Source organism: Lygodium microphyllum, chromosome 25, assembly GCF_053477565.2.
Source record: "Lygodium microphyllum isolate KBCC chromosome 25, Lygodium_microphyllum_v1.1.10, whole genome shotgun sequence".
In the NCBI taxonomy this organism is placed as follows: domain Eukaryota; kingdom Viridiplantae; phylum Streptophyta; class Polypodiopsida; order Schizaeales; family Lygodiaceae; genus Lygodium; species Lygodium microphyllum.
This window is the reverse complement of record NC_141159.1, coordinates 3,810,165-3,882,253: the sequence shown is the minus strand read 5'-3', so window position 1 is coordinate 3,882,253 and position 72,089 is coordinate 3,810,165. Positions and strand designations below refer to the sequence as shown.

The following is a 72,089-nucleotide window of genomic DNA, read 5'->3' as shown; positions in this document are numbered from 1 at the left end:
TCTCTCTCTCTCTCTCTCTCTCTCTCTCTCTCTCTCTCTCTCTCTCTCTCTCTCTCTCTCTCTCTCTCTCTCTCTCTCTCTCTCTCTCTCTCTCTCTCTCTCTCTCTCTCTCTCTCTCTCTCTCTCTCTCTCTCTCTCTCTCTCTCTCTCTCTCTCATCACATTAAATCCACTCAACTCTTAGGTCTCTCTTAGTTCAAATTGTTGCTTAGCTCTCTCTTTGTAAACAACAAACTTTATTGACGATTTCATTACCCAATCCATACTCTTTGCCGCAATTTTCTCTCTCTTAGTTCAACTTCCCCATTTCCCCAATTTTCTCATAGTCCTTCAAGCTCCACCAAGCATGTAAGCTTATTTCTTTGTATAATTTATTAATCCAAGATTGCATGTACAATTTCTTTATAGATTGATGAATATAAGATTGTTTGTATATTATTCTATGTGCAAGATCTCCAAATACAAGATGTATGTTGTGGTGATGAGAAAGGTGATGTTGGTGGACATTTCATAAACATAGGGTAGTATGTACGTCTCTAGTAACTTAGATATTTTGAACTCACATCTTTTGTTAGCCAATGTCTTGTTTCTCTTGTGACTTATTGTTTTAATGCAAGGCATAGACCTTATATAATTGTAACAAACTATAGTTTTACTTTTAAAATGAGAATGATTTTCAATTGTATTTGCTAAATACTTAAGTTAGGATAATAATAAGCTTCTTTGCCTATCAGATTTAAGATTCTCTCTCTCTCTCTCTCTCTCTCTCTCTCTCTCTCTCTCTCTCTCTCTCTCTCTCTCTCTCTCTCTCTCTCTCTCTCTCTCTCTCTCTCTCTCTCTCTCTCTCTCTCTCTCTCTCTCTCTCATCACATTAAATCCACTCAACTCTTAGGTCTCTCTTAGTTCAACTTGTTGCTTAGCTCTCTCTTTGTGAACAAGAAACTTTATTGACTATTTCATTGCCCAATCCATACTCTTTGCCACAATTTTCTCTCTCTTAGTTCAACTTCCCCATTTCCTTTCTCATAGTTTGGCACTTCCCTTTCTCACAGTTTGGCACTTACATTCCTGTGTTCCTCTTTTTCCTCCCTTTTCTCTCCCCTTTTTCCCGCTTCTTTATTTAAAATCTTTGATTGGTTTCCAAACTCCCTAATAGGCTTACACCATAGTGCAACACCTAAGGGCAAGGGTTAGACCTCAACGCTTTCCCTAACAACAAGATATAGTCAAACACCTTTTCATTGGTCTAGGCATCATTGCCCATGCCAAATTGAGAGCCAAGCCTATGGGAATTCCATGGAGGAATACATATGTTAAAGAGTGATACAACTTGGAAGCAAAGAATGTGGATTTGAAGGACTCACTCGCCAAAGAGCTTACATGCTTGGTGGAGCTAGAGGGAAAGCTAGCAATAAAGGAGGCTACAGTTGATCAAGCCTCAAGTACTCTATGTTAAGAATTTTTGCCTACTACTATAAACAAGGTGATGGCCATTTTCAAATTTCATCGGCCAATAAATTTTATAATTGAGATATTTTAAAAATGTATTTGCTTCTTGGTTGTCTTCTTCACCCTCTTCCTCGTGTCATCTTTCTTTTCATGTGTTTCTTTGTATCTTCCTCTTCTTTACTTTCCACACAAGATTTTCACAAAAATATTAGCTTACCTTTTACAAGTTTAATATGGTTAATGTATCCCTCTCTTCTTGCTTGAGGACAATATCACTATAGTTTTTTCATGCTCTTGTAGTTACATTGTCTTGTTTCAAAAAATAGACACCCTTGCTTCAATCCAAAGCTTTTTAACACTAGTTTTGTAAAATTATAGGAGAGGAAAGTGTTCTTTTTAGTGTTTAGGAAAAACATTCATATCTTATTTAAAGTGCAATACTTGAAAGTCATTTCTATGCATACATCTACATGTGCAAAAGTACACATATAAAACCTGAAACTCAAATTCCAACAATGTACATAATGGTGAGATTATTCCCAATTTTGTTATGCACAGTTTTCAATGAGTTGTAATGAGTTGTAGCAAAATTCACAAATGTGCTTTCTTTATAAAGAAAGTGACTTTTTTACAATAAAGGTTGATATTTATATGAATACTTGAGCTGGCCAAAGGCTTATTCATTTGGTTTCTAATTGCTCAATATATGAATTATTAATATAGTCATCTATCAAGTAGGGTAATGGCATCCTTTATTGGAGAGAAAATTATTTTCTTTTTGGCCTCCAAATAGGTCCATACCATGTACTCCCTAATAATTATACTAGTACTAATTTTGTCATTAAAATTTGAGAAAAGAGTGCTTCAAGTCAGTGTTATACACATGATAGTTCACTTATAAGAAGTCATCTAATAGAACTCTATATTGAATGTTATCAAATGCATAACACACTTTTTCTATAAAAAGATCCACAAAAGTGCCAAAGTTTTAAAATGCAAGTATGTGTGTTAATGAAAAAAAGTACATACACCATCCATAAAGGAGGTGGATCTTAACTTGGTGACTTAGTTAATTTTTTTAAGGAACTTATATGATGCTCTAAACATAGAAGGCTTCCTATCAAGAACTTTGAGTGCCACTAGCACTTCATCCTTGAACATATCTCCACTACAACATACATGGTTGCTCTCCCCAATAGCTTACCATATCTATGCTTCCACCTATGGTTGCCACTTGCATCCAACACGCTAGTTATAGCTTCATGGAGGTGCCCGTAATCTTCAAAGAGAATAGTATTTACATCTACCTTTCATGAGTATTGACTAAAGACATTTTACTTCCACACATTCAAAAAACAAGTACTACATAGATTCCACATGATGATTACACACAACATACATAGGGGATATTTTCTGTGATTTTGATAGCCTTCATCAAGTGGGGAAAGTTGTTCATGATAGTTTTCAAAAGAACAAGGTTTAGTTTTCTCAATGGTGTACTTTCCCAAATCTATCCCACCCTTCTTCGTGAAGTGCTAAGCTTGGTATCCCTTCCTCTAATACTTAGAGGTTTTGAAAATATACCTTCTATTTCTATGATGAGATCCCATCTTTTTGAGGCTTACATAAGTAGTGTTCCATGTCTTGTAGCAAAGCAAGTATGTGAGCTAGACTATGAAGGATGTAGGCCAAACCTCCCTTCTATGGGAGAGGACCTCGCCCATCCACCTTGCTTCATTCTCAATTGAAGTACCACATTTGAATCATCCCCTTCAAAGTCGGTCTCAAGGAAGCAAGTTTACCTCCCATAAGTGCACCCATCTTTTGATTCCCTTATCAAAGAGGGAGTTGATAGGTAAGATAGTTTTAGAAAAGGTGCCACCGCATAGCTAGATCACCTACAAGCCACTAGAATCGCCTCTTGCATCAAATTTTCCACACCAATCATTTCATTTATCACCTCTTTCCATCCTCAAGCAATCCTCTATGCTACATCCAAATCAAGAATCTTGACCTTAATGTCATTACAAAAGATCATATCACTCCAGCTAAGTCTATCCCATCTTCCCCCATCCCCCAAACACCGCCTTGAGATTTTACAGCTTGAAATTTAGTGCCTCATCAGTGCTACCCATGGCTCTATGACATCAACCCTCTTTAATAGCTTGAAAGATAGCATCATAGCTTTATCCTTCAATGTCTAAATCCCAAGGCCACCCTCAACCTTCTCTACTTGTCACTAGATCCTAAGCGATACAGTGCCATTGTTGGTTACCTCCATTTGACCATAGAAATGTCCAAAAGAGGCTCTCTAACTCATTCTAATAGGCAAACACAAGTGAGAAGACAACAATAACAAAGACTACTATTGCAAACAGCATGGAGTTGAGGATGACTAACCTCCTCCTAAAAGACTGGCTCTATGTGCCCCACTTCTACACCTTGACCAAGTGAACCATTGAAAAGTCTATGTTACGTGGAGTCCCAAAGGGCAATCGAAGTATCAAAGAACCTCACCCTTCTTTATCACTCTAAATCCATATTCAACAACCCAATCCAAAGGTTCTTCATATCCTAGATAGAGGATTTCAATTTTGGTATGGCTAATCAAAGAGCCAAAAATGTCTAATAAGGCATGAAATGCACCCAAAAGCACATCCATCTTATCTTTCTCTGCCTTAATCATATTAGACTTATCACAAGAAAAATATTATGAAATAAAATAGTCCTCTCTAGGTAGAGCTTGAGGCTAAGATCCCCTCTAAAGTAACCATTCAATCTTCTTCAATGGAGTTTCAATTAAAACAAAAAAGAGTAATGGTACCAAAGGGAAACCTTGGTGAATCGACTTACATAAAGCAATGGCTTTGATCTATGCTAACTTGAGCTAAGGAATTTGAAAAAATAGTATCAATATTCTTAGAAAATCATTTGTCAAATCTTATCACCTTGAAAGCTAGCAAAATGAACTCCTAACTAACACAATCATAGGCCATATGAAAGCCCATGATGAGAAGTGTGGTCCTTTGCCTACTAGCTAAAACCTAATCTATAGTTGTAGCCAAGATCATTATTCTTCCTTTAGAAAGCAAAACTATCTTGTCAAGGTTGAATAATATGAGATAGCAAGCATTTGATACTCATGGCTATGGCTTCATTTTTAAGATAGATTCAACACCATCAACGGCCTCCATAGGGCTGGCCTCAATATTCCAGGCAACTACAATTAAGGAATATTGTGCAGTCCCTTCCATAAACATCCCCTATGCTTTCATAGACTCCATCTCATTGAGAGCATACTCGACTTCAGCTTTAGTGAAAAGAATATCTAGGTAAGAGACTTTAGTCTCTTTTAGCACAATGGTAAAACCCTCAAAGAAATCACAAACATTACATAGCCCTAAGGTTTAGGAAGCCCTTGACCAACAATTATAGCAAGGTGTCCAAGGCAGTTATTATTTCTTCATTGTTGCCTAGCTTCACACCTTCAAATATCTCAATTTATCCTATGTATTCCCTTTAATTCTTTCTAGCATCAAAGTAGAAAGTTGATGGCACATCTCATTGATGGGCCTCCCACTTTGCTTTTCAATAGCAAATTTGCATGTTGAACTTGATATGCTGGAGAATATCTTAACTCATGGAGCATTATCCATAGCCTTTTACGTGCAATAGCTCTACCATAATTTTTAGCCTCTACAACCACAACTTGTTGCATTCAATCTAGGAAGCCAAAAAGTCCTCCCACTTCCTTCTTATATTAAGCCACATGTGCTTCATTTTCATGAGAAAGAGAGGGTCCCTTAGTAATTACAAATTCAATTTGAAAGGCTGGGTCCTCTCGTGATTTGTTCAAGAGTATACAAAAGATCACTTGCATGGGACAATGATCAAAATCAATAATCTTAGGAAGGGCAATAAATCTACTATTCATAACAAGCTACTGTATACAAAAGGTCACTTGGATGGGACAATGATCAAAAGCAATAATCTTAGGAAGGGTAATATATCTACTATTCATAGCAAGCTACTAAAGCACGATGATTTGCACACATGCACTCCAAGTGTGCAAACCTCCAATTTCCACCAACCTAATGATTTGCACACATGCACTCCAATTGTGCAAACCTCAACTTTCCACCAACTTGATAATTGTGCCAAGTGTACAATCGCCACCCTTTGGAAAAGCTTGCAATGACAACCAAGCCATGCAAAGCCTACAACTTTTCCCGATTGCTTCTCTCCACCACAAGCATACCAATTGTCCATGTGATCTGTCATCATTATCAATATTGATGTTCCAATCTCCTAGCAATATGGTTGGTGTGCCTTCCATTAGCTCTGCTAGCTACCTAACACCATTGATCTCATCTTTTCAAAAAGATGAGATCAATGGTGTGCCTTCCATTAGCTCTGCTAGCTACCTAACACCATTGATCTCATCTTTTCAAAAAGATATTCAATGCATAAACAAAGATAAGGTTGATATTCTCTCCCCCAGTCATCACCACTCCCACCACCAAAATGGACCCCTCATCCTCTGCCTATAGTAGGTTGAGAAGGGAACCTTCAAAGACCAAGTTACACCATTCATACTCTCCCTTTAATACATCCTTTGGCCAAAGATAGATATCTCGAGGTACTCAAGCTCAGTGCTTCCTCTTGTCCCACCTTGATTTGACTTGCCAAAAAAAGAATGTCAAGCTTGCACTGCGCCTGAACCAACCATGCAACATGTTCTTCCTTCTCTTATGACAATCAATGGTCGAATATAATAATTACAATCCATTAGAGCTATCCATGCCAACTTCTTGATGGAGAACTTTGCTTGTGTGCAGGTACGGACCACCTTATGTGCTTTAGGGCCTTGCTTTCCTTGATCTTCCAGTTACTCTTTTTTGTTGGCCTCACTCATTGCAACCCCTAACATCCTCTTTCTCCTTCCGAGAAGATGACGGTTCTGACACCTGGGTCTTTGCACTCCCTTCCTTGACCTCGCCACAAAGAACTTTAGACACCTATCCATATAGAAAAAAAAGAGAAATTTTTTAGATACGTATCTAGAAAAAGTCTCAATTAGTAAAAGTGGAACACTTTACAAGTTAGTGATATAGTAAAATATTCCTATCTAGGAATTTCAAAATTCTCTAGTTATCCATGTAGTGAAATTTTACTATATAAACAGACTAGTTAGAACTAATCATATAGTATTATTTATATATAAGAAAACTAGTTGCAATCATGTAGATAGTTTTAAGAATTACTATTATGGAAAAAAAATATAAATTAAAATAATAGAAAGAATTAAAAGATGTTATCTTCATTAATAAAGAGGTCAATTCAAGATGCATATATCATCAATACTCAAAGGTTTATTGTGATTTTTTGTGACGTGAATTTTCTCTCTATACCAATCCACTAGAGCTTTTCTCATGGCTGGCAATGTTTGCTCATTGAGTCCTCCTTAAAAAGTAGGATCTCTCTTAATAACACCATATGTAGATTTTAATGATGCATATAGCTCATCAATGGATTGGATGTCTAAATATTTGAGGAGAATGGTTTCTTGGTCTTCCTCTTTAAAGGCATTAACAACCTGCATTTTAGAAATACAAAGTAGATTAGTTTGCTACTACATCATAAGTTAATTAGCTACTCTATTATCTTAATATTTAATAACATTGAGTTACTGATGAAGTTCTTGATGGCAATTCTATATTAGAAGGATCCACACTTTTTGATGGCTCAATATGGTCGAGAGCCTGTAGTATAGACAAGAAAATAAAGTTAACCAAATTAAATTATGCCGCATTTAGTAAAAAGAAATGCAAAGAAGTACCTTAGATAATTTCTTATTTTTGCCCTTACTCTCCTTTTGTTGTTGCTTGCTTTGCTGCATTTTCTCGCTCATCTTATCACAATAAGTTTGTAATTAGATATAATTTATTAAATGCATATATTAAAATAAAATATCAAGAGATGGCTAAGCATACTTTTCACACATGAAAAGTTTTCCGTGCTACTTCAACCTCCTCAGGATCTTGGATCGTATCTTGTGGAAGAGAGTGTTCACTACTACATGAACCCTATAATACAAGAAAAGTAAAACTTAAAATGGAATGTCTTTTAATTTAAAAGTATACAAAAATTAAGAATATATGTATATATTCCTCATATAGATGGAATTCCTTGTGTAGCTCCATAAAACTATGATTTGAGTTTAAATAGTCCTGAAACATAGGTTAAGTATTAGAGATAATCAAATGGAAAAAGACTACAAACCAAGGTATACTAACCATTTCATTATTTTTTTGACATTTTTCGGAAGCAGAAATTGAAACAAGAGGTGGACCATCATTGGAGATTCCAACTAGTACAAGCAAGAAAATTCAAGTCAATATCAAAAACTAAAAACTCCAAATATTAAAATATTTAAATGAGTTAATGATGTACATACATGTGTTGCACTATTCTTAGAAAAGATACATTGTTCTTCCACCATAAGTTATGGATAATACACCTTGTCACTTGTATCCTAAAATTTTAGAGAAAATATAATGAAAGGTAAATATATTTAAGAAACTTAAAGTGAAATGATTATAATAAAGATAAAGATAATAAAAATTATACAATAGAAAAATAAAACTTGAGATGGAAATTGCAAATCTTACCAGTTTTTGTTGCATATCTACTTGCTCGAAGCTATGATTCTTCTATTAAAAAAACAGAGTTGTGCCAATCAGTACCAATTTCTTATGTATATAATCTATGGTGAGAAAATTTTGATAAATAAGTATGCTTACCAAATATATATCCACTAAATATGATCTTTTCCTCTTGAGTTTCTTTCTGAGATTTTAAGTTTTAAAGAAAAACACCATACAACAATACAATATACAACTATATAAACCATGCTAAAATCAAACAAGATACAAGCTAAAACCAATTTTACAACTTTATATGCTAGTATTCTTCAAACAAGAGATTATATCCATACGTTAATCTTCTTCAAACAAGAAATTTTCTCATTCTTTATAAAAAGAAATAACAATAATCACACATGCACACATGCACACATACACAGAAAGATCCAATTACCTATACATGAGACACAACATGAGCTATATCCATGAGATACCGTCCTAATATACAAACACCCATAGATAAAGCATTATGATATACACAACGGGATGGTGATCAGATAATGATGTCCATTATGACCAATGCTACTAGCACCCATTTGGATCTCCAAGAATGCAACACACATACTCTAAAGCAGTCAAGTTACATCACGTGATCTCCACACTATTGGAACATCTATAAACTCTCTTACACTATTGGAACATCTATAGACTCTCCAATTGATAATGTTACTCTCGTTCTCTTTGTAACTTCAAAGTTTGACATTACCATGCTACACAAGTTCCAATCCCTCCAAATATCTTCATCAATATCAATTCTCCATGTACTTCTATTATGATCACACTTCAACCATGACAATTTGCACCTTTTTTCTTCATAATTTGCCTCTCTTATCATTGCATGAATGTACTCCCCATCCATGTCATCATCATGTTTTCTTGCCAACACAATATCATATTTTTCTAACCAAGGAGGTATACAACCAACTGTCCCTATTTGTAATAATCTTGCTCTTTGAATTAGATCTTTTACCTCATATGTAACAAGTCTATTATGTAAAGGTAAAGGAACAAACTTATGCAATAAAGAACTCAATGGTCTTATGCAATCCCATGTAAATGGAAGTCGTTGAGTTTGTAGTACACTCATTCCCATGATTGGATCTATAAGTAAGCATTCTTCATTTTCTTTTACAGTTATGCATTGCTTGTAATATTCTCCACTTAAAAAGGTGTAATACTCTCCACCCCATTGAATGGAAAAAAAATTAGTGAGTCTTTCTTTCCAATGACCTATACTTTCTAACGCACTACAGAAAGTGTCAGTTTTTACCACGACGTCATCTGCGATCTTGTATATTTCTCCATTATAAAGAATTCTTCTATATGTGGTAACTAGATGTCCTATTAGTGCATTCTCTTGAAGACCAAGAAATTGTGCAATATATTTTTGTTCTTCTGATAAAAGGGGCCTACGTTCTCTTCTCTTTTTTGTGATTAAAATGCCTTTTTCACGCATCATTACATTACAAGGATATTGGGAATCGTCTCTTTCAAAAAGTTTCCACATCTCCTTTGCCTTCTCGATTGAATAAACCTCCACAATGCCATTCTCATGAAATGAATAACAACACGGTGTTTGGTAATCAGTGAAAGCATAACCATCGAGTAAAACAAGACAAGCATGTACTTGGATAAGCATCCATTCATGTGGCAAAAGCCCATCTACTTCCATTTTTAATAACTGAAATATTGAAGTGAAGAATGTCCTCTTATAATAATTTACATAAGATATTTTGTTAAAGCGATTATTAGTCTTTACCACTATATATAATGCTACCATTCGCTCAAAGTCACAATACCAATACACATCATGCGATCCATGTCTCAATATGTCATCTAGTAGTTCTCCATTTCCTACAACGTGTTCTAAGGGAGAAGAAGTAGCACCAAAGGCTTCTTCCTTTCAAACTCTCCAAGCAGAAAACAAAGTACGTACAACACCTAAACATTCTTTTGACCAACCAATACATCGACCATCGACTATAACTACAGAAGGCATGTGCAATATCTATGAGCAACAAACCTAGGTCAAAATTTGACTTTGGTATCTCATCAACTATACCTAAAATATATGGTAAGCACCATTGGATGAACTTTTGGTTCTCTTTGGCCTTAAAGCTTTCATAGTACTTACTTGGATTACGAGGCCACCATCCATGACGAATAGAGGGTGAAGAGAGCTTATGAGCCTTTTCACAACAAAAATCTATCATCATTTTCTTTTCATTGGACATGGCTCTCATGAGTACTCGTATGTATTTTTGAAATATATTTAGAGATAACACATGCATCGCATCAATCATTTCACCAATGGACCGTTGGGTTGGAGGATATCTTGCTTGATATCGACTACAATCATAAAAGTAACGTCCTTGGAATGAGGGATTACTAGCATCAAGAGTAGCTTGGGCTTTGTCCCAGTAATAGATATGTGATTGTCTATAGAAGAATCTATTTGAGGAGACTCAGCATGGTTAATTGAGTTGTTGTCATGACTGAAGGGGGACTTATAGAAGTATTGATAGTTTGATCATTGCCTTGTTCATGTTGCCTTTCATTAGAAGGAGTAAGACCAATTTGCATACTTAGTGCATCATATTTGGCCTTCAACTCCTGGTGCCTAAGAAAAGTTTGTGGACCAACACTCCTCCCACCATTATAATATGCAAGGCAATCACACCACCTATGTCGTCTATTTAAATCATCTATGTTAGTTTCAACATGCATTGGAGATGATTCTTCATGCCTTCGGTTCTCAAGATGATCTCCTTGCACATTTGAGTCCCTTGGTTCACTAGGATGTGATCTTTCTAGAGAAGAATGCGTAATCCCAAGCATGTCATTTTTAGCATGTCTAAAATAAGTACTACGATTCACTAATTGCCAACCTTCAGTACTATGTGCACACTTACAATTACATGTACATTTTCTTAATGTGCTTGTAGAAGAAGACATCCCTTACTTAAGTATCTTCAATCTTCAATCCAAGGTTGATGAAATTATGAGCTCCACAATTAAAACTCCAAGACTGCAAAAAAACCGGCCCAAAACATAGTTTACGTTAATAACATATTTTAGTTGTGCAGTTAATATCATAGTCTATTCATTAAAGTCATTGTATTTATGAAATGTCAAGATAGTATAAATGAAAGCATGTAATTTTGGTTCTAGAGATAACTTGCCTTGAAAGATGCGATAGAAGACAACCTCAATGCGATGGAAGACACGTAGAATGACCTCCCAACTTCTCTTTGTGGACACTGTTCATTTATATAAAGACTACTATAATTACAATAAAATGGATCAAAAGTAAATATTCAAAGAGAAATTTTATAATTATAAATCTTTATATCTTTTTAAAAATCTTTATATCAAAAGCAAATATTCAAAGCAATCTTTCCCAAACACTTCCTTAAAGTGATGGGGTCAAATTTTGTAAACATTGGCATTAGTTGATGAGCATATAAGTGGGTATGAGGCCAAGATAAGGGATTGGAAAGTTGAGGAAAAATGAGGGAAAACAAAAGGATAGGAAGTGTGAGGAAGACTAATGGCTTGGAGCTAGGTGTAAGCTTGCTCTTTCTTGTGATGAAGAGTCCAAGTGGGGCTCTAGAGTAACATACTTGTCAAAAGTAATGGTGGTTGTCATAGAGGAAGGTTTATGGGGGAGGGGTGTGAGTGTAAAGGAGGTGGTTAAGAGGTTCCCTGATTAGTGGAGTATATATGAGGTATATTGTGACTCATGAGGAGAGTGTAGTGAGTTGTATATAGAAGTCGATGGGAAGATGAAGATAGGCAAGGGGAGCTCATGGTGTTATTGCTATTGACATTTATCTAGCACCAAAGTTCCTATCATGATTAGAGGAATCACTAGAGCTACTTAAGGGAAATAAGCCATGTGAGTTGTATACAAGATGAGTTGTGTTTGTATACAAGATGAGTCGTGTTTGTGCAATTATTTGAGATATGTCCTATGCATGAATCATGGTGTAGTACACGTGTGGCTCTCACGATGTCTTCACATACACACTATCAGTGTACGGCTACCAGTAGAGTGGGACCGACCAGGCATCAGGAATAGCGCACATTAGGAACAGCGGGTAGCACTGCAGAGCAGCCACCTCACAGAGCAGCCACCGCACAAAGCAGCCACCACACAGAGCACTTGCTAGCATGACCGGATGTTAATGAACAACCTCAAACAAGAAGCTCTCTAGACTTGAGCTCCAAGGGTGGCATAAACACTGCAGGTCTCACACGTTTTGATGTCATCATCAAGGTGTCAGTGTGCCTTAATCTGGCAGGCACAGTTGTGATGCTCTTGCACAGGCATCAGCTTAGGGAGGCATAAGCACAAGAGTTTTCAAGGCCAAGGGGGGCTGATCCTGTAATGAAGGTTGCCATCATGATCCTAGAGCAGTCATCTTGATTTGCAATTCTGAGAAAGAATATAGGAAAGCATCACACCTCGTGGCAATTTTGGGCTAGTTGCATGTAAACTGTTGGGCCTACCTGAATCTGAAAAGGATAGCCGTTGTGTGGCAATATAATGCAAAAGACAGAGATGTCATGTTGCTACCATGATGAAGTATCAACTGGCAGTTTTGAACAAAAGGAGCGCAGTGTTGCACTTGTGTGCTGCCTCCAATGAACACAAAAAATTCTATGGCCTCATCACCATTTCCCAGAATACCATAGTCTATGGCAATTTATTTTGCAGTACTGATGTGATCAGCTGCCACCAGTCTGATCATCATGCCAGCATTTTGAGAAAAAAGCACAGAATTACCTATCTCAGGCCTGCATTCATCCCGTAGCCCAAAAATGCCAAGGAGAGTCAGCTCATCCTTTGGGAGCTCGTCCCTTAGATTGTCATGTAGGAGAGGGAGGAGCTACATGCCCACATTGCAATGGCAATTAATTGAGTCTCACCATGCAACATGTAAGGCCCAATTATTGCTTGCATACTTGTATCCACCAGCTTGAGTTTTTTGTTTTGGGGTTTAACTTAAAGAATGATTGATAGGCCTCAGAAGTTTTCGTATCTTTAATGATTGACAATCTGCATCATCAGAAGAATTCCACTGGGTTGGTATTTTACCCACTATGAGAAGTTGAAGTTGCAGCACTCTCATAATTCCTATCCTGATTTATCTCTAACATCATCATTTTGCTGGTTTTGAACTTGGGTAGTAGATGATTGAACTTGGATTTTGAACTTGCAAGCTTTATTAGGAGCAAGTTCAAAAGTTCTGGGTCACCATGGTAGATTCCTTCAGCGATCACCAACCTACTCTTCCCCAACCAATCTGGAAGTATATGATTTTTATCAAGGGTAGTGCTTCTGTCCTTCTTACTGCTAAGCCTCTTTCTAATCATGTTGCAATGCAGGGAATGTAAAATCTTGCATTGGAGGAGTAAGTACATGATTTTTATCAAGGGAATGCAAAATCTGGCATAAGAGCCTTTAAATTCCCAGTTGATATGCTCATGTATGAAGCATTTTCAATTGCATCAAGTCCTCCAATGTAATGGAGAAAGGCCACAGATCGTGTCCTAGATCACTTGCTTGGTATGACAGGACTGAAAGCTATTTTTGCTCTGATGATCATTGTATACAATTGCAAAATTCTAATCTTTAGCAATGTGACCAATTATTCTTTTGAAGTATCAGATGCAATGGACTCGACTGGTCATGGAGATGGCAATGGATTACATGTCTATATTATATCATTGTCATGTCCATCTTGCAAAAAGCCCATGACTGTCCATCTTGCAGAATGCCCATGACTATCCATCTTGCCATTAATGTATAAGGTATTGACCATTTTTTTTGTTGCTGTTGGTGTTGCTGATACCCGCAGGATGTCAAAGCGGTACTGCTGCACAGTACAAGAATGCATGCAGGAAAAAGGAAGGGGTGGAGGACCACCAGGATACTATTTTCCATTCTTTCGCTTCGCAGATCCATCAGACCTGGTAGCTCTTGATGCAACAAGGCAAGTAACAACTGGTGGTGATGAATATGGTCAGAGAAGTAATAACAGAATTTCTCTCCCATGAAGCCATTCTTGGTTTCATGGCTGGTATGGCTAGCTATCTCTATTGGCCTTGAATAGCTTTAAAAGCCTACTCAGGATCTCTATTTCATCTTCCACTTGGATCACAGATGTTGTTTTTTTTTTACAGATATGTAACAGATGATACAAGCTTAAGGACCTCAACAGCTTGGTTACCTCCATCTTACGACCTATGAATAGTTACCCTGACTTCAGCTTATAACCACCCCCCATCAAGTAGGAGATTAAGCAGTCCCTAGCTACTAGGATAGTTCGTATCAAGGCCCCTAAAGTGGTCAAGATTGATGTGGCCAACTTCAAATCATTAGTACCAAAGCTTCCTGGGCAACGTCCTTCCTCAAGACTCAACTATAATCGAAAGAATAGGAGTATCATCAATGTATAGGAGAGCAGTAAGCTATTGCAACCAGAGGAAGAGAAAGTTAGTGCTATCTCTCTAGGAGAACAACAACCCAAAATGGACATTTCTGCTCTGATACAGTTGATCTGATGCTCTGATGCATGGTTTGGTGCCATGGTCAACAAGTCAAAGACCTATAGCAATAGTTTATTCTAGACATTGCCAAGCAAGGGCGTGGTTCATTCCACATACACCCAGTTATAAGCCAGCTAATGACCATAGTGCATTGAAAAGATGATCATTATAATATATTGATAAACTACAGCCATACTATATTAAAAAAACGTATTACAAAGAAGCTTATAATACATTGCAAAATTGTACATGGACTGGAGCTTAATGATGGTGATGACTGATACTGAAATCTATGACATCTCTATATTTCACGCCTTATCATGCTGTGGGGAAAAAAATTAAAATGCACCAATGATTCGATGAGAGTCCAGTAGATTAGAAATATTAACACTTCTTATGATGAACTATGATTAATATTATATTATAGGAGATGATGATAGGTACGTGCTACTCAGCTTATTAGATAACCCTTCAATCAAGAGATGTACTTTCGAGTACATGCGCGCACGCTTGGAGATTGCAGAATATTACTAAGCTGCGTCAATCGATGATGTGGTACAATAGTGTCAAACTCCAGAAAGCTCGACAACAAGCTAAGTAGTGTTGCTTCTTGACTCAAGACTTCTCAAGTGTCTTTTCTTTATCTATCATGAAATCTGTGCACCTCTGCTCAGTTCACAGAGTACGGCTTGCTATGTTGTAGAATGGAAAAAGGGGAAAAGAAGAGAAGGCGGGAGTTCCAAAACGTAATAGAGGGAAAATATATTAAGGTTGGTGTTTCAACAGTAGGATGAGAACTTTTTTAAAAAATTTTGAGTTTATCAATATTTATTTCTCTATTTCTTTTTTGAAGAATTCTAGAAAAAGATAAGTCACATGATCATATTGATAGCATCACCAATTTGTTATAAAATCTTACCCCCCCCCCCCCACACGGCCGATGACTCAACTCTTCGTGATTTTTGGTGCATGCACCGCATCAATTATCTCTGTGAGTACAATGAGTAGACTTTGTCGATCATCATCATTCCAAACTCAAGTCTTGTAGATATTTTCGATGTCTCATCAAAATTGGAAGTCTTAAAGGGATCTTGCTAACACTCAAGATTCTTTCCAAGACTCGTGGAATTATTTACATATCTAATAGAGTCTACATCTTTAATAGACCCGTTTCCAACATCTAGTGTCTAATTGGATCTTATATATCCTTTAATATTCCTATCTACCCAATGCTTCTAAATCAATTTGCATATGTTGTTGACATTGGCACCTTAAAATCTCAACAAATACCCCAATGACTCATTGTGGTATATTATTATAGAAAAGGGCTCTTAAAAATAATCCTAGTTGTTATCCCAAAAATATATTTGTAATATAGACTATATCTCTGTAATAGTCTACATCTTTGGCTCAACAAACAAAATTTTGTTGATGTTGATTATTTAGCCTTTAAGAGAGAATTAGGTTTGTCTCTACTAGTCATGGGATGGTTTCATGGTTTTTCTTTGGAGATCTTTTAAAAAAATAAAACACAAATTGGATATGAATATGAAAGGTCGTTAGATGATGTAAAAGTAGAGTCAACCTTTTTTGATATGTAAATTCACTTACTTTTTGTTTTTAAGTTTTGAATTTCGTTAGAGAACATAGTTTCATGTGCATATTGTGGGAGCTATACATGTGTATATGTGGAATTAAAGTCATATGCTCTTACTTAGCAATATGCACGAGGGAGGGAGTGAGTGAGTGAGTGAGTGAGAGAGAGGCATGATTGCCTTAGAGGCAACCATGTCTCTCTCTATACAAATATTCTTTTTAAATTTTGCAGGTAGACTCCTCGGTAGACACAAATTGTGTTTGGGGTTCAACTCCCCTTGAGTTTATCTTTATTTGTTTCATTTACTCTCACATTGATGTTGATTATCACTTGTCTAAATGACAGGTGAACAATGTCCAAATAGAATTTGAAAAACGACACTTTGATGAGGGTTATGATTGAAATCAACTATGAAGGTATAATCCTAATTTGTTTTAGGCCCCTCTAACTAGTGTGTAATAGTACCTAATTTCCATTACTATAGGCTCGTAGAGTGATGGCATAAGAATGGCTTAGATATCTCTAAAAATAATAGTAACCATTATGTTTATTTTCATTCAATCTCACATTCATGATGCTTATCACTTGTCTACATGACGGATTCACTATAGGACAATAGCCATTATTTTTAGTTTCAGACTCATGTTGATTATTACTTCTGAACTATAGGACAATAACCATTATTTGTTTCAATTTTAGTTTCAATTTCAACCTCATGTTGAACTATAGGACAATAACCATTATTTAATTCAGCCTCAACATTGGATTAAGCTGGGAGCAAAGACTAATCCCAGCTAGCTACAGGATAGTGCTTATGAAGGCCCCTGAAGTCATCAGGACTAACGTGGCCAACTCCATGGCATTAGTGCAAGAGCTTCCTAGGCACTGCTGGGGTTTCATTCAGTCTCACATTGATGTTGATTATCACTTGTCTACATGACAGGTGAACAATGTCCAAACAGATTTAATCATATCCAATGCTACATATCCAATCTATAGAACTAAGAATCGACTAATAGTACTAATCTTACCCACCATTACTAGTATTAATAGCTCTACTTTTGTCGTAGCTACCAATGAAATGTGGGACATTCAGGTCATTTAGTGGTTATTGCCTCAAGACAACACATTTCTGTAGCTACCAATAAAATGTGGGGTTGTGCCTCAAGATAGCACATTGCAAGGTTAGCTGTAGCAAAATTTGGGGCATTCAGTGTGCTGCCTCAAGACAACACTTTGCAAGGTAAACCAAAAGGACAACACCTTGTATCCTAGCATCAACTACAACACATTATAATGATACCCACCATTGCAAAACATTGCAAAGATGATTACTATAATATATCGATAATGCAACCATACGATGTTATCAAATCATAGTGAAAAGAAACTTTAATACATAGGTAGGCATCCAATATGTTATAACTAGGTTGATCAATGTCATTAAGTATTTCTCTTGTTTTAGTACATTTCACCAGTTTATTTTTTCACCTTCAAGCCTATTGAAAGCTATGTTTAGACCCTAGAGTTTGTGCAAAAAACCTAGCTGCTTTGGAACATTGCCAATCGGACTGCTGCTCAAATTGGTAAGATAGAATATATGCATTGGAATGGCTTCAAATAATTGGTTGGTATTTAGGTACATGACCAACACCATAATACACTCCCAAGTTGAGTCTAATATGCTTCTTGACATGAGATTGGGCATAGGTGCTACTTAAGATGGATGCCTATTGAAACCCAGAACAACTTACTATGCTAGGGGACTATTTCAGAGGACTATGTGGTGAACAATGCATTGCATGAATTTATGCAATGGGGTTAAGTCTCCTCCTCCTAGTGATCTAGAATTGTACACATGCTTTCATCAGTTACTAGAATTTCTTCAAACTATTTTGATAGAAAAAGATATAGATAATTGCATGTTAGGCTTTAGATTTGCAAGTGTAATCACTATATAAAGGGGGTCATTAAAGTTTTTTAGTTGTTATCTTCAAGATAACACACAAATTCAAGTGTATCCACCTATAGGTGGTCTGGATCAACTCAAGCTAGCATTGACCATCCCTCTCTCATTGTTGGTCATTACCCTGGTTACAATGTGGGAAACAAGAGTCCTACTTCACTTCTAGTGTCTTATATGATAATCTAGGCTATGGATCTTCAACCTTCATTAATCTCACTGGATTCATGATGCCAAAATTAGGCCTTTCCTGTGCATGTATTTTTGGTCACTGTTGCATGTTACTTGACTCACAACATACATAATATACAAGATAATCAAATAAATTCCTCCATCATATGCTCAGTAATTAAGGTTTGATGCTAAAAATCTTGAAATCACCCAAATTCTTTAGAATCAAGGAACTACAGCTCCAATTTTGCTACGCCTGGATCCCTTAGCAACTTTGCTAACTCATTCAATCTTAGGTAAATAAGCTTGCTTTTGCTCACATTAGTCACAACCCCAGATAGCTCTAGAAAACTTTCATACACTTTCATCAAATATATCTACTATTTGCCTCTCTACTTGCACAATATTGGTAAGTTATTCATCTACTAGTTGCCTCTCTACTTGCACAATATTGGTAAGTTATTGTTGGCAAAGAATTGGGAGACCAAGTGTCTTCTTAATGGTATAGGAAGCCCCTTGCTTACTCTATGCTGCACCTTCAAATCCAAATTCCTAAGCAAAGGGTTGGTGATTATGGTGGCAAAGAGTAATGGGACAATGGGACACCCTTTGGCATCGACATCTTTACCTCAAATGGACCTAAGCATAGATCATTTACAAATACATTCCAAAGAGATTGAAACATCCCTACATAAATTCCACGATTCCTCCTCCATCATCTATCATAGTGATGAACTCTTGTTGCTTCTTTTCCTTCATCAATTCATAAAATTAATTGGTCGAAGAACCAATCTCATAAGATACCATTTTCCTTAGACTAAATTTTGGCAACTTCACCTTTATGCTTTTGCAAATCCTCCATGTAATGCTCCACTTCTTTGAGAATTTGATAAAACATCCCATTACTAGAACACTTAGAAAGAGTCATAATAATATACTCACTGCATTGCTAACTGCTAACATGAAACCCTCTTTGAAGTCAATCTTGATCTTTGCCATACATAGTGGTAATCTCAGTTATGATAGCAATGGATCTCATCTAGTTCTACGATGGATTAGCCATTGGATTGTTGGTTTATTCCCAAGCATCCTTTAGCTATAAGTTGAATCCTTCCCTTTCTAGAAAGGAGGTGTTGAAAGAGAGGGGCTTCCATTTCTTTCTCCTACTAAACACATCCTTCTTGGATGGACTTCCTAGGCACCTCACATTCCAAGAGATCATAGTGAGCCAACTAATTAACATTATATCTTTGTTCGAACCTCCATAATCCAAAATAGCAAAATAGCCTTGTCAACAAAACATTTGCAAGAAGCTTTTAAAGGGAAATTTTTTATTTCTTACCTCCATTAGACTTCAAAGAATTTGGTGGTTGAAATTATTTGTTTCCATCTTGCTTTAACTTCAGCATCTCTAGGATCACGACTGATAATTAGGTTTCTCCTTAGGTTCCTCCTTTTGAGGCTTGTTTGTTTCCTTGAATTTACCCTTCTCAACCTATGTTTTTTCATTTTTGCTTCTTTTGAAGTTTCTCCTTTGCTTCTTCTTATCTTAATTCCTTTTTGGGCATTCATTTGCAAAGCACCCATCTTCTTTGCATTTGAAGCATGTATCCAAGAAGAGGGAGAATTTGACATCGACCAACAACTCAATCCCATTAGGATCAAAAATCTAGAGCATCTCAAGGATCTTCTTCCTCTTGTCCCAAAGTACGAGAGGTCACTTGCTCTACTAGTTGATATTATTGTAAGAATATAGAGCACTCTACCTAGCACTTCTATTAGCACATTACTTCTCCATCTAGCAAAGTAGGAAGTCCATGAAAACTAGCCCATATTGGGCATTCAATTCGCAAGACCTCCTCAGGAATAAAATCATGATGCCATGGAAGCATGTAAATAAGGCTCACTTTAAGCCAAACAAGTGAACCGAAAACCCAATCTCTTTTTGCTTTAGATGAAAGCAAGACCCAAAAGAAGTCTAATGGCAAGCAAAACAATGTGAGCACCACTTTGATCCATAGGTGAGCCAAAACAATCTAGCAAACTCATCCTCAAGGGGGACCTTCCCTTAAAATACATGTACATGTTGCATAGAGAATGCTTAGCATTGCTTTGCCGAATGCATGGCAACAAGCATATCACTCATGCACATAGCACTTGCTCCCCAAATTCTATTGTGACTCTCTTTTAATTCTCATTGAAACATTTTTTTTCGCCCCACAGCTTCTTCTCTAGCTAGCAACGACAATGTTAGCATAATCCATCTCCATCCCATTGTCTTGCTTCTATTGCTTTATGTTAGTTCTATGTGTTCCATCATCTCTTACTCCTTGTTCACCCCCTGAATATGCTACATGCATGAAAGTGGGAGTATATGCCATATGTTGGTAGGAAATGTTGCTTTTTTAATGAACTTAATACAACTACCCTAGTTAATAGACCATGTGCCATGACTATCTATTGAGAGCTCCCCTCTTCAAGTTTACGCATACTCAAGAGGTTCTATGTCTCATTTAAGGAAAAGACTATTAAAATTTGAACTGTTTCTATTTTGCTAATGGATGGATATGCTCCTTGTTTGTAAGGGGCTCAAATAACTTTTGATAACTATTTGTGCTTGTATGGATGTTAGGTATATCCCACACTTCAAGGGGGATTTGAGGGGAATTTCAAGATTTAGAGCCGTGGCATTGAGTTTAATTGAATGAGATTCTTCTTTGTTTTAATGTGACAAGGAAATATTTATATTGTTAAAAATGATATTTTATTTGTGGATGTGTAAACTATTTGTGCTATGTGAGTAAGAATTAAAAGTTATCAAAATGCACAAATGTATCTTATAGCACATGTACATTTTGGATGCATACAAACATATCCATTACAAGTGTGTATCGACATTGTCTTATTTGAGATTGACTACATGGCTGATGGTTAGGCCTATCAATTATGATGTATATTACTTAACATGACTATATAAGCATGACTATGTTAGATATTCTATACAAATTTGTTTTGATTTAGTATGCATGCACATTATCCTATGATCCATAGCTTCAATATTTTATCCAATAAACATGGCTATATTAGGTGATATATAGAAATTTGCCTTGCTTTACCATATAGACACTTATTTTACTAGTTATAGCTTCACATCTATCTAGTAAAATTAAAAACCTAGTTCCAATTTAAAAAACCCTAGTTACTAACTAGAAAAAAATGTGTATTTACTAGTTATAAGGCTATTTACCATCTAGTTTAGTGTCTAAAGTTCCTTGTGTGCCTTGCTAGATTCATCTTCTTACTTAGGAACATCTTTGTCCAAATACCCACACTACCTACAATTACAGCAAGAGTTAGGGAGGCTCCTTACGACGATCCCAAAGGATGCAAGCCTTTCTCTCTAGTTTGAGGGCGCCATAAGTTCATGCATAGAGGGTGCATACAGTAGCTTGCCTAGCATCGCCACCTCCTCATCGAGACAGATAGCTAAGAGTGATCCAGACCAGACACTTGTATTGCAGCACTGCTTCAAGTGCGAAAGAGGGAGTCTGCCAAGGTATTGCCAACACCAAGTTCCTTCTACCTGACGGCACAACTAAGTAGCTGAGTAACGCCATAAAGAGTTGGTTTTATTTGTTAAACTCGTTCTCAGCAAGGGTCTGCACCCCATATTGAAAAAGGAAGACACCCCAGCATGCATAATCAGCAGAACGTTGTCTGAGCCTTGAAAGCAATAGGGCCACCGGGACTTTGAAACACTTCTTCCTAGCCACCACCTCTTCAGGATGCTGATTCCACTCATTGGTTAACCGCCCCTTTTCCTTCTCTTGAGACTACACTCCATCTCAACTATGTCCATGCCACCAGAGCGAGGAGCGATAGCATATTCCAACTCCATAGCAAAGCCACTAGAAACTGCTAGCTTCTTCCCATTCTAATTTCCATCATCATCCTCCTTTCTAATTTCCTTCGCCACCCTCGTTGCCATGATGCTTGCCCACTCCTAAACCCCACATGCATGCAAGGGGGAGGAGGGTGCCATGCGTCAAGCAGCCTTAAGGGCGTCAAACACAATTGCTATCCTTAAAGCCATGTTATTGCTCTTAATTGCACATTTTTACCACTCCTACCACGTTCTCTCCCTCTTTGTTTCTCCCTTGAATGGCAATATGTGGTAACATCCATGGGTAATATTCTGGCCTGCTGAGGCTTTTTGAGTATGGTGGTTTCCCACCAAAAGCCAACTACTTTTGCTTAGGAGATTATATTCAAAAACCTAAACAAAGCGTTGAGACTATTTGTGTTTTACTTACATATAAGATAATGTATCCTAAGAACTTTTTCCTCCTTAGAGGGAACCATGAATGTGCTTCAAAATTGCAATTTCAACCTTGCAATTTTCAAAGTTAGAATATAAGGATTTAGTTTATAGTTGATAGCATATCCTCAAAATTCGGTCCCAAAACAAAGTTAGTTCGTATGTTGCAAAAGGTAAATGATCCAACACCGTCAAAATTGAGTGGAAATTTCCTCAAGTGAGAAATTTAGTCATGTGCTTGTAGCTTGAAATTTCACTGAATTTTGACTCAAAAACTTTGATGAAACCAAAAGTCAAATATGTCTTGCAAACCTATGACAAAAAGAAAACAAGAAACCTGTCATATCAATATGCTAAAACAATGCCAACAAGGTCATGTATATTGGATTGAGTTATTCGGGTGCATGACTTGAAACTTAGTACCCACCCCTCATCCCTTGAGGAATAAATATCTATTAGCATTTAATGTGCTAAAAGATTTCTAGAAAGTTGGTATGAAAATAAAAGTGAACTACATGGCACACTCCATTACTTGCAAGCCAACAATGTACATTTTGCAATATCACCAATGGGGCTTTTTTTTTTCCTGCTTGCCAATACATAGCAATTAATGTCAAGAGCAACTAGATGCATTATGGTGTAGAGACCATGTGCTTCCTTGCAAATTCATATCCATGTCTTTACAAGTTGAAGCCCATTGGTCATTCATGGTGTCCTTTTAATACTCTATATGAATTACACCCCTTATAGTCGTATCTTAGTTATATGTCTTAGCCTAATAAGGAGCAATCAATCTTCCATTGGGTGGTATTGCATGCAAATATCACGTCTCCACCAATAAGCACATGGCACAATCCATTGCTTGCAAGCTAACAATGTACATTTTGCAATATCATTGATGGAACTACTTTCAAGCACATGGCACACTCCGTTACTTGCAACCCAACAATGTACATTTTACAATATCACTAATGGAACTTTTCTTTTGTTGCACTTGCCAACACATAGCAATTAATGTCAAGAGCAACTAGATGCATTATGGTGTAGAGCCCATAAGCTTCCTTGCAAATTCATGTCCATGTCTTTACAAGTTGAATCTCATAGGTTATTCATGGTGTACTTTTAATACTCTATATGAATTGCATCCTTGATACTCATATCTTTGTTATACTTCTTAGCCTAATAAAGAGCAATCAATCTTCCATTGGGTGGTATTGCATGCAAATATTGTGTCTCCACCAACTTCTTATTCTAAAACTCAAGTTTCCATTGTTTGTAAAGTTGAATATTATTACCTCTAAAATCCTTACAATTCGGTTTGCAATTTTTAAGGAATTCATTCATAACAATTATCCAAGATTGAATACCTTCCAACTTGCAACCACAAAAATGATGCTCATTTAGCATTGCAACATGCATTAATGTTGTCTTTGTTGCTACATGCAAGATTAACACCCATGAATTAAATATAAGAATCGAAGGATTTTTTGTTAGCTTCATCTAAAATGGCTTTCATTTCTTCCAACATCAAGTACTATAATCAAGGCTAGGTGCTTTCTAACAATTGTAGCAATATCTTAGTTGGGCACACACACACACTAGTTGGGCACACACACACACACACTCTCTCTCTCTCTCTCTCTCTCTCTCTCTCTCTCTCTCTCTCTCTCTCTCATCATAATCATATGTTTTTGTTGTCTTGTCACCATAGCATTAAATTACAAATGATAGGGCTCTCTCTTTGAGTATCCCACAACTTTTCATTGCATCTCCATAAATCAACTCTATATTCTTGATGACTAGTGAGCTGTACTACAAGAAAATGTCCCAAACAACCAAAACATAATTTTTAGGTTTGTTATCTTGCTTGATTAATGGAAAAAGGTTACCTTGATTTGTGCTCTTGCATATTGATGGAAAAAGACTGCCTTGCCTCTAGAAAAGTAATGTATCTAGCAACTACATACCCACAGAGGCCAACAAGCCCAATTCGCATCTCTTAATTATAGCAGACACCACCACTTGTTCTCTTCTCATATAATCTTATAGCATTCCACAACCTCAACTAAAGTTCACCAATGCCATTTGCACCAAGCACAAAATGTGTGTTGCTCTACACAAAGGGTTTGCAAGCTAGTTTTTTCAATGATTATTCGTTTCCTTAATTATCACATTCTCATATGCAATAGCACTCCTAAAATTCCATGCTAGAAAGTGAAACTTTTTAGTACGACTATGCACACACACACACACACACACACACACACACGCACAAAGAGAGAGAGAGAGAGCTCTCTCTCTCTCTCTCTCTCTCTCTCTCTCACATATCAACATACCCCTATAATCTAGACTATTGCCAAAATGTCAATATGCCCTAACGATTTTCCCAAACTTCCACTTTTTGGGAATCCCCAAAACACCCAAAAAATGTGTTAAAATCAATGTATCTCAAATTTGGCCACAATTCCAAAAATGCTCCTAGAGTATGGCTACAATATCACATAACCCCTATAATCGATGAGGGTTGATACAATCATAGTTTGACGGTTGCATTAGACATTCAAAAGACATCGCTTATGATTCATGGACACAATTAACCCTCAATTATAGTTTCCTAGTTGCATTTGAAATTCTTAGGACATTGCTCAAGATTCGTGGACACAATTACCACACCATATTTACAAGAAAGAATGGATCCAGCGAATTTGAGTGGTTCTTCAAAAAGGTTGCTGATATCTCCAATATTCTTGAATTTTTGGGAACACTCAAGAGCTTTAAGGAATTCAGATGTAATGTGATAAAAGTTTTCGTTTACCATATAAACTAGGGCCTATTTCAACCTATCACAAACAGATCTGAGCTTAGTTATTTGGTGATGGTCAGACGGCTAACTTTTGTTGAACCTCAAGATTTAACTGAAACCAACTCTTTGTGTGGGTCATAAAGACAATGAGCCTTCGCAAATTTACCTCCGCAGAATTAATCCCATCCTTTACATTGCATGAGAAACTCAAGATGCAGCCCCTTCTCTAACTGTTGCATTATCAAGAAAACATTAAGTTATTTACTTCATTCAAGCTAGTTAACTAAAACCAAACTCTGTCCACGTGCAGCTATACTTTCTCCTCTTGACCTTACCTATGGTAACACTTATGCCCACGATGTCGACATGCTAAACTACACTTGAATACCCGAGCAATTTTGACCAGCAAATTCACAAAAGGAATTTCAAATTTTTCAAGTAGCATGTAAGAGGTTTGCAATTTTTTCTAGGAAGTGATGAGAACACTGACTAAACACCGGAGAATGCCATTTCAATGCAGCTATGAGCATTCATGTGCTGCACAAAGCCAACTCAAACATCATGAATGTTCTTGGGTTCTTGCATGCTGGTAGAAAGATGTTATTAATCAAATACACTCTTGGCAGATATAGCTTACACTGCATGAGCCATTTGCCTTGTGACAAAAACTTATCGGCCAGATTGGTCATAAATTACCTTGGTTATGTGAAAAGATGTTGGCATGCACAGTCATTATGGCATGCATTTTGTGTTCAGAAGAGACATTCAACTGATTGAGGCAAGCCTACTGTGAAACTCAACTGGAATGTATCAGTTGTCATAGATAGAGAATTCAATACAAGCATGCGTTGCAAAGCTTTCAACTGGGCTAGTAATATACAGAAAAGCAAGACCATATGTAAAGAACAACTCTATACTCCCAAATGGAGTCCTGAAAACCACCTGTCAAAGAAAAAAAGAGCTTCTCTTCTCGACCAATTCTGAAAACAACACCTGAAGCTGAATTTTGCTTAACTTCATGTCGAACACTTTGTTGCATCCCTTGCAGCTGCTTTCTTAAGCATAAGCACCCCAGTCAACAGGAAGACTTAAACTTTCCCTCCCTGGAATGGCTGAAAAAGAGGAAGGATAGAAATGAGAATGGCTGCCCAACAACAGCAGAAAATTGTCAACTTCAAACTCACCAGAGCCTCCTGCATGCCTTGAGGTCCCTCGCATATATGTATAAAAAATCAAGAGTCCCAGCTTTCCTTGAATGAGGAGAGCCTCTATGACTACTTCCCAAAGGCAACTACAAGGCTAGAACTCCATGTCCTATGACTACTTTTACTCGGCAGAAACCTCCTAAACACTAATCTAGTTCCACTTACGTTCAAGGCTATAGCCCCCTTGTCCTATGACTACTTTTACTTAGCAGAAACCTCCTAAACACTAATCTTGTTCCACTTACATTCAAGGACATGCTAGTAATCCTAATAACCGCCTTTAAGAATCTTGCAAACATTTCCAGAACAGGAGTCGAGGATACCACCAATAGAGTAAATGGAAATGTTAAAGATACAATGTAGCTTGAAGTACCTTGACACCCCTTGGTGGAGTTCCTGGACGAGCTGAATTTGCATTATTATAAGGAAACTTCGTCTTCTTTTCAGCAGGCTTCAAGATTTGGAAAGAGCATATAAGGGATTCATCAACACTCATCATTGCCCCTGCATTATCAAACTCCCCGCAATAATTTGGAGCTGAGAAGATTGTCACCAAGTGCCTCTCCGCAAAGAACTCATAACCCTCTTCAACAACCTGAAAGGAGAACCAGAGGAATAGATCAACATAATAACTTCCATTGAAACAAATAATACATGAAAGGTTCAAAATCAACCCCCCTAACACCTGATGTGCCCGACAAATAAGATCAAGGTCATGTTTTTGCAGAAACTCGTTTACTCTATCCACTCCAAAAGTGAAAGAAACCCCTCTGTCGTTTTCTCCCCAGCCTACAATTTCTTTGTCTGGGTCAGCCCAAAGTAGATCACATAATAGTCCCTGATCAGGAACATCTGTAGGGCGTGGAATATTCCTTATCTGATCCAGATGATTCAATTCTGGGGAAAGACCACCATGCATGCACAAGATCTTTTCATCAATCAGTGCAGCCACGGGTAGGCAGTTGAAGCATTCAGTAAAAGCCTTCCACAATCTTACATTAAATCTCCTCTTACATTCATCGTAAAAACCATAAATCCGGTTTATTGAAGCACACTCATGGTTCCCCCGAAGAAGGAAAAAGTTCTCAGGGTACTTTATCTTATATGCAAGGAGGAGACAGATCGTTTCAAGGCTTTGTTTGCCTCTGTCAACATAATCTCCTAAAAACAAGTAATTGGCTTCTGGTGGCAAACCACCATACTCAAAAAGTCTCAGCAAATCAGAATATTGCCCATGGATGTCGCCTGCAATTTACAAAAAGCAAACACTGAGACTCTCATAAGTAAACTAAAGAGGAAAAACTTACCAATATTAGCATATTCCATAAACACTTTCCAGAAACAGCAACTAGGACAAGATGTGCACATCTGGTCTACCCAAAATATTTCGCTTTGCGTTGAATTTGGCATTCAGGTTTAACCATAGCTTTAGGGTTTGAGCTAAGCTATAGATTTAGTTTAACCATTTCCCTTGTGGCTGTTTTGTTCAACAAGTGCTATATACTTTTTAAAAGTGCAAATACATTTGCCATGACAATCATCACTAACATCAACATTGCAGATCAACCAAGAATTTTACGGAGTCACTCCAACACGTTGCTTATCGAGAATCCAGACATGTCATTATATAAACCAAGAGTTTCAAGTAGTCACTATGGCACTATGTAATTGCATTAGGAAGTAAAAGTATTATGTTGATCAACAAAAATCCAAACAAGTGGATAAATCATTCCCATTCAAAACTGAGTACAGCCATTGTAACAGAAAGTTCAAATAAATTAGGAGGAATGGGAGCCCAACTCCCTAGACAGCTTATGCCTATATATAGACAATCCCTTCATTCATTCCACCTCTCTCTTCATTCGTTCTTCACCACCCCACCACTCTTCACTCATTCTTTATCCCTTTACCTCCATCAATAGACACCCTTCCCTTCTCTCACCAGCCCCTTCCACTGCACTAACACCCCTTCAAGTGGACATTGCGGTTCGTGGCTCTTGGCTACTTTCATCCTTCTTCTGCTTCAAGCGCACTGTTCCAGCCTCAAGCCTTGCGAGTGGAGCATCTTTCACCTAGCATCACCATCATCTACTTGGCATCAGCACCCTTCTCCATCAAGCTCCACCTTCACCTACGTTTTTCAGTGTGGAGACCTTCTCTTTGCCTGGCGTCATCATCTCCAACTTGGCATCAGCATCCTAGCCTCTAGCAACAATCTCCATTACCGAGCATCAATGATCTCATCACTCATCCATCACAGAGGCTGCTAGGACCTGCATTTTTGCAGCCTAGCTCCTCCTCCACCTGGCGTTACTGGTCTCTCACAAAGGCAATTGGAACCTACGTTTTTTTAAGCCCGACTCATCCTCCATCTGGCTACTCTCCCTGCATTTGATAGCTCCGACACTCTAGGATTTGCGTTTTGTTGCCCAAGTCACTCCCTCGCATCAAAGGACTGTGGTTCGCTCCCTTGACAACAGCCGGTGATCTTCTTCCACATCTCCAATAGTATCAAAGAACTACGGTCTGCTCTGTCAACAACTGTCTTTCACCTTCTGGTGATTACTTCAATAGCCCACTGCTCAAGGGACTGCGTTTCGCTCCCTCCACTATGCAGATTTCCCACAAGTGCTGCCGCTTGATTCAAACAAGATAGTGCAATTATCTTCTAAGCTTTGGCTTCACTTTACCAGCTTTTCTTCTCATAGCATGATTCAGTGCACCATCACCATGTTCTTGTGTTTCTAAGTTTCTCTTCTCTCTCTGTGTTTGCCATACACACACTCTGTTACTCCCCACAAACCCTACAATCTCTTTGCACAGTTGCTTATCTTGAGATGGTGTCAAAACATACCTGTTATTTTTGACAAGTGCATCAGAAGTCTTTAACCAGCAGATGAGCACTTAGCAGCTTAAATAATAAGTCAGTGACCCAAAGAAAGGATAGTGAAGTACAACGAAATGCCCAAATCCAAACCTCAAACCAAGCCAACTCAGTAAGTACTGCATGTCACCTAGATATCATTTGTAAATCATGGCTTATCAAGCCTACAGATCAGATCAAACCCACATCATGTAGAAATGGCTATACCATGCACATCAGACAATTTGAGTTCCCCGCAAAACCATAGAATGCAAACCCTTCAAGCTTGCAATGCAAATCAAACTAGTTATATCCGTTGGGAATAAAGGGTCACTGTGCCTTTTACGGTGTTCAAGTATACATGCACCCTTACACGTGTACTGTATATATATTATCAAAAACCTAAAGTGATACACTTAGTCATTGTACCCACATCGAGTGTCTAGCTCTCACTCTCTACTCTGCACTCACTCCCTCACTCACTGCCTAGATCTCTCCCGCACTGTCTTGATCCTCGAGCACTCGCCAACAAACTAGTATCACAGCATAAGGAGTGCACACTTCTCAAGGAAGGTCAAGGAACGACTAGTCACAATGAGGCGAGAGAGACAGGAGACTATCAATCGAACACAAATCCAACAGGCGACGAGCTAGGAGCAAGTGACGGGCTACGCCAAGTGTGCAAGCAGGCAACCGCCTGACAATCAAGTAGCATGCGGTCATGGACCGCGGGCGAACGAGCTACAAGCGCAACAAGCTAATGCAAGCTGCGGCTTGAAGGGCACACGAATAGGCAGCGCAGGTCCACTGGGCAACGTGGCCACAATTCAGCCCACGCACAGATCACGCCTGATCAATGTTTTAGCAGTTCTGATTTTTGTACTTTTTTAATTATCTTCTGCAATATGTTCCCTTCCATTGACGAGCGTTTGCATGCCCATGCACAGTGTGCAATTTTGACCCAAAAAAGTGGAGCTTTTCTTGGATTTGGGGATTCTTATCACATACGATAATCTGACTCAAAAATTGCAAATTTGGTGCACACTTGCTCAAGAAAATTTGGGCCTTTTCACATTTTAGTAAAATGTTGTCAATTTCACTTAAATTTGTGTACACCGAATCCGAGAAAATTGAGACTTTTGCTGAGTTTCATCAATTTGTGCAAGAATTACCTAGCATGTGCACTTGGATAGATATATCGATGCAATTGGGACGGATTTTCCTTTGAAAATTGAGAGCTTTTGACTACAATTGTCGAATTCGTGCCCGAAATTGCATTTGGAGCAGAAATTGCAATAGAATTTTGGGGATTTCGCATATAATTGGGACATTAGCCTATAAATGTGGTTGTAATTGCTTGTAGAGTGCAGTAGCTAACATTCTCTAATTCTGAAAATCCATTTGCAAATCTGAAATCCCTACAAGTTTTTGATTTTCACTACTAATTGGTACTTGCAATGCACGTGGTCATTTGTGTGACATTTGGGCTTGCATTTGCTAATATTTGAGCCAATTTAGTGCTACAAATCATGGCTGGAAACAATAACAACGACAACCTTTTGCACATCAAGAAGCTTGAGGGTGCACACAATTTTGCGATATGGCAAATATAGTGCTACAATGCCTTGGTGCAAAAGAAACAAGTGAAGCCCATCAAAGTGAAGGGAATAAGACCAATAGGTATGGAATAAGAAGAGTGGGATGATTTGGATGAGTTTGCACGCTCTACCATAGAGCTCCCAATGTCAAACAACTTGCTCTTTAACATTGAGAAGCTCAATTCTGTGAATGAAATGTGGCGAAGATGAGAGGAACTGTATGCTCAGAAAAGTGCAGCCACCAAGGTTCATTGGTTGAAAAAGTTGATGGAGCTTTGCATGAAGAAAGGTACAACCATGTCTGTACATTTGAAAAAATTCAACTCAATTTTCAATCGGCTGACTGCTTTTGATTTTCACATTGATGATGAGTTCAAGGCTACTTTCTTGCTATGCACTTTGCCTGAAAGTTGGGATACTTTTAGGACAACTCTGAGTAACTCAAATGCTCAGCTGTTATATTTTGATGTGGAAAGTTCTTTGCTAATGGAAGAACTCGACAAGTAAAATAATTCAACAAACAAGTCTTCTAATGCTTTGCACACTAGGGGCAGATTTCAACTAAAGGGCGATTCTGAAAATAGAGCACGTAGCAAGTCTCGTGGCAAAAATGTGGAGTGACATCATTGTGGCAAGAAAGGGCACTACAAACGGAAATGTTTTCAATTAAAAAAGAAGAAAGACAAAAGCAAAAACACTAAAGACAACAAGGCTGAGAAAAAGAACAGCCAACCTCCAAAGAAAAGCAGTGTGAAAATAGAGGAGGTAATGTTAGAAGTGGAGCAGCGGTGGAAGCATAAACATGTGCTGAAATAAACTGTTGAAACACAAGACAAAAAGAGAAAAGAAAAGAACACGATACAAATGAGAACTTAGATGTATGCACGGGAAATGGAATCCATATATCTAAACACGAGACAGTCGCATACAACAGTGAGTCACCGGCTGCGTGGACACTGGCACTCGCTCCTCTCTCCACAGAGTCTGCAGATGGTGAAGATGATGATAATGACTAAGGAGGAGCCACTGAGTATATATAGACTGAAAAAGTGGGGAGCAATAATGTTGGTCGGACAGCATTAAAGCTGGCCGACTGGTGCATAAAATGCTCCACTGGCATAAAATGCCACACCAGAAAAATACCTAAAATACCTAATAAAAATGCCCAGCCCAAATCAAGCTCAGACTCACACATGAGCTGACAAATACTCTGCTAACACCCTCTCTCAGATCATGAGTGATCTGATACAATACAATAGTACAATGAAAAGGGTTCAGAAACTATACAACATAGAACCACCAAGTAAAACCATGGATACCCAAGCAGTGGGTGATCAAGCCACCACCAAGGTGCCTCAGAGAGAACCTGATGTCGATCGTACCAAACACCTGAAAATAGAGAAGATCATAGCATGTCTCTGTGTCCATCATCAATGTCTCGCAGTAGCATACAAGACCATCCTGTAAAAAATGCCTCTGAACATAGGTGACCATGGAGTCCCTGCCTTTGGCCAGACCACCAAAGTGTCCCCTCATGTGAGCTCCAGACGAAAGCCTCCCGCTCTCTGTCAGATAACCAGCTCAGCATAAACCTAGATGTCAATCCCAGCTCCAGGATTTGATGCCGCCAGACTAAAGTCGATGCGTCAGGGACATCCCTCTCTGGAACCTGTGCACCTGTATAAAAATATAGATGAGGCACGGCTGCCCCATCTGAACACCCGCTCACACTCCCTCTCTGGCACAAGAGAGTCGTGAGGGATGACCTCATCACCACCACTAGAAAGCAGCCGAGGAAGTGGCCACCAAGCCCTTCCCATGATCCAAAGAAGAGGATCCCTTCTGCGCCTTGGACTTCACCTTGGTCGAAGGATCGGAGTCCGAGTCTGATGAAGGAGAGGACTCATCGGTAGAGTCAGCATCCCACTTTGTCTTCTGCTCCGTCTTCCTGGAAGCCGCTAACTTCTTGCAGTCCTTCCGCAAATGTCCCTTCTTGCCACAGTGGTAACACTGGGCCTTCGACTTCTTCTGCCCGTTACCCCTCTCTGAAGCTACATAAGCCTCACCTCCATAATGTACCGGAAGCCGCCCCTGAATCTCAAGGATGCCTCATGCTCAAGAAGCATCGAGGTCATATGTGTAAAACTGACAGGAGTCGATGATGTTTGCGCCCGCAAAGCATTGGCCACTCCATCAAACTCCGGGGGGAGCTTGTAGAGGACCGTCCCGACAAGATGCACCTCGGGAAGAGCAGATTGCATGTGCCGAAGCTGGTCCTGTATCTGCGTAACACGAAGAAGAAAAGACTGAATAGTATCTTTCGGCTCAAACTTCATCTGCTGGAGCTGGCCATAAAGTGTGACGGCCCGCATGGTGGAGGGTGCCTCGTACATCTGCTGCAACTTCTGCCATACTTCAGGAATGTCCTACAGGAGGTAACCGCCGGTAAGACCGCTTTAGAAATACACCGAAGCAACGCCGAGTAAGCACAGGCATCGTCCGAGTCCCATGGGAGCACCGCTTCCTCATGGTTGTCCTCATCAAAGTCTTCAGGAAGAGGAAAAGGACGGAGAGGTCGAGCAATAGCTCCACAGACGATGTACCATAGCCGCTTCTGCACAAACCAAGCTTTCATGACAGCACTCCATGTGAGATAATCAGGTCCATGTAACTTATCATCAGTGGAAGTGCACGGAGGAGCCATAAGGAGAGGATAAGAAGAGAAGTAGAGAAGAGATGGAATTTAGAGAGGAAACGCAGCCAAAACACAAAAAGTAACAGTCACCCAGCCACGAGAGACGCTGAACTAGCAAAACACAGGCTGTAAACTGGAGAAAAACAGGTAGAAAACTGTCGCCAGCAGCTGCAGATGAAAAACGCAGGCAGCAGAGGGTGCATAGGCAGCAGGCGATGGCAAAACTGCAAAAAACGCAGGCTGAAAACAGCCCCAAAACAGGTCGCCTGGCTGCGACAGCAGTCGTTTGATCAGCAGGGGTACAAAACAGTCCTGAAATCAGCAAGAAAACACAGCAAAAACACAAATCCTGAAAACTGATACCATGTCAGAAGTGGAGCAGCGGTGGAAGCATAAACATGTGCTGAAATAAACTGCTGAAACACAAGACAAAAAGAGAAAAGAAAAGAACATGATACAGATGAGAACTCAGATGTATGCACGGGAAATGGAATCCATATATCTGAACACGAGAAAGTCGCATACAACAGTGAGTCCATATATCTGAACACGAGAAAGTCGCATACAACAATGAGTCACTGGCTGCGTGGGCACTGGCACTAGCTCCTCTCTCCACAGAGTCTGCAGATGGTGAAGATGATGATAATGACTAAGGAGGAGCCACTGAGTATATATAGACTGAAAAAGTGGGGAGCAATAATGTTGGTCGGACAGCATTAAAGCTGGCCCACTGGTGCATAAAATGCTCCACTAGCATAAAATGCCACACCAGAAAAATACCTAAAATACCTAATAAAAATGCCCAGCCCAAATCAAGCTCAGACTCACACATGAGCTGACAAATACTCTGCTAACAGGTAAATGTAGTCACTCATGAGAATGATAGTGACGGTGTTGTACTTCTTGCTTTTTCTTTGAGAACACACGCATTGATTACAATTTCTGATGATGATATACACACTTGGATACTTGATTCACGTGCATCTTTTCATGTTACACCAGATCATGAGTAGTTTTCTAACTACAATGGTAGTACACATGGTTTGGAGGTATTGGCAATGTAAAATTGGAATTTCAGCATGGCTCTATGTTTTTATTGCATAATGTGAGGCATGTACCTCAACTCAAGAAGAGCTTGATAAGCACAAGGCAACTAGATGATGAAGGCTATCACACCACCTTTGGGGATAGCAAATGGAAAATTTACAAGGACTCTCGCATTATTGCTAAGGGCTTCAAAGGTGATACTTGTATCCTTTGCGCATATCTAGCGTGCGTGACCATGTAGTCGTCATAACCAAGCAACCAAGTGTTTCTTTGTGGCATAGCCGATTGGGACACGAGTCAAGCTGAAATGAAAGTGCTTTCTCGTTTGGTTTATTTACTAATCTTTGAGGTATGTTGATTTTGCACAATGTGATCATTATATTCATGTTAAGCATGCTCAAACGTCATATAAAAAATCTTTCTCTAAAGTCTTCATCCTTAGAATTGATACATTCAGATGTATATCAAATGCCAAGGTTATATCTAGGGGTAAAACTATTCCATTATCTTTGTTGATGATGCCACATGCAAAGTATAGGTTTATCCAATTCATCATAAAGACGAGCGCTTGGATAAATATAAAAAATTATTGGCACTTACTGAAAATCAGACCAGCAAGACATTAAAGAGTCTTCGCTCTAGCAATGGTAGGAAATATGTATCCAAAGCCTTTCGCGACTTTTGTGACAACAAAGGGTTAAAAGGGCACTCACTACCCCTCACAATCCACCCCAAAATTGTGTTGCGAAGCGTATGAACAAGACCATTCAAGACCGGGTCCGTACAATGCTGTCACATACTGCTTTACCTCATGGATTTTGGAAAGAGGTTGTTATGACAACCTCTCCCATTGACAATGGTGGGGAATATGTGTCCAAAGTCTTTCACGACTTTTGTGATGACAAAGGGATTAAAAGGGCGCTCACTACCCCTCACAATCCACCCCAAAATGGTGTTGCGAAGAGTATAAACAAGACCATCCAAGATAAGGCCCATACAATGCTATCACATACCGCTTTACCTCATGGAGTATGGAAAGAGGTTGTTATGACAAACTCTCCCATTAGTTAATTGGTCACCAAACATGTCTTTTGCAAGTCCTAGGATATGGTGATGAGGGTCAAATGGAGTATAGGTTCTAGGATCCCCAAAAAAAGAAAAACGTATGCAACAATTATGTTATCTTCCGAGAAGATCACATGCACAAACAACCTGAAAAGACAAGAAGTCAAAAGGGTTGTATTCCAAGAAGATGTATCTATAGAACAGCAAAGAATGCTCACTAGACAACAACAAAAACCTGCTATAGATGGCCCTAAAAATGTAGGAAATGATGCTGAAAATGATCAACAAAATATTGCCCATGATGTATCACAATTTCAACAAGAACAAATGCCTTTGGAACAACCAAACCTAGCTTGTACATCATGTTGAACCCATAGAACAGCAAGCTGTAAATGCAAATTTACAGGTTAAATAGCCAAGAAATCTCAATCATTGGGTCCTAAGTCGACTAGAACACAAAGACAACCACATAGGTTTGTTCTTGGGGTCAATTATATGGCTAATTATGTCATGTTGACAGATTGTGGTGAGCTGTCATGCTTCAAGGAAGGAATGGACAGAAAAGATAGCAAGAAATGCATAAGGAAACAAATGCCTTTGGAACAACCACACCTGCTTGTATAGCATGTTGAACCTCTAGAACAGCAAGCTATTAATGCAGATTTGCATGTTGAATAGCCAGCAAATCTTAATCATTGTGTCCGTAAGTCGACTAGAATACAAAGACAACCACATGCCATTATGGGAGATTTGGACTCGAGTTTGGGCCTTATAAAAAATTCCACCTCAGTATAGAGAGATGTAATTCAAATATCAAAAAAATGACAAAAAATCAAAAGTTTATCTTCTTTTTCAAAATATACAAATTAACATGTAACCTTTAGGTTGTCAATTAGCCCTAATTAAGATTCTAGATGTCAATATTTGGAATTAAGTGCTCGTTTCCCATTCTCTTTGAACCAAGTGCGGCATGGGTCAACTTTGGATTGGGTATCTCTGCGTAAAGTAGGATGTCCAAGACCCGATGCTAGAATGCTGTCAGGAGACCTTGACCCCTAGAAACCCAGATTTCAGGTCGATCCTAGTGAGTTCGGCCGCGAACATTCTATTACGAGGCGGACTCGAGAAACCCTAGGCGACAAACCCCGAAACATTCCATGGGAGTGCCAGGCAGTGACGCTTAGATTCGTTTCTCGATGGACCGCTAAAACGCACTTGGACAGCCTTCGTCTACATTACTTGTGCTTGTCTCCTTCGCACGTTCCAAGTCCTCCTTGCCCTCCACCCCTCGCAACATTGACTCCTCTACATACGTACTCTCCTCATCCACACTAGTAAGGACATTGTTTTCATCATACACTCGAGCGCTCCGAGGTGTTGATGGCACAAAATATACCACCAACAAGGTTATCAAGGATTTAGATAGTGTTGGGATGTAAGGGTGTTATGTTGTACATGTGAATGCACCCTTACGGGCCCTAAGTATAAATACATTTTATTCTTTGTGTACCAACAAATTGTTGGTACACCTAAATCAGCTTGTCACTCTCACTCTCACTCACCTACACATTTCCCCTGCAGCAAATCTTCACTCTTCCGCTACCGGCGCTCTCCAACAACTAGTATCAGAGCTTCGGCTAAGGTACTCGCGCTCCTCGGAGTCCGGGTGAGACATCTCCAGTGTTTCACTTGCGGGAAATCAACATGTCGTTTTTGACCTAGCAGGCAGGGACAGGTCGTTTTTGATCAGGCGGCAGCAAGACAGGTCGTTTTTCATCAGGCGGCAGCAGGATAGGTCGTGTTTGATCACGCAATAGGCTAGCGACAACTTCCGTGGCATCAAGCGGCAGTTTCCAGGTCACGACAGCAGGCGGCTGGTCAACGGCAGCAGATTCGTCACTTTTTTCAAGCATTTTTCCTTCATTTTTTTTTTAAATTTCTTGCAAGCAGCCCCTTATTGATGGGGGTTCGCGCGTCAAAGCACAGTTTTCAAATTTGTGCAAATTTGAGCCTAGAAATTTGGGGCTTTTCCCAGATTTGATATTGTTTATGCTCGAAAGTGACATCTATGTCAAAAATTGCAGACATTGTGCGCATTAACCTCAATTAATTTGGGGATTTTGCCAAATTTGTTGGAATTTTGCTCATCCGAGTAAAATTTATTGGCATTGGACCAATAAAAATTGGGGTTTTTCATGTATTGATGTAATTTTGCTCAGCTGAGTCAGTTTGGCTGACATTTGCGCACATTTGGACCTGGAAATTTGGGATTTTATGCAGAATTTGATAAATTCCTGCATTATTTGTCTGTGCGGCGGCTGGTTTATGTAAAAACAGCAAAGGATTATTGCTGATTGGGCAAGAACAGCAGTGTATTTGCTGATTCAGCTTGTGCTCTTGCAGAATAGTGCACTTACACTTGTGTTTGTGATAAAAATGGTTGCAACTTCTTCCAGTTCTGACATTAAGAGTTGATGGAAAAGTCAATAAAAAGGCTGTGGCTTATATAAAGATGGGTGTCACTCATGACATTTTGACAGACATTAAGGGTTTAGACACTGGTCATGCAATATGGGAGAAGTTGAAGACTACCTATGAGATCACCACACCCATTAATCAGGTGCATTTAACGCGCAAGTTAGTGAATATGCGGCTGGATGAGTCCAAGTTTGCAGCTGAGCACTTGAGTGCTTTTACTGGTATTTTAAATCAGCTCAAGGATGCTAATTTGGATTTTGATGATAAGTTGAGGGCGATCTTTTTTATCATGACATTGACTGACTCTTGGGAGACTTTGGTTGTTTCTCTCAGTAAGAACCCCAATCTCACATATAATGGTATGAGGGGTTCAATCTTGAATGAAGAAATTAGACGTAAGTCTAGTGGAGAAGGCAACAACTCAGCTTATAATGTTAGAGGGCTGAAAAGAAAAATGCAAATGCTGGACAGAGAAGCAGGAGCAAGAGCAAAGGAAAAGAAAAGAGTGATGTTACATGCTATCAATGTGGTCGGAAGGGCCACAAGAAGCCTGATTGCAGGTATTACAAGAAGGAACAAGAGAGAAAGAAGAATGCAAGAGACAAAAAGAAGAAAGAGGAAAAGACAGATGCATCTGAGGCAGGCAAAGGCAAGGAAAAGGCCAATGTGGCCTTCAATGTTGTCATAGAGGAGCTCTCGGATACAAAGGCTAATGTATTATGTGCAGTGGATTATGATGCCCTTGTATGTCACATGCAGGATATGCAGATCACCAAGGCTGATGTGATTGATGCACTTTTGTCAGTTGATGATGGTGTCACTCAGACTTGGATTGTAGACTCTGGTACCTCTTTCCATGTGACTCCATGCTTGGACTGCTTTGCTACTTTTGATGCAGGCTGTTATGGCAAGGTTTACCTTGGAAATAATCATGCTTGCAACATTGATGGGATTGGCACCATACACTTGTCTTTGGATAATGGGCAAAAACTTGTGTTGAAAGATGTCAGATATGTGCCTGGCATCAAGAAGAGTTTACTATCTGTTGGACAACTTGACTTGCATGGTTACACCACACTGTTTGGTGGTGGTTTGTGGAAATTAAAAAGGGGTTCCATGCTGATTGCTAAAGGAACCAAGAAGGGAACTTTGTATTGTCTACAATGTAAAGCTTTGAATGGCAAGTTTCTTGCAGTTGCTGAAATTGGCTGTCATTTGGAGTTATGGCATAAGAGATTAGGCCATATGAGCCAGAAAGGACTTGATGTCCTTACCTCTTTGAAGAGGGTTGATGGAAAAGACTCTAAACTTGATTTTTGTAATGACTATCAGTTTGGAAAGCAAATGAAAAATTCCTTTTACTTTGGTGTCTCCCGTAAGTCAAATGTCTTGGACTTAGTGCATTCTGATGTATGTAGCATGCCTGTGAAATCGTTGGGTGGTGCTGCATACTTTGCCTCTTTTATTGATGATTGTTCCAGGAAGATTTGGGTTTATTTGTTGAAAAAGAAAAGTGAAGTGTTTACTATTTTTAAAACTTTTCATGCATTTGTGACCACTCAGACAGGTAGAAAGCTGAAATGCTTGAGAACTGATAATGGGGGTGAATTCACATCTAATGAATTTAAGTCTTTTTGTGACTTGCATGGAATCAAGAGGGAGCTTACAACCCCTTACAACCTAAAATAGGACCCTATGTGAGAGAGTGCGGTACATGCTATCCACTGCTAATCTCCCTCATGAATTTTGGGGAGAGGCACTTAAAACCGCAGTTCACATTTGCAACCGCTCTCCAAACAGGTCCTTAAATAATGGCATCCCTGAGGAGGTTTGGTCTGGCAAACCGGCCTCATATGACCATTTATGAATATTTGGCTGTGATGCTTTTGTGCATGTTAGAAATGAGCTGAGGAATAAACTTAACCCGAAATCCACCGAAGGCATTTTCACGGGCTATGGTGATGAGGGTGAATTTGGCTATAGAGTGTGACTACCTCAGTCTAAGAAATTTGTTCGCAACCGTAATGTTGTGTTTATTAAGGCAAAGTTGCTGAAAAGTACTTTAGCCTCTGATGAAGACATGAAAAAGGTCAAATTTCAGAATTTGCAGCCACCTATTACTTCATATGATGAGCCTCATGGTGCTGTACCACAGGCTGAAACTGATGATCAGCCAGTTATCTTTGAGCCAGATGATGATGGACAGCAAATAGAAGCACAGGGAGGTCATGGACAGCAAGATAGACTTGCTGATTATGAAAATGCAGGTGCTGGAAATGAAAATGAAGGTGCTGTGCAGCATGAACAGCATGCTGAAAATGGCTTACAGCAGCCAATAAATGCTGAAAATAACATGCCTCCAGATGTAGATCCGATTCCTGAGAATGTAAATCATTGGGTACGCAGGTCTACACGCCTAAGAAGGCAGCCACATAGGTATGACCCCTCTTTGCATTATGTGATGCTTACTGATGAGGGTGAGCCTCTGACATATAAAGAGGCCAAGTCATGCAAATTCAGCAATAAGTGGGAGCTAGCTATGTAGGAAGAGATTAAATTTCTGTATGCTAATGATACTTGGGATCTTGTGTCGTTGCCCAAAGGAAGAAAGCCTCCTTCAAACAAATGGGTTTACAAAGTAAAGACAGTTGATGGGAAACCCAAGTACAAGGCAAGATTGGTTGCCAAAGGGTATGCACAGAAGGAAGGGATTGACTTCCAGGAGGTCTTCTCACCTGTTGTGAAGATGGCCACACTACATGTGCTTTTTGCTCTCACTGCTGTATTGGATTTAGAGCTGTACCAAATGGATGTAAAAACAGCTTTTCTGCACGGTGACATTGATGAGGAGATCTACATGAAACAGCTCAAGGGTTTTGTAGTTCCTGGAAAAGAGCAATTGGTGTGTAAACTAAAACCCAACTTATATGGGCTGAAACAAGCACCACGGCACTAGTACAAAAAGTTTGACACTTTTATGCTCTCTCATGGGTTTACACGCGGCCATGCAAATCATTGTTTGTATATGAAAAAGGATACAGATGGCAGCCCTATCATACTTGTTTTGTATGTGGATGATATGTTGCTAGCTGGGAAGAGAAAGACTAGCTTGGATGCTCTCAAAGATCAGCTGAAATCAGCTTTTTCCATGAAAGATTTGGGAAATGCAGAGCATATATTGGGCATGAGGATTCGTAGGGATAAAACGCAGAAATATCTTATCTCAAGAAAAGTACATTGAAAAGGTACTCGACAGATTTAACATGGCTGAAGCTAAGCCTCTCGGAGTACCCTTACCTCCATACCTTAAGCTTAGTAAAGCCAACAGCCCAAAAGATGACATGGAAGCCAATGCTATGAAGGGAGACCCTTATGCATCAGCTTGTGGCTCTCTTATGTATGCTATGGTGGCTACTCGTCCAGACATTGCTCATGCAGTGGGAGTTGTCAGCAGGTTTATGTCAAATCCTGGCAAACCACATTGGGAGGCTGTCAAGTGTATTCTTAGATATCTAAAGGGTACACAAAGAAAATGTATTTGCTATGGACAGGGTGCACTTAATCTGCAGGGTTATTGTGATGCAAACATGGCAGGTGACTTAGACACTCGCAGGTCCACTAGCGGGTATGTCTTTACAGTTGCTAGAGGGGCCGTCTCTTGGTGCTCCAGGTTGCAGAACATCGTAGCACTGAGTACTACTGAAGCTGAATACACCTACTGAAGCTTCTAAGGAAGCTATATGGTTGATCAAGTCGATCTCGGCATGTCTATAAGTACTCCAGTGTTGGGATGTGATAGCCAGAGTGCTGTGTATCTGGCTAAAAATGCCATGTATCATTCACGCACAAAGCATATTGATGTGCGATATCACTTTATCAGACAGATTCTGGAGGATGGTCTAATCACATTGACCAAGATCAAAACACAAGACAACCCTGCAGATGTTCTCACTAAAAGTCTAGGCAAGGCTCAGCATGAGCATTGCATACGACTAGTGGGAGTTGGTTAAAGGCTTACTCCGGACCTTTAAGTGGGAGGTTGTTGGGATGTAAAGGTCCTTTATTCACCTCCGTGTATTTTACACCTGTATTGTTATGTTGTACAAGTGAATGCACCCTTACGGACCCTAAGTATAAATACATTTTATTCTTTGTGTACCAACAAATTGTTGGTACACCTAGATCAGCTCGTCACTCTCACTCTCACTCACATGCACATTTCCCCTGCTGCAAATCTTCACGCTTCCGCTACCCGCGCTCTCCAACAGATAGAAGCTTACATGTTCAATATCATATATAAGTATATTGCAAAGAATGAATCAGCATTTGTGACTATTTCATATTGTGGAGTGGTAAGCTGTCATGCTTCAAGGAAGCAATGGACAGAAAAGATAGCAAGAAATGCATAAGGCTATGCTGTTAACGATGGAATCTCTCATGAAAAATGACACTTGGGATTTGGTGCATTTGCCTAAAGAGCGAAAAGTGTTACCATGCAAATGGGTTTACAAAATGAAAGTCGCTTCTAGTTCTTTGCCAAGATACAAGGCACGACTGGTTGCCAAAGAGTACAAGCAAGAACATGGAATTGATTTTGATGAAATTTTTTCTCTTGTAGTCAAAATGACTACTTTGCAAACCATTTAGGACTTAGTTGCATCTAAAGATATGAAACTCATACAAATGGATGTAAAAACAGCTTTCTTACATAGTGATCTGCATGAGGAGATCTATAGGGGACAACATGAGGGTTTTGTTGCAAAGGGAAAAGACAGTGTGACAGAAAACAGCCAAAACGGCCCCCTGGCACGCGAAATCACCGTCCCCGGCACGAAGCCATTGTGGGATGCGTTGCGAATTGGTGGAACATTCCCTGTTTGAAACGAAACAAGGAACGCCACGTGACACCCACTTACCTTCGGCCGGCCTGCTCCCGCCCGCCGATCGTCTGCGACTATGCATTTCGCCCGCCTCCTGCGTGCTGCTCCTGCCCGAGACCGTCTGCCCGTTCTTGCCCCAATGACCAATCCGCACAGCGCCCCCCATTCCCTATTGCCCTGCGCCAGTCCCAGCCGCCAATCCCCCCCATCTCTTCCTACCTCCAACCTCTCTTCTTTCTTCTTCCTTCTCTTCCTACTCCCTTCTCTTCTTCTTTCTTCCTTCTCTTCACTTCTCCCTTCTCTTCTTCCTTCTTCCTTGAACCTTCTCCCTTCTCTTCCTTCTTCTCCTCTTCTCTTGAGTCTTCCTTCTTCTCCAAGTTCCAAGTCCTCCATTCTTCTCCTCTTCTCTTCTTCTTCTCCCTTCTCTCCTTTTCCTTTCTCTCTCAACTCTTGAGTGAGTCTTGACTCTTGAGCCTTCTCCCTTCTCTTGAGACTCGAGTTTTCACTTCTCTCAAGCCATTTTTATTTCAATTTTCAGCCTGAGATGGCTTCATCTTCCCGCCCCACTCATCAGACTAGTGGTTGAGAAAGAAGGTCCGATGATTGGTCATGGTGGGAAGAAGTAAATGTTGGCTGCCCATTAAGTGGTGGAGGATCTCGACCATGGACTTGCAAGCTTTGCCCATACAAGCAAACTAGTGAAGCAAACAAGGTAATCCATTAAGCCGAGCATTTGTATTTCGAATTTTTATTGATTTTAATTTTTCAAAGTTATATAAATATTAGAATATGAAGTACCAATTGCCACTTGTTTCATTTTATGCATAATCAGGTCCAAGCTCATCTTCTTCATGAGCCAAATTCATAGGTACAATTTTGTCCGAATGTAACCTTGGAGAAGCAAAGGGAGCTTCGTGACCGTGTAGCAAGTCAACAAGCTTATCTTGCATCTAGACCACGACATCTTGCAGTTGACCCTGCAACTTTTGTGACACCATCCCCATCAAATATATCTAGAGCAGGGTCAGTATCAAGAAGTGCTACCTCCACACCTACTGCAGACATTGCATCGGCCATGGCATCAACAATGCCACATGTTACGCGTAGACAGAGCACACTTGATTCTAGTTGAGATCCCAAGACGAAGGAAGAGGTGGATACATCAGTGGCACACTTTTTTCATCATGACCACATTCAATTTCGTGCAGCCAAGACAAAGTATTTTAAATTCATGTGCAAGAAGATTGGTGAGTATGGCCCTACGTATATACCTCTATCATCAAAGTATGTACCTCCATCTTCATGTGACTTTCCTATGCAAAGAAATGTGCATTTCAAGCTTTCAGCCCACACATGCACATTGTACAGGCATTTCATGATCATGCCATCTTGTCGATTGTAACTATCTGTTCTGGCGAATCTAGCCCACACTTCAAGGCATCAATCCTTTCTGTGTGCAAGTCTAACCCAAATATGCGTGAGTTATGGTCACATGTGTTAGAGAGATCACAGCCAGGCAGGTTTCAGCCTGGTGCAGTCCAGTCGGACTGCTGCAGTCGGACCAGCAGCAGTCGGACTGCCACGTGGCAGTCCGACTGCCTGCAGCAGATTTATTCCAGGCTGCGCCCTATTTTGGCGCCCCGTTCTAGGTGGTTTTTCGCCTATTTATTGCCGACGTTTCCAGCAGTCTACACACTCTTCTCTGTCGCAGATTACAGACCGGTGCCGTGCAGATTTCTGTCTCTGTTCACAGATTTCAGACAGCAGACAGTGCAGACTGCAGCAGACAGTGCAGACTGCAGCAGACTTCGAGGTGGACAGCAGGTCACATCGTCGAGGTGGAGACACGCAGTCCAGCGCACTGCGCCCGTGTATATCTTTGTATTCAGCATTCTTTATACAGCAGATCTTCATTGTACACTGTCTCTTGTACACTGTCTCTTTCTCTCCCTTTTCTCTCTGCGTTCTCTCTCTCTCAATCCTACGCTTCCGCACCGCTGCACTCTGACATGGTATCAGAGCAGTGTTTGAGGGCTGACTGAGCGCAGAATCAACCTGAAAAGGAGTTTCCATCGCGACACAAATTTGCATTTTTTGCGTTTAAGGGCAGACAGGAGGGCTGCGCCTTGGAACAAGGCTGAAACGAGTGTGGGCGCACAGGAAAGGAGTACAGGTGGTGGATTTGCTGCTGTTTACTGCTGTTTGACGCGGAGGAAGTTTGAGTTTTCAACCTAAAAGTGCAGGTTTTGCTTTTTCATCGCCTCCGGCGGGTGAAGAAGCTTCGGGACGCGGAAGAGCCTTAGCAGGCTGAGTTTACCCAGTCAGAGGGGGCTGCTTTTGCGTTTGAGAAGGCATTGCAGGTGAAGATGTCTACAGAGATGGACTTGGAGTTCCAGGCGATTATGGACCGGAAGGTGCCTGTCTTACCGGCTCTTCCTACAGATCAGAAGCTCGACGGCGACAACTACCGCATTTGGCGCGTTATGATGTTGGCTATTCTTGAGTCCTATGATTTGGCGGAGTTGGTACAAGAAGATATTGACCGGCCTTCGGTAAGAGATGAGTCCAAACTCTCTTCCGATGCTCGTGCGGAGTTGGCCAGGGCCCAGTCTCATTGGGACAAACTGAATGCCAGGATTCGATTCTTCTCTTTCTATCATGCACTACAGCCGTGATCGCTCACATCGAGCACTTGACGGTGGCTCGTGAGATATGGCTGGAGCTTGATCAAATGTACAATCGGATGACCCTGATGAAGAGGGTTTCTTTGGAGGTACAGATGCGGACCTTGTCCGTCAATAAGTCTTCTTCGCTAAGGGAACACATTAACAAGCTAAGGCAGCTACAGATGCAGGTTCAGAATGCGGGGAAGCCAATTTCCTCCGAAGACATGGCGATTACACTCTTGTCCCAGTTGCCGCCACGATTCGGTACATTTTACTCTGCCCTTATTGCTTCGGGGCGAGAGTCTACTCTTCGGTGGGAAGAGTTGGTTCCTATGGTCTTGGACCAAGAGGAACAGTTAAAGGGACAGAATGCTTCCAAGACGGAGGCGTTGACAGGTCAAGCCTCTCAGAAGAAGGGGAAGGACCAAAAGAAGAAGGGGGATAACAAGTCCAAGAAGGACAAGGAGAAGGACAAGGACAAAGACTCCACATGCCATATTTGTGGAAAGACTGGCCATTGGAAGAAGGATTGCCCTGACAAAGACTCGAAGGACACCAAGAAGAAGGAAACCAAGGATTCTGGAGTGGTGGCTGCACCCTCATCAGCTGCATTTCTACATTTAGTTGTCATTGAGGACGCTTCACCGAATGCTTCTGATGCTGCGATGGCGGCTCCCCAATCTCGAGAGTGGATTATTGATAGTGGTGCCTCACGGCACATGACTCCTTCATCAAATGGTGTTGCCCAACTGCGACCTTCGCGTGGGCAGGTTCTCATTGGAGACAGCTCTTCAGTTTCTATTGCAGGTCGGGGTAAGATGCATCTTATCCCGGATGGACGAGGTGGCACCCATACCTCAGAGGTTTTGCATGTACCAAGATTGGGGTACCATCTCCTTTCAGTTCATAAGATTTGCTCCCTTGGTCTTTTGGTGGAATTTGACAGTTCTACTGTGCGAGTCCTTGATCGTGAATCGAGGAAGGTTCTATCATCTGGATATGAGGAGAACAGCATTTACAAACTGAAGTCTTCCACTGCCCTCTCTTCTCTTCTTCTTACCTCACAGTCACAGTCTGAATTATGGCATGCTCGGTTTGGTCACCTGAACTATGACTATCTTCGGAAGGCGTCACGTGGACAGCTTGTTCGAGGGTTGCCGGATATAGTGGTGAGCCAGCAGCCATGTGTCTCCTGCTTACGGGGGAAGCAGCATCGGGATGCCATTCCCCACACAGCTTCGCGGCGGTCTACTTCACCGATGGAGCTAGTATCTACGGATCTATGTGGCCCTATGAGGAATGAGTCCCTGCGTGGGAGCTCGTACTTCATGCTGATCGTGGATGACTACAGCAGGATGACATGGGCCTATTTTTTGGCACTAAAGTCAGAAGCTTTCTCGCACTTCAAGGATTGGCTTCTCTTTGAGGAGAACCGATCAGGCCGGAAGTTGAAGACCTGGAGCTAGTATCTACGGATCTATGTGGCCCTATGAGGAATGAGTCCCTGCGTGGGAGCTCGTACTTCATGCTGATCGTGGATGACTGCAGCAGGATGACATGGGCCTATTTTTTGGCACTAAAATCAGAAGCTTTCTCGCACTTCAAGGATTGGCTTCTCTTTGAGGAGAACCGATCAGGCCGAAAGTTGAAGACCTTGCGATCCGACAAGGGAGGTGAATTTGTGTCTAATGAATTTGCTCGGTTTTGTGCAGATAGAGGAATTCACCAGGAGTTTGCCAATACCAATACTCCTCAAGAAAATGGTATTCTAGAACGGAAGAACCGCAGTGTGATCGAGATGGCGCGCACCATGATGGAGCACCGACAGACCCCTCAGGTTCTGTGGGCCGAGGCTGTGGCTACTGCAGTCCACATCCTTAATCGATCCCCTACTTCGGCCGTGGAAGGGATGACTCCATTTGAGGCTTATTTTGGGACGAAGCCAGATGTTTCTTACTTTCGGGTCTTTGGGTGTGCTGCCTATGTTCACATTCCCAAGGCTCACCGTGACAAATTTGAAGCGGCTTCCCGAAAACAGGTATTTGTTGGCTACAGCTCCCAGTCCCAAGGCTACCGACTGTATGATCCCGTCAAGCGGGATGTATATACTAGCCGTGATGTGCGGTTTGTGGAGGTTCCGGCTTCTTCAACGGGTGAGGAGCATCCCGTTCTTGGAGATCCAGGGGAGAGTTTGGCTCCTTCTACAGTTCCACTGGAGCCTATGCCGTTTGATTATGATTCTGTTTCTGACACAGAGTCTACTGTTCCACCGGATCCTTCTGCGGAGTTACCACCGGTGGACATTCCAGAGTCTTCTACTGATGGAGAACGACGAGGGGAGGTTCGGCCTCCTCCTCGCTGGGCCCGTGACACACTCCGTGATTCAGGGATCGAGGGGGTTCCTGAGGAGTGGGGACCGCAGGATGGTCCGCGGCGGTCACGGAGGCACCAGGTGCATTCTTCGGAGCTTGTTTGCTCCAATTATTGTTTGATGTCCCGAGTTATGCAGGATCAAGAGCCCACCTCCGTGAAGGAGGCTTTACAGTCCGCCCCATGGAAGAAAGCTATGGAAGCTGAGTTGGAGGCTATTGAGAGGAATGGCACTTGGTCACTTGTGCCACGCCCCCCGAAGAAGAAGGTGATTGGAGTCAAGTGGGTCTTCAAGACCAAATATCTCAGTGATGGTACTTTGGATAAGCACAAGGCTCGCCTTGTTGCTAAGGGTTTTGCCCAGCGCCCAGGGATTGACTGTCATGACACCTTTGCCCCTACAGCTCGTATGGCAACCATTAGAGCTGTTCTTGCTTTGGCTGGCCATAGGAGATGGCCTGTTTATCAACTGGATGTGAAGTCCGCCTTCCTGAATGGTGATTTGAAGGAGGAGATCTACGTTGAGCAGCCTCCTGGCTTTGGTTCTTCAGATGGGAAAGTCTACAGGTTGAAGAAGGCCCTGTATGGTCTCAAGCAGGCCCCGCGAGCTTGGAACGAGAAGATTGATTCGTTCCTCCAGACTCAGTTGGGATATCGGCGGTCCAAGGCCGATCCGCAGCTGTATGTTCACACTTCCGAGGATGGTTGTGTGCTGTTTGTATTATATGTTGATGATTTGATTGTCACAGGTGATGATGCACAGCAGGTCCAGGAGACAAAGTCAACTTTACATCGGACGTTCGAGATGACGGATTTGGGGCTACTCCATTTCTTTTTAGGCCATGAGATTTATCAGTCTCAGAGGGGGATCTTTCTCTCCCAACAGAGATATGTACAGGAGCTCTTGGTGTCTTTTGAGATGGAAGATTGTCGGGCCCTCTCTACTCCTATGGATCCGAACTGGAAGGCCACTTCCCACTCAGCTTCTTTGGCGGATGCTTCCCGCTATCGACAGTTGATAGGGTCCTTAATTTGGCTTCTCAACACGAGGGTTGATCTATGTATTGCTGTTGGGCTCTTGGCAGGGTTCATGAGTGAACCTAAGACGGTGCATTGGCAGGCTGCTCAGAGGATACTTCGGTATCTGAGGGGGACGTCTGATTTGGGGATTCATTACCCCGCAGGGACATATGGGTCAGATCTTGTACTTGCAGGTTGGAGCGACTCGGATTGGGCCAGTGACGTGGACCACAGGCGGTCTACAACAGGTTACTGCTTTACTTTGGGTGCAGGTGTTATTTCATGGAGTAGCAAGAAGCAGCCCACGGTAGCCCTTTCGTCTACTGAGGCGGAGTATTGGGCCGCATCTTCCACCACATGCGCGGTTGTGTGGCTTCGGAGATTGTTGGAGGAGCTTGGGTGCCCCCAGACTCGTCCTACATTGTTGCGATGTGACAATGAGAGTTGCATTGCCTTGGCAAGAAATCCTGTTTTTCATGCCCGGACAAAGCACATTGAGATCCAGTACCACTTCATCCGAGAAAAGCTTCTGGATGAGACCATCACTGTGGAGTATTGCAAGACGGAGGACAATCTTGCGGATTTGTTTACGAAGGCGCTTCCTCAGGCTCTACTTCGGCAACATTCCAGATCCCTCAGGCTTCTGCCCTGCCCAGGCTCTGAGAGGGGGTGTTAGAGAGATCACAGCCAAGCAGGTTTCAGCCTGGTGCAGTCCAGTCGGACTGCTGCAGTCGGACCAGCAGCAGTCGAACTGCCACGTGGCAGTCCGACTGCCTGCAGCGGATTTATTCCAGGCTGCGCCCTATTTTGGCGCCCCGTTCTAGGTGGTTTTTCGCCTATTTATTGCCGACGTTTCCAGCAGTCTACACACTCTTCTCTGTCGCAGATTACAGACCGGTGCCGTGCAGATTTCTGTCTCTGTTCACAGATTTCAGACAGCAGACAGTGCAGACTGCAGCAGACTTCGAGGTGGACAGTAGGTCGCATCGTCGAGGTGGAGACACGCAGTCCAGCGCACTGCGCCCGTGTATATCTTTGTATTCAGCATTCTTTATACAGCAGATCTTCATTGTACACTGTCTCTTTCTCTCCCTTTTCTCTCTGCGTTCTCTCTCTCTCAGTCCTACGCTTCCGCACAGCTGCACTCTGACAACATGCACCCAATCGGGCCATATAGATGGAAGTGTGAACTATCTTTTCTCTAACCCACCGCGTGGGTCCACCATAACCTGTGACCACTCATCAGTGGCCAGCTCCAATGCACTTTTCTTTATATCTAATTAGTGCAAAGGAAACAAATTTAATAAATCATCATATAAACAAATTAATGAAAAAGGATACAATTTCAGTTTCTATAGAGTTGTGACATGGGAAAATATATTTCATATCTTCACATGATGCATTGGTGACAAGAAAGTCAGCAAATGTACTTACAACAGAGTGGATTGCATGTATTGAGCTTATTAGCCCAGAGCATGTTGTGGGATTTGTTGCACATGGAGAGCCCGCAAATAGGACAGCAGGTGCTATTATCCAAGGATATTATCTACATATCACAATTTCATATTGTATGGCTCATTGCCTAAACAACCTACTAAAGGATGTTTGTAACATGTCAAGGATTGCACCTGTCATAGAGCAAGGAGCTCAAATGGTTAGACTTGTTTTGAATCACCAGTTTCTTCGCCATCAGTTCTCTTTCTGATCGAAGAAGACACTTTTAAAATACTCTAATACCAAATTTTCTTTTAACTTCTTGATGCTATGCAGATTAAGAGAATGCAGTGGTGCCTTGAGACAGTTATTTCTTAATGATGAGTTTACCTCATCAACATTCGCAAATACTCCTACAAGTATCTTATGCTTGGAGAAAGCAAATAACTCCACTTTTTGGGATGATGTAAAGCGGATAGATGCTATGGTATTACCTATTGTACATTTATTGAGAGTTATGGATGCTATGCAACCTTGCACTGGCAAGGTATATAAGGCTATGAATAGGCTGAATGAAAAGTTACAGGAGTTGGCACCAAATGATGAGGCGTATGAAGAGATATGCCATTTAGTTGTGACGAGGTGGAACTCCTATAGCTCACCCATGCATGCAGCTACATTTGTTTTGGATCTTGAGTTCCAAGGCAAGGGTCAGGAGAATGACACTGAGGTTATGGATACATGGAGACTTATATTGTCTCTAATCATGGCATTAGACGAAAGATCAGAGATCAACTTTCATGTTATAGGATCTTTCGAGGTTTTTTTGGTTATGGGGATGCACAGGAGAATCGCTATAAGATTGGGATAACTTTGTGGTGGGAGGACTATGGTTCGGATGGTCCTAAGTTGCAACAACTAGCCATCCGTATTTTGAGTTAGTCATTTAGCTCCTCTTGTTTGGAGCAATTATGAAGTACATGCGCTCACGTTGCTTTAAAGAAAAGGAACCCTCTTGGTGTGGAGAGGACAAACGATCTAGTATTCATTAGTGCTAATTTGAGAATGTTATGTAATAGTATGACAACAAAGCCCGATCCATTCACAGAATGGAAGATGCAACAAGAAGAGGAGACGCATGTTGATGTTGAGAGAGATGTACCAATTCATGGTACACATCATGATGAGGCTAGCACTTCAAGAGTAGCTAGAGCAACCTCAGATCATGATGATGATCTTTAATTTTGTTCACTTATCATGAGTTTCATGATACATGACACATATACATTGTATATGATATTATGATCATTGATAACAATGTGACACTTGGGCTGTTGACACTTGTGTCATACCAATATTATATTTGTACTTGAGTCTTGCAATCTCGCAGTTGCTCTTTGGGCTATTTTGGCATACTGCATTCTGCTTCAGTCTAGAGATTAAACTTTATATTTGTAGTTTTTTTGGAACAATGAGCATGTTCTTTCAACGATTAGACTTCATATTTGTAATCTTTTAAGTTTTTTGGCAATGGCACCATAGGCATGTTCTTTCAACTTAGACTTTAAAGTTTAGTTCATTGTTCATTGTTTTATCATTTATAGCATATGTATTATGCATTTTATTATTTATAATCGAATAGCTTATCTCTTGAGCCTTGTAAGTTGCAAAATTTCTAATGAGTAGTTTTAGAATGATGCATGATATCTTAAAGTTAAAACTTAAAATTATTTGTCCTTGTGGATTATATACCTTAGTTTTAATACTCCAGAGTCCGCATGGATTATGAGTGAAATATTAACTTTTTTCATGAATTTTAATTTTTTAAATATCGTTCCCGTTCCCACGTCCCTATTCCCTAAGTTTGGCATCCCCATTCCTGTTTCCTGTTTCATGTTTCTATGGGAAAAGAGCACACTCATGGTATGTAAACTCAGCAAGAGTTTGTATAGACTAAAACAAACACCACGAGAATGGTATCATAAATTTGATACATTTATGCAATCTCAAGGATTCCATAGATCTTAAGTTGATCACTACTTATACACCAAGAAGGCAACAGATAGCAACCTTCTTCTCTTGGTTTTGTATCTGGATGACATGTTGATTGCAAGCAAGAATGTTCATGCTTTGGACTCCTTGAAACAAAACCTACACAGTAGCTTTGATATGAAGGGTCTTTGTGAAGCTAATCATATTCTTAGTATGCGTATATTCATGGACAGATCGCAAGGTCTTCTCTATCTATCACAACAAGAGTACGTTACTAAGATTTTGCAGCGTTTCAATATGGAGGGGCAATTTGTGACTAAATTGCAGAAACTGAAGAATGGACAGCGTATTATGCACTGCAAATATTGTTCCCACACATGGAATGGTGGCCCCGCTTGTATTCGTGCCCACATCTTGGGGCTGGAGAGATTTGGGGTTGATAAATGCTCGGGTGCACCTCAAGATGTAAAAGATACAGCTCGTAGATTGCATGTAAGTGCTCCCATGAGTTCACAAGATGCATTGGATGCAAAGGTTTTTTATTGGGGAGATGCATCACGAAGTGCTAGTGCCAATGTGGTTGCTTGCTCCTCTCAAGCTAGTGATGCTCATGGAGTGATGCCAAAAAGGTGAGAAATCCTCACTTTCTTGACATGGTGAAGGCAATTGGAAATGTTGGCCATGTTAGCAGCCTAGTCAGCTCAAGTGTGAGTCTAGGATATGCCTGATATTACTAGGTGATTTAGGCATTTTATAGTGGTCATTTTTAGTCATCATCATTCTTCAAGTGGTCTTTCTGTTGGAGAGAGGAGCCAGTGCCGGTGCCCACACAACCAATGACTCACTAATGTACGGGTCATTCTCATGTTTGGTATATGGATTCCATTTCCCAAGCACATCTCTGAGATTTCTTTCTTCGCAATATTCTTTTGTACTTTTGTTCTTTTGTTTTCTTTCTCTTCTATCTTCTGTTAAAAACAATTTATTTCAACACTTGTCTATGCTTCCATTGCTTGCACCTCTTACATGGTATTAGATAGCAATATCTCGGTTCCTACTGCGATTTTTTTGCCGATTATAGATTTTTCTTCCCCATGCTGATCACGACTGCATTATTCAGACCAACAACCTGCGCTTTCAGCCTGCGTTTGGATTTCAGCCTGCATTTGTCAGTTTGCTGCATTCAATTCTCCACCAGCTTGCATTTTTTATTTTCTGTCCCTAACCGTGGCTGGGCAATTGCTTGTACATGCTGGTTTTTGCTGTTTTTGGCAGTTTTTGACTAGTTTTTCTTCATTTCGGGCAGATGACCTTCGTTTTTTATCAGATTTTTTGTTATACTGCATGCAAACTCTCATTTTGAGAAGTCTTTGCTATTGGTTTGGCTGTATTCCTTCTTTGTATACCCTCTATCTTCTCTTATCCTCTCCAGATGGCTACTCCCTGCACTTCTACAGATGATAAGTCACATGGACCAAACTATCTTACATGGAGTGATGTGATGAAAGCTTGGTTTGTGAAGAAGTGGCTTTGGTACATTGTATGTGGAGCTATTTCTCAGCCTTAGCATTCTTTTCCTCTTCCCGAAGATTTTGACGATGACAACCATGAGGAGGTTGTGCTAACCTAGAATTCGGACAATTCCTGTGTGTATTCTGCACTGTTTCGGTGTATTTCTAAAGTTCTCCCGACAATTACCTCCTGGAAGACATCCCTAGAGATATGGTCGAAGCTTCAGATGTTAAACCAAGCACCTTCCCCTATGCATGTTGTGACCTTGTATGGACAACTTCAACAGATGAAGTGTGAGTCCCAAGACACCATCCAATCATATGTATTCCATGTTATACAAGTACAAGACCAACTTTGACACATGCAATATGCCCTTCCAAGGGCATATACTGGGCTTGACACCCCACAAGTTCCCTTTGAAGTTTGATGGAGTGGCGAATGCTTTCAAGGTGCACATCCTCTACACTTGTAAGCTTTACACATATATCCTCGATGTTGCTTGAGCATGAGACATCTTTGCACTTACAGGGAAGGATCTCATCTCATTATGGCGGTTCCAGTGAGACCTTTAGAGCTTCAAAGAGGGGTGACATGAATAAGAAATCAAAGGCCCAATGTTATCACTGTGGTAAGAAGGATCACTTGCAGGACTGCAAGGAGTTAGCAGTCTCACGGAAAAAGAAGAGGGATACGGACTCCTCCGATCTATTGTCATCTCCCTCAAACTTCGAAGATCTTCCAGCCAAGGTGAAGTCCGCGGCACGAAAGAGATCCACTTTTTCAAACCGTGGGAAGGGCTTGATTGCCCATTCCTCTGCTACTTTCTAGTCCAAGTGATGCAGTATCTCTAGTGTCAAAGAGGGAGTGTGAGGGGGTGGTGAGATGGGGCAGCCAAGCCTCATCTATACAAGCATACAGATGCTCATATTCCAACGAGGAATGTTCTTGGCACATCAACCACAATATGGCAGATTCAAATCTTGAAGCTAGGATTGACGTCCACGTTCATGATGAGTTGTTTCTTTGGCAGCGAGAGAGATTGGCTTCTAGTCTTAGGCTCACATGAGAGAACATTTTGGCGGTCTTGGCCAAAGGCAAGGAATCCATGGTCACATATGTTCAGAGGCATTTTTGATAGGATAGTATTGTATACTACTACGAGACATTCTCTATTTTCAAGAGCTGGTACAGTCAACATTGAACTCGGGTTCTCTCCGAGCCAACTTGATGGTGGCTTGATCACCCACTCCTTGGGTATCCATGGTTCTACTCTGGTGGTTCTTTGTTATGTATGATTATCATTGTCTCATTGTATTGTATCAGATCACCCATGATCTGAGAGTGTTAGCAATCTAGTCAGCTCCTGTGTGAGTCTCAACTATGCTTGACATTACTAGATAATTTAGACATTTTATCATGGTCATTTTAGTGATTATTTAGGCATTTATTGCTAGCCAACCAGCTACCATATTTGGCATATTTTGAGCCTATTTATTCAGTGGCTCCTCCTCCTCACTTAATCATCGTCATTCTTCAAGTGGTCTTCTTGTTGGAGAGAGGAGCCAATGCCGATGCCCACACAGCCAATGCCTCACTGATTGTACGCGTCATTCTCGTGTTTGGTATATGGATTCCATTTCTCGAGCATATCTCTAAGTTCTCTTCCTTTGCAGTGTTCTTTTGTTCTTTTATTTCCTTTCTCTTCTGTCTTGTGTTCAACAATTTATTTCAACACTCGTCTATGCTTCCATTGCTACATCACTTCTGATAAGCCCAAGCTTCAAGGCTTCTTTATAGCATCACTTGCGCATTTAAAAATTGAATGATGAGGTCAAATGCATGCAAAGAGATTTGCTTGATCTCACAAAGAAATGTAAAAGATATGGTTGTAGCATTGTTTGTGATGGATGGTCTGGAACACATCGTCGACCCATTATCAATGTAATGATTTCGTGCATATTTGATTCCATATTCTTGCAATCAATTAATACAAATGAAGAGTAAAAGTCAACAGAGTATATCTTTGAAATTCTTAAGAGTACCGTTCTTGAAGTGGGGCCTTGTAGTCCAAGTGTGCATGGATAATGCAACCAATTGTGTGTGTTCACCCTGGTAACTTGGTTGAGCAAGAGTAACCAACCATGTTTTACACCCACTGCACATGCCATTGCCTTGATTTATTGTTTGAGGATATTGGAAAACTTTCTTGGGTAAAGCCTGTTTTGAAAGAAGTTGTGCCGCTTGTAACATTTGTCGCACAAAAAAATACAATTCTTGCTTTGTATAGAAAGTTTAACCCAAAAGAATTGCTTAAACCGTCACAAACTCATTTTTACATATATGTTTATCATTTTGGCAAACATGTTGGGTAAGAAAGTCTTCAATGGATTGCGCCGCATGGTTGTTAGTGATAAGTACTGCAAAAAGAAAGTGAGCAGAAGTACCAAGGCTTTGCAAGTTTCATCTATTGTTTTGAGTGGTTCTTCATTTTGGACCCATGTCAAGATGATTGTGACGATATGTACTCCAATTTTAAAGATTTTGCATCTTGCTGAAAGAGAGGGGTGCCACAATCGGGTTGGTGTACAAGCTCACTGATCACATGATAGAAAGGATAGAAAGTCTTGAGATTTTTTATGCTTCCAAGCTACAACAAAAGGCCCTTTGTATAAACCGACGCAACATGATGCACTCTCCATTGCATGTCGCTGCTTTTATACTCCATCCTATTTGGAGAGCAAAGGATCACTGCAATGATAGGAAGGTGTGTAAGGGTTGAATGGATGTAGTTAAGCATGTTTCAAACTATTATGCAAGTCCTTAAGGGGTGTTATATTATGAGCTAGATAAGTACAAGCCTAAGTCAGATGCATTTGTGCGTCCTATTGCAAAGGATGAGAAGAGGATGCATGAAGGTATGAAGTGGTGGAAAACTTTTGTGGCAAAGACACCAAATCTACACTACTTGGCACTTAGGATATTGTCTCAAGGCACTCATGCTTCACCATGCGAGAGAAATTGGGGCACTTTTTCTCTCATTCATACGAAGAAAAGAAATAAGCTTAAGCCAATAGAAGCTTGTTTTTATACACACCAATTGGCATCTCATGAGCAAGTTGAAGAAAAGAGGATTTGAGAATATATACAAGTGACCTTGGAAATACTAAACAAGGAAAAGAATGATAGAAGGTTGTTTGCTTTGCAAGAAATGAGAGAGGAAGATGATAAGAATTCAGCTCCTGACAATAGGTGCATCAAGTGCTCGTACCTCTAGTGTGCCACAGGATGAGGATGAGGATGAGGATGAGGATGAGGATGAGGGCGAGGATGAGAAGGATAAGGATACTGGAGATGAAAATGATTCATGAGTCAACTTGAGTAGCACATGACACACCAAGTCTACAATTCAGAGTTTTGACCCTTGTGTATTTGGTCTCTTGAGTGGCCTCCGTAGAGTCTAGAGTACTATGATGTATTATGAATCATGACATTTTGTGATCTTAGTGGGCTGATTATAATTTAAGAGTCAATGAGCAATGACATTTTGTGATCTTTGTGTGCTGATTATAATCTCAAAATTCATAGTCCCCTTGTGAAATTTCAATGTCTTTTATGCTTGTTTTTCAAAGTGTAAGCTTTTTTTAAATGTCTACAATTCATATTAAGGTTCAACTTATCATTTTTATATTTTTCTAGTCCTTTATGAAAAAAATTAGGGCAACATATGATTCAGCCTAGGGATCTAAATCATACTTCAATCATACTTTCATACCCGTACACATATGGAAGTATGAGATGAATGTAATCAACTATGAAGGAGACTAGCATACAACATAAGCAAATAGAGAGTTGTGTTAGGATTGATGCACTAATTTATGACATAGATGGGTTCAACATGACACTTACAACAAAGACAGTACACTTGTTTGAATTACATGTTCTACCAGAGAACCTACGATTACAAAACTCCAAGACACCTAAGAAGATACAAGTGCCCTCAAGAAGGCATCACTGACTACACAAGAACCAATCAAATGCTCATGCTAACATGAAAACTAAGATAATAGAGCACATCTTGTTTGTTGGTTTGCCAAAGTCCACCACAAGCAAATTTCCTGGCAATAAAGCAAGGTTGATGAATTGTTGAATTTAGAATGTCTTTGAGCCACTAAACTTCAACTTGGATATTGGACCTTCAAGTTTTCCTTTAGTTCTTCAGCTTGAAGTTTGAGGGCCAACTCAACCTTTTGTAGCCAAAAAGAACACTTATAGCTAGAAAGCTCAAATTTTCATGTGAGATTTCCAGGCAATAAACCTCCAAAATCAAGGGGCCTAAACAATAGGGCCAAACTCTACCACACAAAATACCCATCTCATCCTTCGTTGGTAGACAGCATTTACATCAATTTCTTGGAAAGGAAGGAAGAACTTACTAAAAACAATCACCGTAAAGTAGAACCAGAATTACAAGCAAACATGATCAAACCAATTAAAATTTTATGTGTTGCATGGAAGGAGAGATGTAAGAAGGGTAAGAAAACAGTGAGATGCATCAATGAGATAAAACTTGACTATAATAATATAGAAGGGGGAGAAAAAGTGGGGAAACAGATAGATTTCACAGTACATCATCTATATATGTCCACATGGATGTGCTCGTTACACCCAAAACAGACTTAAGCATTGAGCTCAAAGTTTCTGAAACAAGTAAAGAGTTTCAATCTCGAACTTCACACTTTGTTGTACAACCACCTTAAGTAAAGGTAGTTTTGAGACCTAAGTAGTGAAACAGATCTCACGTAGATAAGGCTGCAGCTTAAAACTTAAATTTGTTCAAAGAATCATGCGTACCTAATCCATACACTTACACACGCACATATATAAGCATTCACATTCCTACGGCGCTCCTGTTTCAATAGGGGATTTGCAAGGTCGAGGTTGCACTCTCGAAAGGGCAGCCAAGCAAAAAAAAAAAAGATAAAAAGAAGATGTCCTTAATTATCTTCTACATAAAGATGTCAATCCTTGAGCTCAGGCTTGTAAACTCTTCAGTTCCTGTCATAGAAGGGGCAGGTATGCTACATATTTTATATGCACGGCATTGCTTCTGTTAATCTGCAAAGGCAAAGCAACGGATCGATCATCGCAATTGTTTCTCAGCAACGGCATTGTGATTTTTGGACTCGTAGTGCTATTGAGGGCGTTGAGATATCAAGCGAAATCTGCCTGTGCAAGCAGCCATATGATCCCCTCGATAACGATTTCACATACCGCATTCTGGAAGACTAAAAGGTCCTCCCACAAAGAGACTCTTCCTGTGCCGCGTGAGTGTGGAATTCAAACGCACTGCGTGTGCTGTGCTATGCCACAGTAGTTAACAAAAGAAACTCACCGCATATTTTAATGGGTGCCTCAAGCTCCAGTAAGTTGGGCTGCTGCATGAAAATGGCTTTCGAGGTGCTGCAGAGCTGCCGGATCTCATTTTCAGAGAGTTGCACCTGCTTGCCAGGGCGGGAACCGCGAACTTCAAGGAGACGGGTAATAATGTCGTCGACGACAGCAGAGTCCATGAAATAGCTAAGAGGGCCTGCACTGTCTAGCGGCAGGGGGGTTCAGAGGACGGCACTTGCCGGTAGGCCGTGGTGAAAGTACGGGGGGGGGGAGGACTAGGGTTTTCCCTGTGTGCTGTAGACGATGAGGATGGGATGCAAAGAAGTGTTGACTTCTGTGTATCTGTAGGTTTGACGACAGGTTAGGGATCCCGGCACGGGCGCGCGAGGGGGGGAGAGAGAGAGAGAGAGAGAGACCCGCGCGCAAACAAGAAACCCAGAAGAAAAGAGAAAGCAAGGGGGGGGGGGGGGGGTGTTTGTTCGAATAATCTGTGTGGAGAGAGACGGAGAGCGAGGAACAGGCGAAGAAAAAACCACCTCCCTTTTTCCGAAGGGGGAAAGGGGTTGTTTGCGCGCCCAGCTCACTTCAACGGCCGGCCGCCTGTTGACCATCCTTCGACAAACCCCCAACCCTCCTCACTTCCACAAATTGGGTAAAGAACCTCTCCTTTGATGTTACCCCTAAAATGTTGCCCAGCTTTTCATTTGGATGGCCTTAAAGTAACTCTTCCCTTCCTTTTAAAGAGACTCGCCGGGATTCTCCCTTGACGCAACACATCCGGGTTTTGAAAGCACATTTCATACGACAAGACGGTTCATCAAGGGTTGATATAAGAAACATAATCCAAACTTCAAAAGCTTCGTTAACTTAAACCAATACAACATCGAATCCACGAAAATGCAACATATGCGGATCAAGTCTAAACTATAAATGCATGAAACTTCAAAAGCTTTGGTAACTTAAACAAATACTAACATTAACAGAATCAAGTCTAAACTATATCTCTATACTAATGTATATGGGGTGAACGACTAACATTAACGGAATCAAGTCTAAACCATATCTCCATCGGAATGTTATAACTATTTCCCAAAGACAAACACATTTAATTGTGATTTCTAACATCCATATTATCCTCACACTTGGAGCCAATAACATCACATCAATTTGACAACCCATAAACTATATTCATAATTTTTTCTTCTTGCTCTTCTTATTATTAATAATATATGTATAATGCTTTACTTAAAATGTGATTATATATCTTTTATTAATAATTAATTATTAATACTCAATCAAATATATTAAACTATCAATAATTATAACATATCTATTATAATTATCTTTAATATAAAGTATATATAATAATTATTAATTATAATTATATATTAACACATTATTATATGTGTATATGCTATATATATCTTTTATTGATAATTAATTAACTATTGCTAGTTATTGATTAATACATAATCAATTATATAAATGTATAAATAGCTATAGCTAATAAATGTATCATTGAATTAATGTACAACTATGTCATAAGTGTCATATTTTTATTATCAAATATAATATATACAATTATAATATTTATTTATTATATATCTAAGCAATAACAATTAATACATATAACAATTTTACATATGTATAATGGATAATAAATTAATGATCATTATACATAATAATCAAGTGTTAGTATGTAATATAAATATTGGCTGTACAAATGTGTATTGATTATATATTAAATATAATTTACATACTAATAGTTAATAGTTAATGATTAATACGTAATCAATGTGTGTGTAGATGTGGGACAATTAATAGTTAATGATTAATACGTAATCAATGTGTGTATGGGTGTGGGTGAATAATACAATGTACACACACTTTTTTTAATCTATTCTTATTTTTTCTGTTGTGTGTGTGTGTGTGTGTGTGTGTGTGCACACCTGCGCTTAATACATCTATGTCTATGTGTGTAGTCTCATAAATCTCATAAATCAATCTCTCTCTCTCTCTCTCTCTCTCTCTCTCTCTCTCTCTCTCTCATATAAACTTATAGGTATATGGGCTTGTCTATATATGCATACATGCGTGTGTGTTTGTACATGTATGTGCACGAGTACATATGTATATGTGCATATATTGTTCATATCTATTTATAGTCTATGTGTACTTCTGTGTGGTTTTACACTATATATACATAAATAAACATGTTCAACCATTAAATTTATTATCCTATCCCATAATTTTAATTAAATAATAAATTCAACTCATTTTTTATAATGCACCAAGCACTTTGTACCTAGATTCTTAGACACTTCAAGCCAATGTTCTCCCAATGCTTTGCATGGGGGTTAAAAAGTATGTTTAATGTAGCCATAAAGTCAACAACCCATAAACTATATTGAGAATTAATTCTTCTTCTTCTTCCCCCCCCTCTCTCTCATATTTAATAAGTAATAATATATATAAGTAGTTTGCATATGTATAATATGTTAATTGAAATATAATTATACATCTTTTATTGATAGTAAATTAACTTATTAATACTCATGAGATTAATTACATTATTATATCACTCTGTTTCTTTTTCTCTCTTTTCTTTTCCCTTGTCATCTCTCTCTCTCTCATATATATATGTGTGTGTGTGTGTGTTTAATGCATGTATGTCTCATAAATGTATATCCTCTCTCTCCATCTCTTCTTTTTTTCTTTCTCATGTCTCTCATCTTTCTTCATCTTATGTTTGTGCATACATATGCATGTGTATATATGTGTATGCTTGTGTGTGTATACATTACATGTGTGTGTGTGTGTGTGTGTGTGTGTGTGTGTGTGTATTTATTTATTTATATATCTATGGACATGTCTTTGCATATATGCACGTGTATATGTGTGTGTGTGTGTGTGTGTGTGTGTAAGTGGGTGTTTTATAAGTGTGTCTCCATTCTCTCTCTCTCTCTCTCTCTCTCTCTCTCTCTCTCTCTCTCTCTCTCTCTCTCTCTCTCTCTATATATATATATATATATATATATATATATATATACATACATACATACATATATTTATTTATTTATTTATTTTGTCACTCATGTATGTTTACGTGTGTATGAGCATGTGTGTGTGTGTGTGTACACATATGTATATATGTATGCAAATAACACATACATTTTTTCCTTTTTATCTCTTCTTATTTTTTCTATGCTTTTTGTAATTGCATGTGCACATATATATGTGTATACATGTGTGTATATGCATGTATGTATATATTTGTGTCTACTCATGTGGTCTCATAAATGTGTGTCCTCTCTCTCCCTCTCATCATTTTTATTTTCTCTCTTTTCTTTTTCTTCCTCACATCTCTCATCTTTTTTTTTTAATTGCAATGTTGGACGTCATCCTCAAACCAATGTGTGCTTCGAGGAGACATGCATACCTATGCGGGGAGTTTTGAAGGCCAACGTTAGGAGTTCTATATACTAATGTAGAACTAGAAATTTGGATAAGAGATATTCAATAATCTTGTTTTGAAAATCAGTTCCTTAGTCACTAACTATTTTAATGGCATAGCCAAATCATGAAGATGACTTGCTCTCGCAAAAATCTTACCATAGTATGGGTATCATGCTTATGAGTGGCCCTAGCCTCTACTCATTTGGTCATGTAATCAATGGCCACAATGATGTAGTGAGCTTGGGAATGCTAAATAGTAGGACTACTACATCCATTATAAGGGAGAGCTCCATTATAGCTTTTTGAATTGATTGTTTGGTTTTTTAGTATCCATCATAATGTCTCATCCCATATGTTTAATTTTATTTAAAAATCAACTCTTGTTTTAGAGTATATGCACATTTGTAGTTGTTTTTAGAGTATGTACACATTACATACACATGTTTAACCATTAAAATATCATATCATTTTATATGTCTAATTAAAAGAGAACTTCATTTCATATGTTTAGAGAGAGAGAGAGAGAGAGAGAGAGAGAGAGAGAGAGAGCTACACAATTTTTCAAATTAGATTCACGTTTTCCCTTTCCATGATCATATCCTATGTTCAATTTTAAAAAAGAAAGAAAGAAAGAGAAAGAGAGTATGCGTGTGCACGTTCAATTGAGAGAGAGAAGGGGGGGTTTCTTGAAGACTAAACTTCTCCTCCTTATACCACATAGGCTTAGGAGCCTTCTAGTTAGTTCAAAATCCCCAAGGCAAATCTCTAAATAATATATAAAATAGATCATATCTTCAAATAACCCTTATCACCATTTCTTAAAGACAAATATATTTAATGGTGATTTTTATTCACATTGACCCTATCATGGCATGCATCTTATCCTCACACACTTAGCTTACAATATAACATAAATTTGATAACCCATCTATATATTCAAAATTTCTTATTCTTCTTACTCTCTCTCTCTCTCTCTCTCTCTCTCTCTCTCTCTCTCTCTCTCTCTCTCTCTCAAATAATAAATAATACTTGTCGCTACTATGAGAATCACTTTTGCTTGTTATTAATATATATAACATGTCAATTAAAATATGATTATATATTTTTATTAGTAATTTATTAATATATTAATATTTGATAATACCCTATCAATTACCTTATTATATCATTATATATATTAACTATTATATATGTAATCAAGTATATTAAGTAGTAGTAATTCTAGTGCATATATTATAATTATCGTTATAGTACAAATAATACATGAAACACAATTGCATATAATATTATTATTTAATATTAAAATTAATTAATTAATATTGAAAATCATAGCTACATATTAATATGTATACATATAATGTAATATGTATATACATTAACATACTTATCAATTATTGTATGCATATACATCATATATATTTTCTTAACAACTAATCAACGTATTGATGGTTAATGACTCATACATAACCAATTATGTTAGTGTATTAATAACTATAATGAATATGTATATGATTGAATTAACATACAATTATATCATACATATCATTACTATTATTTATCATTATACATTTTAAATATAATAATACATATAGTTATAAATATATCTACAATTAATATGGATAATAAATTATTGATAATTATACATAATGATTAACTATTGATTATAAATATACATATTAAGTATAAGTCAAACATATGTGTGTGTAGCATCTAAAGCTATTGGAAATACAAGGCTTCTTCAGTGGGCTATTTGGTTTGATCAACTTGATATCACATTCCAACGTATCAAAGGAAAAGAAAATATTCTTGTAGATTAGCTTTTAAGTCATCCCCCAAAAGAATAAAGAAGATGTGTCTTTCACTCCTTCTTGTGAATAATAGAGGCATGCTCTATCTCTTTTTCTTCTCTACCACATAAATAAAGGAGACTTGGCCTTCTCCTTTTCATATATATCATGCAAACATGTCTCCCAATCCTCTACAATCCCTTCCTCCTTGTACTTATAAGAGGAGGCTTACTCTCACATTTTGATCTCATTAAGTGCGAGCGAGTCAAGAGAGAGAGTCTTAGCCTTTATCTTACTCCCCTTCTCCTTTTCATGTATCCCATGCAAATGTGTCTCCCAATCCTCGACAATCCCTTCCTCCTTGTATCTATAAAAGGAGGCTCACTCTCCCATTTTGATCTCATTGAGTTTCAAGTGAGCAAGTCAAGAGAGAGAGTCTTAGCCTTTATCTTACTCCCCTTCTCCTTTTCATGTATCCCATGCAAATGTGTCTCCCAATCCTCGACAATCCCTTCCTCCTTGTATCTATAAAAGGAGGCTCACTCTCCCATTTTGATCTCATTGAGTTTCAAGTGAGCAAGTCAAGAGAGAGAGTCTCGGCCTTTATCTTACTCCCCATTCTCTACCCACCAATAGCTCATACATGATGTTAGTCCCTTAGTCTATCTCTATCTTGTAGTAAAGCCTATTCCAACAACCTATTTTGGTTATACTATGCCTCAATATGAACTTCATCTAGATCGTGTAGCTAATACTCATCTATTTATAGATATTCACTTCTTCTCTGTCGTAACACATATTATCACAATTGAGCATCTAGGTTTTTTCCATTTTGAGTTATTTTATCAAACATCATAGTAATATTATTCAATTATCTCTCCTTCTGAACAAGTATACTAATCATTATCCAATTCTCTTTCATTGATCATAGCACTGCTTATCTTATTCTCTACAACATTGATGCTTCCAATTTAGGACTTTGCTTCATTACAAAACATACTAATTATCTTTACTATAGCATGTTTCTCCTACCTATTCTTCATTCGTTATATATTGAGAGTAATCCATCCAAGTCTGTCGATGTCAAGTTGCACACTCTCTAATATTGGTATCAAAGCTTGCCAAATGAGAGTTTGTTGTTGCCATAAGAGAAGTTTCTCAATTAAGACAAAGTAAGGAAAAGGGTAATAGGTTGTGGTTAGGCCATAATAATCCTCAGTAAGTCCTCTACTTCTCTCTACTAGTAGCTATAGCATTATCATCCAAATCAAATTATTTTCTTTGGCTAGGAACACATCCCAAAAATATCAATATTTAGCTAATTTTACTATCATAGTAGATGAAACTAATATGTCATGCAAATGGGTCATACCATCCATTAAGCCTGCAAAAGTTTATTGGGAACCTTGCAAATGGCACGATCCCTCTTTTTCGTCAAGGCCTCCATGTGTCTTATGTTACAACAATTCTGGATACCAGGCTCAAAGAACTTTGGGATATGATTGTTGGGGCTGCTATGACTTCTCTTTTTAGTTGACCCATTTTGTTTAAGCTTCGCCCAAGATTTCTCATTTTTGTGAAATCCTTATCTTGCAGATATTCTAATCCTCAATGCTTGGACCACTGGGGGGCTAGAGATGAAGCAATCATCTATACATATTGCTGTCAAATACTAGTTTGTCACCTAGTCTCAATGGCCATTACACAAGTCATTGAAGGGATCAACTTTGAGAAGGACCAAGGCCAAACAATTCTAATGAAAAGTGATGACATGACCCAAAGGTATCTCCCCACCATAGTGAATTGGGCAAATGTCAAACTTCCCCAGGACCCAAAGGTATCTCCCCACCATAGTCAATTGGGCTGATGTCGAACTTCCCCATGAATGGTAGATGAACATCTCTTCCTTACAAGTGTGAGAGCTAAAACAACCTCAAAATATTCAAATCTACTCCCACACTACAAAAGGCAAATATGTTATTGGTGCCCTTTCCACAACTAAATCCATCCGAAATAAGTGGAAAGCCTTCCAAGTACAACTGGCTTTGGCTATCCAGTATAATTTTCTCAAGTGTGCATATTCTCACGAGTTTCTGGATAAAAATTACACACACACACTGCAAGAGACTCATCACTCCCGCAAGTGGCAATACTAGAACTGTCAATGCTCAAGTTTTCTAGCCTTGAGAGTTCTCTCATAATGACTCTCACTACAAAGCTACCCCATTCCTTCACCTACTAAATAGTGATTAGACTATAAACTAGCATGCCCTAAATTGGATGCATCTCTCCCTTCATCAACTCAAGGAATGAGTTGACCAAATTTGCCAAAGTATGCACTCTCTCAATACTCATCTTGGTACTATTGAAGCCTCTCTCAAACTTGTGGAATCCTCTAAGCTCCAAAGTCTATCCACCCAAGTTTCCACTACCACTACTTCCTCTTTTAAGAAAGCCTACCCTAATAGAATTGATAATGGTTGGAAATTCCACCTATCTAACCTCCACAAAATCAATGCCCTTTCAAACTCCTTCTTCCCCTACCTTGAGTGATCTTGTCTATTGGGAATTTGAAATGGAATCTGAAGAAGAAGATGAGGACGAGGAAGAAGAGGAAGACAACCTCCAAGCTATACCAACTATTAATGATGTTGCAACCATCAATTAACATTTTGCCTCTAGTTCTACTCCACCATAGGACATCCTTGAATATACCTGTGATACACCACCACCTATCCTTGGTCGATGGGGGACTTTTAGTGAAATGATGCAGAAATTTCCCATGCACATTGCCCCTAATAAAGAGACATTATCAGAAGATCTAGATTTAACTAGCATGCCATCGAAATTTTTCTTATGGAGGACTCTATGGTATCCAAATGCTATTGAAGATAACTATTGTGAACTCATTGGTGACTACAGGGGCATCTATGGAGGCTATTTGGACTCTTTATATAAATAATTTATGCTAGATGATCTTGCTCCCCTCAACGATGAAGAAGATGATGATTCCTCATAGGATAGTAATGAGTTTCAAGTAGTTCCTAGATTTATTTATATAAATGCTTGCCATATTACTGATGTGTTTGATCAAGAAGAATATGATTCCACTTTCTTCATCGATCTTGATGCTATTGAAGCTAAGTACCTTGATGCACATGGTTTAAAAGAGGAAGCTTCAAGCTCTAGTATCAAAGAAACTAGCATGCCTAGTCTTTCCAATGTCGAAAATTTTCCCATTCAAGAATTTTGATGGCAAATTGTAAAAAGAGATTAAAACTATCATACATATGATGTATGCCTACCTCTCTCAAAAGGTTCTTAATAAGCCTAATATGGGAAAATTTTACATCATTGATGCTCTCTCTCACAAGTTTCTTGGTATGCTCTGACTCTAGTGGGAAAGCATTTCCATAGATCTCTAATAAGAATTTGCCAATAATGATAATCTTGTTTTCCTCTTTTTCATAATTCTCCTGGGGAAATTTGTTGATAACAACTATGATGATAAAACTAAAGCTAAAGGAGTATTCAAGAGGGCTCAGGTTTGTGATCTCAAAAGATACAAAGAATACCTCATTTGTATGAGAAACCTATTGTATGAATGAGAGGTGATACATGATGCCACACTTAAACGAGCATTTTGTGAATTCATTCTCTGATCCTCTACCTGCATTGGCCAAAAGTAAGATGAGTGAAGAAGGTCATGAATTCTTTGACACTTTTGGGCAACTTAATCAAATATGCAAAAGGTGATCAAGGATGTTTGCAATTGATAGAAGGTGGCCAAGTTGCAATTGATAGAAGCCAACCCACAAAAGACTCACTCCAAGAAAATGGGGAAATGAAAATGTTATATTTGCAAAAGCTCTCACAATCTAGCCAACCAATGCCCTCATTGCCAGAAGAAACCCAATACTCATCAAGTTCACAAATCTAAAAGGCATCTTTCTCACTATTTTGACACTAAGGTCGAACACTCCAAGGACACTTCTTATTATTCAAATTATCAATTAGAATACCCTAAGTCTTCTTCTTCTTCTATTGACAAACATAATCTCAATGCTCATCGTTTCTCTCGCCCCTGTTGAGATCGTCGTTTCTCCTCTTCCTTCTTTGGTTGAGGTGCATCAATCTCATTCTCTATGAAATATTTGACCCCCAAGACCCTAGACCTTCCAATTTTCCCCACAATCATTAGAAGAATCGAACACTTCATCCAATGGCCATACTCCATCCCTCTCCAAACACTAGCAAAACAGAAACAACAAAGAGAAAGAATACAAGAAGAATTATGACAAACACCCTATGATCTACAAAAGCCACAAAGCAGTCTCTTGGAACATTGAGTAAAATACTCTTGAATGAGGAAATCAATTTCTCTCCCCAATCCTAAATGAGATGACCAGACCGTGGCTCTTCACCCTTATTGTGAATTTTTAAGGCTTGCAAATTACTAATGACAACATTGCACTACAAGGTCATGTTTTTGAAGCCTTAAAATCCTTTCTAGGTACCTTGCCTTTTGTAACACAACCCCAATATTTCCTTGGCTATTTAAATTAGATCAATGGATCTATGCCTTACATGATCAACTATACTTTTCTTCTTTATCCTTTGCTCTTGAAGGACAATGTCCATTGGGACGAGCCTTAAAGACTTGCTATATAAGGGCTTAAATCCAAGATCTACCTCCACTCCAACTACCTACTCAAAAATTCCTAATTATCTATATGGGTGATAATGATCTTAGCTAGGTAGGGATCTTTTGTGAAAAGCAAGATGATGATCATGAGGAACTCTACTAATTTGCAAGTGGAACTTTTTCTAGTACTAAACATAATTATCCTTCATCCCACCGAGAAATTCTAACTATCAAAAAATCCATCCTAAGTTTTTGTGTTTTTGTTAAATTTGTTCTTTTCACTGTTAAAAGTGACCCCAACCATGTCACTGGCTATTTAAAAGGGAAAGCATCTAAACCATGTCACTAGCTATTTATCAAGCAAAGAAGAAGAAGACTTGGGGTCATTTGATTTAGAATCTAAATGATAAGAAGTATCCTTGGAGTGGCTAGCCTCAATATCAAAAGGGTGAGAAAGGGGCCCTTTAGATTTGCAAACTTGGTGAGTATTGAGTTTTTTTGGCGAACAATGAGGGCATTGGTCGGCTAGATGGTGAGAGCTTCTATAAATATAGCATTTTAGTTTCCCCTTTTTCTTAGAGTGAGTCTTTTTGTGGATTGTCTTTTGCTTATGGTGAGAAGAATGGTGTTTATAATGGGCATAAGAATGTGGACAAGAGTAGTGACTATATCATCGCTAGCCAATATCTTTTGAAAATTTAGTTTATACTTGCAAATGGAATTAGGGATTTGGTGATGCAACTTGGCCACCTTTTGTTGATTGCAAACATCCTTGATCACCTTTTCCATAATCTAACTAGGTTGCCTAAAATTATCAAATAAGTCATAACCTTCTTTACCCATCTTAATTTTGGCCAATGTAGGTAGAGGATTAGGGAATGAATTTAGAAAATGTCTTTAAGTGTGGCATCATGTGCCCCCTAGCATTCATACAATAGTTTCTCTCATATAAATTAAGTATTATTTGTATCTTTTGAGATCACAAAGTTGAGCCCTTTGGAATGCTTATTTAGCTTTAGTTTTATAATCATGTATGTTACCAACAAATCCCTTAAGGAGGAGTTCAAAGAAGGGGAAAATAGGGTTAGCACTATTGGCAATTTCTTCTTTGAGATCTGAGGAAATACTTTCCCAGTAGAGTTGGAGCATACCCACAAACCCATGAGTGAGAGCATTGATGGGGTCAATTTTGCCCATATCAGGCTTATTAAGAAGCTTTTGAGAGAGGTAGGCATACATCGTATGTAGGATAGTTTTAATCTATTTCTAAGATTTACCATCAAAATTCCAAATGGGAAAATTTCCTACTTTGGAAAGATTGGACAAGCTAGTTTCTTTGATTCTAAATGTTGAAGTTTCCTCTTTTACCCCATGTGCATTCAAGTACTTGGCTTCAATAGCATTAAGCTCGGTGTAGAAATTGGAATCAAAATCTTCTTGATCAAACACATTAGTAATAGAGTGAGAATTCATATAAATAAATCTAGGAACTACTTGAAATCATTACTATCCTGCGAGGAGTTATCATGTCTTCATTGAGAGAATTAGTATTAGTAAGATCATCCAACCCAAATTCTTCATTTGAAGAGTTTTGATAGCCTCCATAGATGCCCCTATAGTCATTAGCGAGTATGCAACAATAGTCTCTTTAGTACCCATTTGGATGCCATAGAACCTCCTACTTAAAGGAATTTTCAATGGCATCTTGGTGAAATCTAGATCTTTTTGATAATGTCTCTTCATCGAGGGCAATGCACATGCAAAAATTTTGCATCATTTTAGTGAAAGTACTCCATTGACCAAGGATAGGTTGTGGTGTACCAAGGCTATATTCAAGGATGTCCTATGGTGGAGTAAAACTGGAGGCAACATGTTCATTGATGGTTGCAACAACATTAATAGTTGGTATAGCTTGGAGGTTGTCTTCCTCTTCTTCCTCATCCCCATCATCTTATTTGTATTCCATTTCAAATTCACAATACATGACATCACTCATGGTAGGGGAAGGAGTTAGAGGGTCTTTAGCTAAAAGGGCATTGATTTTGTGGAGGTTAGGTAGGTGGAATTCCGACCCCTTAGTTCTTATAGGGAAGATTTTTTAAAAGAGGAAGTAGTGGTGGTGGAGAGACTTTAAAGCATAGAGGATTCCATAGCTTTGAGAGAGGCTTCAATAGTACCAAGATGGGTATTGAGAGAGAGCATACTTTAGTTAATCTAATCAACTTGTTCCTTGAGTTGGTGAAGGGAGAGATACATCCAACTCAGGGTTGTTGCTCTACAATCCAATCACCATTGAGTAGGCGAAGGAATAGGGTAGCTTTGTAGTGAGAGTCGTTATGAGAAAACTCTTGAGGCTAGAAATTCCAAGTATTGAATCATACTACCTTTTTGGAAGTGACGAGTTTGTGTATACATATCATTTTCAT

The 72,089-nt window shown here is 39.5% G+C and overlaps 1 protein-coding gene across 2 annotated transcripts; it reads right to left on the bottom strand.

Annotated features, from left to right (window-relative positions):
* Positions 1-25,563: 25,563 nt before the first annotated feature.
* Positions 25,564-60,215, bottom strand: LOC148013851 (serine/threonine-protein phosphatase PP1-like). Of its 2 annotated transcripts, none has more exons than XM_087667375.1 (4): positions 59,777-60,215; positions 27,450-28,009; positions 27,138-27,359; positions 25,564-25,789 (listed from the first exon to the last, which is right to left on the bottom strand). In XM_087667375.1, exons 1-4 carry the CDS (start codon positions 59,952-59,954, stop codon positions 25,736-25,738), a joined length of 1,014 nt encoding a protein of 337 aa, XP_087523501.1. In that variant the 5' UTR covers positions 59,955-60,215; the 3' UTR covers positions 25,564-25,735. The 2 variants fall into 2 exon arrangements, with proteins under 2 accessions (XP_087523501.1, XP_087523502.1); XM_087667376.1 differs by lacking the exon at positions 25,564-25,789 and adding an exon at positions 26,349-26,671 and having other exon boundaries at positions 59,777-60,211.
* Between the last annotated feature and the right edge of the window lie 11,874 nt (positions 60,216-72,089).

Coding starts and splice junctions, on each gene's coding strand:
- LOC148013851 (XM_087667375.1), bottom strand. CDS start 59,954: ATGGACTCTGCTGTCGTCGACGACATTATTACCCGTCTCCTTGAAGTT. Junction 28,010..59,776: donor GGCACCCATTAAAATATGCG/GTGAGTTTCTTT, acceptor TGTAAATTGCAG/GCGACATCCATGGGCAATAT. Junction 25,790..27,137: donor CTCCACCAAGGGGTGTCAAG/GTACTTCAAGCT, acceptor ATAATGCAACAG/TTAGAGAAGGGGCTGCATCT.